The 71,654-nt window shown below is 42.7% G+C and overlaps 1 protein-coding gene across 1 annotated transcript; it reads right to left on the bottom strand.

The window, feature by feature from the left end:
* Positions 1 to 21,908: 21,908 nt before the first annotated feature.
* On the bottom strand, positions 21,909 to 44,435 carry ADAM28 (ADAM metallopeptidase domain 28). Its single transcript, XM_054180836.1, has 24 exons — positions 44,302 to 44,435; positions 41,347 to 41,447; positions 40,642 to 40,718; positions 38,661 to 38,739; positions 36,862 to 36,938; positions 35,640 to 35,835; positions 35,116 to 35,178; positions 34,624 to 34,695; positions 33,841 to 34,010; positions 33,031 to 33,115; positions 31,680 to 31,810; positions 31,045 to 31,222; positions 30,436 to 30,525; positions 29,807 to 30,002; positions 29,018 to 29,120; positions 28,293 to 28,449; positions 27,560 to 27,640; positions 26,900 to 26,978; positions 25,896 to 25,986; positions 25,430 to 25,529; positions 25,103 to 25,168; positions 24,731 to 24,808; positions 24,081 to 24,143; positions 21,909 to 23,978 (listed from the first exon to the last, which is right to left on the bottom strand). The coding sequence occupies exons 1-24, from the start codon at positions 44,351 to 44,353 to the stop codon at positions 23,946 to 23,948; spliced, it is 2,418 nt and encodes an 805-aa protein (XP_054036811.1). The 5' UTR covers positions 44,354 to 44,435; the 3' UTR covers positions 21,909 to 23,945.
* Between the last annotated feature and the right edge of the window lie 27,219 nt (positions 44,436 to 71,654).

The following is a 71,654-nucleotide window of genomic DNA, read 5'->3' as shown; positions in this document are numbered from 1 at the left end:
GTTGCAGCGGAGGGAGCTGCTCTGCACTTGCAGGTATTGCAGGCCGAAGTGCTGAGGAGTCTTAATGAAGCGGCACTTCCACTCAGACATGATCTTGCAAGATCTTGTATCCTCAGCTCCTATTGAATTATCTGGCTTTTTGTCAGGATAAGCTATGTGGAAGGCTGTAAGACGGTACTTTGTGACTGCAGTTGGCTTAATTGTATGCTTTGAGGCGCTCTGCTGCAATTTTTCAGTGCTTTCGGGCTCCCTTAAACATCCATCTCCTTGGTTTGTCTGAATTGGCAAAGCTTTGACTTCAACGGAATTGGGCTGGGGAGGAACTGGTACTAAAAAGACCTCTTGAGATGGACCGGGGACCCCAGTGAATGCAGATCAAAAAGTGAGGCGTGAGGGGCCTGTAGGCATTGCGCAAACCCTCTGCACGGGGAAGAATTTTCCCCTGAAGTCTGGGAAGATAAAAGGAGTGAGCACAGGGGAGATCTGCATTTAGTTTAGGGAGATATTATAAATGCTGTGCTATCTTATGATGTACTTGGTATAATTATTAATCGCATGATTAAGTGTTTGATGTTCTTCATAGCCAAGTTATCAACATGTTCAACATTAATTCTGCTTGTACTGCTTTATGCAACTTTCATGCCCCATAAAATGCATGTTAAGTACTAGGAATGTTTAATAATGATGTTTTCACTAGGGCATGATTTTAAAACTCCCATGGGTTAAAAAAGATGAAAAATAGCAACGAATAAACTTTCTTTGACAGGACAGGTAAGGAAACAGAGCTCATCGTTATTTGAGAAAGGATCTTGAAACAGTAAAGGTAAATAGTAAAGAAGCTTTTATTTAGTTTGTCAGTGGCACAGATTTAAACCAGCATCGAAGTCAGTGTCGTGATTGGTTTCCTTGTATTAATATTAGAAAGTGAAGAGCTCTTTAGTGGTGAGTAATGAAAAACCTAATTCAATAGGAGTAGTCTCTTTAGTTATCTTTCCAGTTGTGCTCTGCATTGCTTTTGGTAGCAGGAGTGATTTCTCTGGTCATTTTAGGATATATATATTCATGTATATACTTACTTAGCATTGGCAGCTGTTAAGTGGATAACAAATGGGTACAGCGTCTTTTAAACTGCTCATTGACAAAATGAGATGGGGAAGATTCGCTGCTTTGGAATAGCTGAGGAACAGATAAAAGCTTCAAGCAACGTTGTTTTAGATTATTACTGCAATTTTATGGGCCAGTGAAAAGCAAAAAGTCTATTTCTCATACCCGGCTACTCTGTCTAGTAAATCAATAAATAACTAATGGCAGTCATTTTAACTCCATCCCTAATGGATTGTTGTCCTGTTATTAAATGTGTGCAAATTGAAAATCCAACAAGAGCAGAAGAAAAAAATGATCTTGTGTGAGTGTTAGTTGCCCCAGAACTGCTGGGAAATATGAAATGTAATTTAGGACTATTGTTTGCTGTAAATATTTGTAATGAAATCCAAGCATCAGTAAGAAACACTGGAAAGAAGAGTTGGAACTCAACAGTGCTTTCTAATACTGAAAAAATTAAAACCTGTGGGCTGGTCTGGCTTGAAGTTACGAGAAGGGCTACTGCTGCTGCGGTTGTGAATAGGAAATGAATCTTGGGGTGGCCAAGGAGATATTGGAATATAAAGTAAAAAAAAATGAATTGCAGATCTGAACTCTGAAGTACATTTATGCTGCAGTTTTAGTTAGGTATATAACTTGCTTTCATTTCTGGCTGTAATTTGATTTTTCAGCATTGCTATTGAGCAACTTCAGTGTTCTAACCTCCTGGCCTCTTTCAGTGTTTCCCCATACCATGTACTGTTTACTCTGCAAATACGCTAAGCCTTTGTTTGTAATGTATTGTTTTATAAATATCCCTGATATACATGCCACAATTTACCATGTGCTAAAATTAGCTGCAGAAGCAGAGCATTAATCAGTTGATATCTTACTTGGTATTTTGCTGCACTCTCTCTCAATAAAGCGTAGCTGTGCGTAAAAATTGCAGCCATACCCCTGAATTAAACTGATGTTTTAGCTGAGTAACCTCCCAGTTTGGATGACTTCAGTTGTAGTAGAGAGTGAGCTGTCTCCTAACCCACTCAGTTTAAGTATTTTCCACTGCAGAGAGTTTGTTCCCTTTTTCAAATTCTGTTGTAATGAAGAATGCTATGGGAAGTTATCTAATTCTTTCACGTCTTCAAAACGTGCTGTTCGTTTCTGCAAAGAAAGCCTGTCTGTGATGTACTTTTGCCCTTACTAGAGAAACTGCTCAAACTTTTTTCTTTTTTTTCTTTTTTTTTTTTTTTTTAAAAAAGCCAACATAGCGACAAAATTCACCATTGATATCTGCGGGCTCGCTGCCATTGTCTTCAGCAGAGTTGCATCTGTTTATCCCAATGGCTCAATTCATCTTTGAGGCTCAGTCTCCATTTCCCTTCCGAGCAGGGGTGATTGTTTTTCCTGCTGCTCTGCAGACAAAGGGCTATTGTCTACGCAGCACAACAGAGTGCCAAGCAAGAATAGCTGAGCTAGGTTTGAAAAAACTAACTTATTAGATGTATGCAGCTTCTCCGGAGTATAATGGTTTCTGATACCCACTATAACTTTGTTAGGGTTGATTGTTTCTGCTTAGCACTGTAATGATATCGTTCTCAGAGCCAGTACTAGCTGAACCCCTGTCTTGCCCAGTGAAATACTCCTGCGTTCATGTGATGGGGACTCAACGGTTGATACTTAGTCAATAGGTTTGATTGAATTTCTAGTGAAATCAGTTCATAAGAATTAAATTTAAAGAGGGGGAGGTATATGTGATTTCACAGTCTGAACATGCGTTAGGTCAACTTTGCATGGGAATTTTAACAAACTGCCAGATTGCTCACAAGTGAGAACTTTTACAGAATAACTTAATGTATTTGACAACACTGCGATATGCAACTGTTTCGTTCCTGCAACTGAGACTTTCTCATGCCACAGTGCCAGTACTTATTATTCATCGCTTCATGTACAGAAGGCTGGACCTTCTGTCTAACACGGATCTCTTCAACCTTCAAGAGCTTGTCAAGAGTATCCAAAAGTAGGACAAAGCTGTGTGCTGTCCTACTAATGTGTTGCAACATTTGGTTCCAGTTTCCTGCCAGTCTAAATCCTAGTTCAGTGTATAAACATCTCCGCAGTCATAGCAGCAAAGAGTCATCTTCTAACTTCATGCAAACAGAGTAGGTAGCTACAAGAAACTTTGGAGTAAAAGTCATTGCCGGGTTGTATCTCACATTGTTTTGATTTAAATACTAGAAATTTCTGTGTCTGAGAGAGAAAATAGCTGTCGGTAGGGTTGTATGTGGCTTTGACCTTGCTGGCTTGTCATTTGCAGACTGAGATGTCTAATAACTTCAGATGGTTCTAGCTCAATAAATGAAGTTTATTACTCTTGACTCCTACTGATTTGGCGACCCTTATTGGGGAAATGGCAAAGATTTTCTAAGTTTCTTGATGCGGCCCATATTGCAAATTTACTGCAGTTGCCCTTCAGGTGACATTTCCCCTACTTTACAAATATGTCTAGTATAATTGAGTTTTACAGCATGAATATGTTTAAAGCAGCGTAATAAAATTAACGGATAAGTAAATCATCTTTTATTGCTTATAGAATATAATGTAAAACTGCCTCCTTTTTCTAAAGAGCTCAGTGAGAGTAAATTTGAATGTTAAACCAAATAGTAAGTAAAATCAGAACCTGGTATTTAACAATCTTTGGAGTATTGGTATTCTTTCATTCAGTCCATTGACCTGAAGGGAAACCAGAGGTCCAGGTAGTATTTCCTTACCTGGATCCTGGTTCAGACAAACCCGAATGAATTGGTGGTTCTAGCTGTTCAGAGCAGTGTTTGTTGTTTTTTTTTTTTTTAAAGTTTCCCAGTATCATCAATCGCAGTAAATTACTATCTCAATCTCTACTAAGAAAGACAAAACATTAAAAGGATAATTTGTGATCACATTTTCTGAAGAAAGTTAGCTACATCTTCTGCTTCCCCACCTATACCACCCTTAGCAAAAAATCAGACATACTGGTTTGCAGTCTGCTTTGCCTTTTAAAGCTTTGCTGCTGCAAGCTGATTGCCAAAACCTGCTCTGAAAGGGTGGTAAGTTCTTACTCTGCTCAATCTGTCCAGCACTGTTTCATCTTAATACATAATTTGGGCAACTCTGTTTCACAGAAAACCAGTGAGACTTGAAAATGTTTTGGTTAAGTTACTTTTGAACCAAGATTTGGCGCACAGGAGCACATCATAACTGGGTAAGCTGAAAAGTGGATTTTGCCGTGTGCTGGGGCAGGTAAATACAAGGTAGTTGGCATTGAGTGAAGGGTGTCACTGTCTCCCAGAGGAAAGGCACTAGAAAGTACCTCCCACAACTTGCTTATGCATTTTTTGGACATGCATACTGTCCCCTAAAATTAACAGACCACTTCTCATTGACCTTAACGGGAGTCTGTCTCTTATCTGTATTGGTGCTGGGCCAAAGTGCCTAGTAACACAAATTGAAAATCCAGGGCTCAATCTGGTAACCCAAGCCCTCATTCAGTGGCTTGGTCCTTTTTGGTGGAGTTTTTGCTGAAGATACCAACATCTGCGACAGCCCATTTTGTAAGGTATTAAGAGGAAAATGATAAAAACCACGCAGAGGATCCATGACATGTTGATTTAACACTGAGCCCTCTGCTGCTCCCGTGTATTTGCCCAAGCTGATGGTAAGACAGCTCGTAACCGTTTTGACAGTGAAGTCCAGTAGTGATTTGACCCCAGCATAAACCATTAGCGTGCCTGGCAGCAAACATCCATTTAAACAATAAAAAGTCAAAGGGCAGCTGCAAGTCCAGAAGCGACTGCAGGAGACAGACAATCGGGATCTCGGTACCTGAGATCTCAGGCGGGAGCGTGTGTGCTGCCTGCCAGCGCAGATCTGTTTTCTGGTGACACAGGGCAGAAGGGGACCAGTATGTTGCAGCTCTGCTAAGTTCAGTGGGTGCTATGGCAGTGCCTCTGCCAGTCTGTACAGCTGTGTTGCTCTGTTGTTGGCAGCACAGGCATTCCTTTGTGCTAATTGAAGCTCATCTGAGCTTTTTGCCTGTTGAGTGGGGAGAAGAAAGGTCAGTTCCCAGCTCTCTCATCAGCTTGTGACTTCTGTATGGCAGTGACTGTCATTTTCAGTGAGTCCGTAGAGTTGCTTTGTGCAGCTGTCCCTTGCCAGGTCGCCTCTAGGCATGATGCCAGGGTAAGTGGTGAAGGAGACAGAAGACAGAGGCGTTTCTGTCTGGGTTGCTTTACCCTGGTCAGAGAGACAGAAACTTGGCACCTGAGGGCTCCTTGGCTCCGTGTCTCATGTGCATGCAGGGAAGATGTGACAGTGTCCAGTGCTAGCGCTTGACCCCCCTTTGTATTTATCTCCGTCTGTGAATTATCTGGAAATAACTGAGAGGGGGACTAGGAGGTTTTGTTAATAACAGAGAATAACCTCATGCTTAAGGTGTATTTGGTAAATAAAGTTAATTTTGCACTGAAACTATATAAGATAATTTGTTCATAGCATTTCTCATCCCGGTGTGTCCATGAACTGTATGGAAAAGGTAATGATGGCCACCCCCTTTGGGGACACAAAGGCAAGCCAAGGGTAGCTAGAGCTGGTGCCATGTGGAGCTGGTAAAAGGCAGAGCCGGAGGCGCAATGAGGTCACCTACATCAGCCCAACTGATTTCCCAGTTTACTGGGGGAATAGACGACAGTGATATAGCTTTATAGCATTATATATATTATTAATTGAGAGTATTGTATATACGTATATATACACACGTAAAAGAATACTTTGACAATATATACAGATCTACATTGGCAATTAAATCTTCTTAAAAATAAATTTCAATCTTTAAATTTTAAACCAATATGACTTTTTTTTATACAGTCCACACTATTGTCATAATGAGCCTTCGGGATTTATGTTTTTTCCTACATACGTTTCCATGCCTTTCAATGGCTTCAGTATTAGAGCTTTTAATACAGTCCTCACAAGCAGTTATTTCCAGTATGTTAAATATTGATGTAAATAAGATTTGCACATGAAAGATGAAACAGGAAAGAAGTCTAATCTAGGAGGAAGTGTTTAGGTAGAGACCCAACGTGTAAAGATTTAATGAACACACAGAGACTCACCCTGGAATCGTGCCTTTTGCAGCCAGTGAGATTGGTCTGTACCGTTGCTGCAGAACACTTGGGTTTGGTGGGACCCATGGCCCTGCGCAGAGGGAAAGTGATGTTCAATCCCTGCCTAGAGAGGAGCATTTAGAAGATACATGTTGATTTTTGTACTGTAGACCTCACGGTCTGTCCTGAAGATTTCTGAAATACATAGTACAGCCCATTCATGAACTTTAAAATATTTTTGTGTGTTTTTCAGGATTAATACTTGGTTGTTCATAATTGACCTCTAATTAAAATGCATTGTTTCTAAATTCCATTAAGAATATTATTAATTAAGTGCATAGCGGGGGTGGGCTGCCTGGAGTTGCAGGCAGCAATGTAATGAGTTCTAGCAAGGATTCAACTGCAATGCAGAACAAAGAAAATTCAGTGGGAAAAAAATCCATGATTTATCATCTGTTATTCAGAATTAATTTACATCTGTATCTTCCTCTATTTATAAAGCAGAGTATTTTACATTAATGCATGGTTTGGCATCAGTAGATTTCTTTCTCTTCCCCCCCCACCTTCTGGGAGAAGAAAATGCTGTTCTGTGTATCTGAGAATAGTAAGTAGTTTAGGAAGGTCAGACTGAAAATATGACATCATTTGTCCTATTGGGGTGAGGCACAAATGCTGATGCCATCATTTAGCTGGTGCATTGCTATCTCTCTGCCTTGCTGAGATGCAGTAGGAGAAACGCAGTAAGATGAAAAGTATCTGAGGGTGGGTGAGATAAGATACTGGTTAATTAAAAGCTGAATCCATGCTAAGATACTACACTGACTTTAGGAGTTTCAATTTAAAACTAAACTGACCTCAGTCTGTTCTCAAGGTTAGGATGTGGTTGGAAGGAGAGAACCAGTGAGCCCAAGGAAAAGGGTGTGTTCATGGAAAAGTCAGCTAGGATTAAAAATGAGTTATGCTGTCAAGGGAACTGGGACAATGTTTGCTACCAAGTGCTTTGCATTTACAAGTGAAGCCCGTATCACCTCTGCTGGAGAGATAGTGAAGGTAGGTAGGGCCTTCCTCACTTTACAGGCAAGGAAAAGGGCACGTAATTCAGAAAGCGACTTATTTCCAGGCGCACATGCTGTGTTCTGTAGAGTCCCGTGCATTTCTGCATCTGAGCTCTTTTATTTTATCACCCTGTGCTGCTATCCTGAATACATGCATTCCCTGCCCATCAGTGTGAGCCGGCTTCGCTCTCTGCTTGGAGGCACTGCTTGTGGGACACAGGTGCCCATTTAGAGGGGAAAATGAGATCCCAGTATCTAGTAAGAGGCCAGGAGGCAGTCACGGGGCAGGGGAAGCAATTCCAGACCGTGCATATACTACAGGTTGCTTTTATGTTGTAAGCAGAGAAGCAAATGGCTTTTTCAATTGTGGCTGAGTTGAAAGAGGTTTGCAGTAAAATTGCTGCCAATTAAATGGGTCTTTTAAATAGAACTGTTGGAAAACATTTCCATTTGTCAGCTGAGTGTCCACATGTTTTTGATTAATGCATAAAACAAAACAAATATTATAGGAAAATAAGCCTGCTGTGTTTATCTGTGTAATTCTTCATCTATTGCTCTATGCTGTGAAATCAAGTACCATAAATTCTCGGAGTGAAGTAATTGGAGTGTGGTTCCATTTAATCCATCCATTATTTTTAACCTTGACATGAAGTTTCTTGATGCTGCTTTTTCTTCTTTTTCTGTTAGTTTTTCTTAATTGCTTGTCTTGGCAGCAGGACACTTCAGCTGTCCCAGTGTAATCTACAATACCCTCTGGGAATGTTTCAACAAAGGTTTCTGCAGAGTCAGCCTTTCTGAAAATAAAGCAGATACTGAGGTTAACATAAGAGGTGCATGCTTTGAGGTCACATTGTAATTTTCTTTTTTTTTTTTTTTTTTACTGCATATAGGAAGGACAAGATTGCCTTGAAATCCTGTCTCTCCCTGGGTGCCTTGAAAAGAAGATTATCATAGATGATGTTAAAGGGTTGCTTGGTTATTTGGAACCTACTGTTTGTTTCTTAAGTTATGATATTCATTTCATCTTGTAAAATACTCAAAGTTTTCACCCTGAATTCTGAATTATATGACAGCAAGAAATGCTTTTGTCATTTTGTCCAATTTGTTGCATATCACTCTTTTCCTTTTAAGATGGAATGGAGGGTGAACCACGTAACCTTTAAGCAGCACCAGCATCTTCAGCTCTGACATATAATGTGATAAATTTCAGAAAGATTAATTAATTGAAGTGAAGCAGCTGCTGTTCTCAAAGGTTTCCAATACCTGCTGTGGAAGGACTCTCATCGATCACGCGATTTTGAGGCATTAATAAAGAGGCTTAAGATGTTGGATTTAAGCAGGGAACTCTTCATCTTGGCCCTGGAGCAGCCTAAGGTGTACGTATGCCCCTTCTGCAGCAGGCATTTCATTAAAGACAAGCCTTCTTATTAAGATTTATAGGACATACACTCAGCCTATTTGTTACAGATGTAAGATAATAGCAATTGTTCTATTTCCTCATTTCAGTCAAGTACTGAGAATTAGCTTCAGTATATCTTGACTTTAACATCTCTGGCTTTGCCAAAGCTAAAGTTCTTGATATGTAGGATTTATTAGGCATCAATTTTCCTTCTATTGAGATTTGCCACAAGATATTGTAGAGATAAGTGCTGCTTGTAGAATGGACATTTGCTTTAAATAATGAACATACCTGGAATTAAAATTACATGAAGATTTTAAGTTTGGCGTGCTGCTTGGAATTCAGACCCCTGTGTGTTGGCTGCAGAATGATCAGGAACTGGAAGAGGTTGTCCTTGTCGGTGTGTTACTCCGTGGCTCCTTGCTGCCTCTGGAGCCGCTGGGTTTAGCCATGCACGTGGCAGCATCCCAGGCTGGATGATTTGATTGAGGTGGCGGCTCCCACCTTACCGACATGCTGACAGCGACGCTGAATGTGTCGCTGAGGTGGGTGGGTGGAACATCATGTCAGACAAAGCACTGCATTTTAAATACTGTGTGGGGAAGCTGTGGGATTCACTGCTGTGTGAAATTAAATGCACTTGCTTTCTTGAGTGTGATCGATTACGCTATATATGATAATTGACTGCTTCAGGATGTTAAGTAATTCTTTGCAATGAAATCATCCCTTGTTATCCCTATGCACAGCTTTGCACAGGTTTCTAACTTACCGGATTTAGTATTTCTCTCTGAATGACCTGATCTTTATAGTATTTTTGGCTACAGTCTCCTTCGAGGACTGAGACTCAATCTACACTGACAAACCTCATATTTCTAAACCATCTGTTTGGAGCCCTTTCCTTCCTGCTGTGACTGATGTGTTATTTCTGGAGAAGTTGATACATCTGCCAAGAGAGAGGTGTAAGGCTGCCTGCGAAACCTCTGTTTTTAGGTGTCCCTGATATAAATGCATTTTTGCTGGAGCAACCCCCTCATCCCAGGAATGTTGAGCTGCTCATACTCCTCTTTCTGACAATATAATCAGTGAAAAGGTGGAAGGAAGTTATAATGTAGTAAGGTTATGCGAGCTGGGAAATAGATTCTGTAGTCAAGTGAGTCCTGTTATGCAAAATAAAGTTGGCATGTGCAGTCCTAGATTTGAATAACATCAGGAGTTTCATTTCGATCGGAGGCGTTCAGCAGTGATACAGGCTGCAGCAGCGTGACCCGCGGCTGATTTGACACTGGACTGTCTTTGAGAGGATCTAGTCCTGTGGAGGCTGTAAGGCTGTTCCTGGGGATGATTACCAGTCTGAGTAAAGGGTGTAATAAACAGGGAATTGCAGGTAAACCTGGCCTCATGCTTGGACATCTCTCTATCGTCAGTAGAGCACTTAAGCACGTCCTTAGCGTTGTGAATTGAGCCCATCCATCCTAAGTGCATCGACAAACGGACGTCACCAAGAGGGTGCCTCTGCATTTACTTTTGAAACCTCCAAGGTTGGTTCCCTGCGGTGTGAGACCCTCAGCTCAGCTCTAACTGCGGATAATGCCGTGGGGTTCAGCACAATGGCACGGTACCTCCTCGTGCACTGCAGAGCGCTCTTCTCTTTTGTCCGTATGCTGTTATTTACAGCTTGACTTTTACACGTATTTGGACTTACTGACAAGGCTTCCATCGCAAGAGCGTGCTGCAGATCAAAAGGGCAGCACATTGTGTATTTTAACTTAAATACATCATTACTTAACTCATAATATTTACTAATGCCTGCAATTAAGATCACTTACTAGTGTCTTACTAATACCATCCAAAATAAATTAATACTAGCAGCTCCTTAGGGTAGCTAATTAGAAAACAGTACTTGTTCTGTTGCTCAATTCCTTGTCTGTCAGACTCCAATCAAAAATTCGCTGCAGCCTTTTCTAATGATTTAAGTCATTTTTAGATCAGCTCCACGGTGAGACATAAATTCTCTTTTTCCAGACTAGGAAATGCCACTGATAGCTTGTTCGAAAGCTGATGTCACAGAAAATTACCCCCTTTAATTGGCAGCGTAGGCAGCTTGTTGGTTGTTTAACTAATGGCTTGAAAGGTCACGCCACTGCTGCTGTGCAGTTCAGCATTTCTCCAAAGAGCTGACCTTACTGAAAAGCACCCTCTTGTCCTGGGCTTGCAGGTGAACACAACACCAGGCAAACACCCAACTTGGCATTTCTTTCTCGCAACGCAAAGATTTTTTTCCTCCGAGGCTAGTGTTAATAACTCTAAATCAAACTCAGAAAGCACGCAACAGCAAATAGCACCCTCCCTGCCCTTACCAGATGTGCAGCTTTGGGAATAGACTCTAATTCCCACAGGCCCAAGGACTAAGAATTTGGGATTGCACATGAAAGAGAAGAGGAGACAGTCTTGTGAGCGCAGATTTAATTGGCATTGAGAGGTTTATTCCTCAGGCTGCACAGGGCGTAGTTATGTAAACCTGGATTTTGACAAGTCCCATTTTGCCTTTGGCAGCTGCTTCCCTCGTGATGTGGGAAAGACTGCGTAAAGTTGTGCCTCGCTTTCCCCATCTGGAAGGCTACAACGCTAAGCTCCAACGTGCTGACTGTGCAGGCCTGTTTGGAGGATTAGTTCATGTTTTTGAAGTGTTTTGTAAATCCCATCCGCTAGTCAGACAATGCAGAAGTGAGCAATAGTCTGTGATTTCTTGTTTTGTAACTTTTTACGTCTGCCAAGATGCACAGTAGTTTCTACTTCTCTCTTTACACAGCCAGTTTACACTGATGCTTATAGGACATAACAGTTCAGGGCTAAATTGAGTTTTGATAGCTTCCTCTTCCTAAATCATCACTTAATTTCTAGAGCCTGTGGTCTCTGTGTGTGAAGAAGCCCTCATTGTTATCACATGTGAGTGAGAGGCAGTGCTGGGGCACTTTACTTCTTAGAGTGGAATAAGTCGGGGATCTGAAAGTTGTGTGATGAAATCCTTGTGATACTGTTTCAGTGGAAATTTTTATTTTTTTTTTTGTGGTTGGACTGGAGCAGAACATCCCCTAGATAAGAGCATCCTTCCTAAGAGGCCATGCATGGCAGACTGCAAGGGTTAATCTTAGCCAAAGGGAGACATCCCTCCATGTGCAAGGAGTTTTCTATATGCCCTGGAGTCACACTCTCAACAGGAACTGCTTCTCCTCAAACCCAGAAACAGCCTTGTACAGTGGCTGCTGCTGTATTAGTCAGCACGGGCTCCATAAAGTGGGTTCACAAGTTCCCATGAAAATGTTCCTGTTTTTTAAACAGCAAATGGCTTGTCAAGTAAATCGAAGCTGGCACAGATTATCCTTATTCACTTACAAAACTGATTTTCAGAGATTAAAAACTGTGACATGAGTGTGAAGTGCTTTGAATTTTTGAGTTGATGGGTTTGGATTTTTTTTTTTTAAACTGACAGGAAAAGATGAGGAGGTGGGTTTTTGCCAAAGAAGGAAATACAAGGTAATTTTGTAGCAAAATCTGTCTTTCCTTTTGTTGTTAACTAACAGTCTTAAACAATAGAAAGTAAAGCATGAGTGAAAAGAGATTGACACTACTCTGTTGCGTTTTTTGAACGGAGGTATTTTTCTGAAGATCAGTCTATAGTCACAAGTCATGCAGCAAATGCTACGGTTCAGTGCGCTGAGGCTTAGGAACAAGCGAACCTTTGCGTGCGGTAGACGCGTAGGAGCTCGGGTAGATGCAAGCTCTTTGGCCCCGGCACCAAGCTGTCTAACGGCAGACCAACTCTGTTCTGGAAGTTGTATCTCTGAGTTAGAATGACAGAGAATAGATTCTACTTCTTAGACTTGCGTTATATCAGCGCATGTGTGATTCTCGGATTGAGTCCAGCCAGTCTGGGGCTCAGGGCAGTGCGAGGTCACATCTCCCTGCACCCATTGGAGCAGTCGTCAGCTAGTGAAATTCCTGAGGTTGCTCCCAGTCAAACGGTGAAGATTTGGAGCGGTGGGATGTACAACTTGGTAAAGGTCAGTCTTGAGATAATTCAGGTGACGTCCACATGCAGGGTGCTTCCTTCCTGCTAGAACTATTTGCAGGAGAACTTTCTGAGTTCCCTCGCTTTGGGAATGATGTTCTCCAATCATTCGTCTCACCGCCGTGATGGACTGAGGTCTCACAAGACTTTCGTGTGAGGCAGCACTGCCCACTGGGAAACGATACCATCAGCATGAGTGGAAGACGACAAGGTGGCTTGTGCAGAGAAAGAAGCTGTCCTCAGCATGTTGCAGCTTGTCATTCTCTTCCAAGCTGGGGTTAGATCGCGTGCTTGCAGAGATGTTACCTTACCTGCACCGAAGGCTTTTAAATTGAACATGAAGGTGCAGAATTTAAAGCTGCATCGGAAAAACTAAGTAAAGCTTTGGTCTAGTCTTAACATCTTGCAGCCAAGGCTCTGCCCGTGCCTATGGGAGTTTGAGAGTGGAAGGTCAGATTTCTCCCAGTCCCCCTCCTGTCTTTCCCCCTGTATGCAGACAGACTAAGAATCATCAGACCTAGGCTCCTTGAAGCTGCAAGAAGTCAGGTTTTAGCTTTTGGAGTCACAAAGGCGTGTAGAAAATGAGCTACGTGATTCAGGAGGAGGTTCCATTGCCTGAACGCCCTCAACCCCAGCCAGAGTGTTTCAGATCAGTGGCATCTCTGCAGCCTGGAAAATCGTGCCTTTGTACGTCCTGAAATTGTACGCTGAAAACATGGGTGTAGTCTATGGTAAACGAAACTCTTTCTCTTCTGTATGCCCCAAGCAGGGCTCCCAAAGCTAGCGGGGCTCCCAAAGCTAGCGGGGCTCCCAAAGCTAGCAGGGCATGGTGAGGGGAAGGGAATTTTCAGTGCAGCCATCCCTTTCATGTAACTCGTGTAGCGTCCTGAGAAATCCTTGGGGCCCTGGCTTGTGCCTGTTGATGTGAGGTACTTTGCAGAATTGGAAGCCGCTTATAACCTGTGTACTCTGAGCAGATATTCAAAGACATTTAACTACCGTGTTCATCTAAATACCTTTGACTTGGGTTTTGTAAAACTTTATATTTTTTTAAGCTAAAATAGGTTATTTCTCTTTACTATTTGCAAAATAATCCACATGCACGCTTTGAATTATTAATTTATCTTTATTTTGCATGTCCTTTCAAGATCCTTTTTTTAAAGAGGGGTTTTGAATATATTTATTTTTTTCAGGAGTCTGTATCCCCACCTGCCAACATGTTTAATATAAATTCACTGTCTGTCCTTGCAGATTACATTATGCAGTCTGGGGTGATGGACTTCTTAATAAAGTGGATATCGGAGACAGCTTTGATAAAAGACATGCCATATCTAATGATGTTTAATGAAAATAAAAGCTTTTGGGTTTGGTGTCCTGCCCATTAACTTAAGTGTGATTATATTTATTGTCCATCAGGCAGCTCAACACACACTCAGTCAGAAAATGAAATTTTAGTGTTACAGTAAAAATAGAAAACAGGATGAATGCTTTGGGGGACAAATAGGGTTTGTGAAGGTCACGTCAAATCTATGGAAACATTGCCAGTGGCTTCAGCAGGGATCAAACTGGGTGGCAAATATTGCTAGGGAAGAAACAAGAATAATACTGCAGGTATTTCTGATTGTGGATGAAGTTGTATGTTTGATGTGTAATAAGATCCTTAACACTTTACCCGCTGTTCTTTACCTGTTTCTGGTGGCTCTTTCTGGAGATCCCGGAGTATCTGAACATGGCTCATCCCGCTCCTCACATAGCTTTCCTGGCTGTGATGAAAGCCATGGGCTTGGCAGGGTACAGTCACAGCTGAGGGTGCTCTGTAAGACACGGGAAAAAAAGACAAGTGAAAGTGACGATGCTTTAGAGAATGAGAAGAATGTCTTATAAGATCTAAGTATGTGCGTAAAACTAAGCATATATTAAAATACAAGGGCATTGGCTTCGTTGGAGTCCCCGTAACATGGGGCAGAGATGGACACCATCTGCAGGTTTTCTGCTATCAGGTTTGTGGTTTAATGCCAGATCAACTTCCCTCCCTCACCAAGGTAATGTGAAACCAGACTCCTGTTAGAGAGTTTCTAGAGCTGGTTGGAAAAGCACAAAAAACTTAAGAAATGTAGCTTTTAAAAACTTCACCATAAAAATACTTCCAGTTGATCAAATGAAAAGTGAAAGAGGTCAGTTTTGTTCTATTTTTTCTTTCCCCCTATTCTGCTTGCTTTCTTTGCTTTTATGAAGGAAATAATAAAGCAGAAATATAGACGCCAAGGAAAGGGAAATGTAGGAGCCTGGGAAACTGGGAATAAAACTGCTCTTATTTTCCTTTCAAAACAGAGAAAGTCTGCAACATTTGAAAAATGACTGAAGAGTCATGTTGAAGAAAGGACCATTTTTTCATTGTCTAAAAATCAGTAGCCGCATTAATTTCAGAAATACCACAAGATGAGGTAACTTTTGTCTAGCTGAATATAGTGAGCCAAAGCAGCCACAGGGGGAAAATAAGTAAAGAAAACCTCCTGACCGTTTCCTTTGAAGTGTAACAATCACTTCAGTTGCTCATCAGGTTTACAAGTGCTTATAAATTTTTGTTTTTTGGAGAAATCAAATACAGAACAATTTAAAATAAATTCTGTTGCAGAGTTCTTATAAATGTCATGTGCAAAACACCCTAGGTCCCAGATTTCAAAGGACTGGCAGTAAGAAATAGGAGCTGGCTAAAAAGGAGGAATTAACAACTTGAATAATATATGTGACAGAAAGAAAGAAAGTTGACCCTTATTGTAAAAACATTCTGAAATGAAGATTTCTGTGTTACGTTTATTTATTTTCTAAGTGAATATCTTCTATACATAGAGATGGAGTGAAATACCCAGTGTGCGGTACTTTTATGTGCAGTTCCACATGGTTTAGGTGGGCGTGTTTCTGTCTCTAGCAGTTACACGTGCGTATGTTGCAGTTAGCGCGTGCTGCAGCCTTAATCTTCATGTACCAGGTATTCTATGAATGAACACAGCATTCTTCGCATGGTCTACACATATTCATACGTAAGTATGAATACATATTCCACGTGAATACATAAAGCACCTTTGAATCTTTCAAACCCTGGGGATACACAGCACTCCCCAGAACAGGACAGTACTTATAAATAAGAAGAGCAGTACTTCTTGCTTTATGCCTTGAGTAGAGGCAGGAGCAAGTGTGCCTCGGTGTCTTCTAGAGCGGAGCTGGTGCCTGGCAAGTGGGTCCCTCTGGCTGTGGGGAGGGATGAGGTTCCCCAGCGGTGCCTGGGAGGGAGAGGAGATGCTTGCCCAGCTGCGGCGGGGAACTGGGGACCAGCACAGCAGCCTGTGCCACTGGGGCTGTCTCCTGCCACCCAATTTTGGGGAGTATTGGACCTTGCGGGGAGCCCTGTGCTGTTTCAGGTCAACAATTTGTGTATCATCTTAAAACCTGTTGTGTGCATGGAGGGCACGGCCCAGTTCTGTGGGCTCCAGGGAGCGGTCAAAGGTTGAATCCTGCACAGGGAGAGGAAAATGTGCCAGAGAACAGGCAAGTGCTCATTTCTTGTTTGCAGCTACCAATTTCAGATAGGAAGATGGGGCAAGTCAAAGTCTTAGATTAGACTTGCTCCAAAATTGGGTGGACTTGCAAAGCAAACCTGTCTGAAGGGGATGGGATCTGCCCTTAGCGACAGCCACAGCTCACTAGAAAATGAGCAATATTACCATTGCCAGCTGGGGTTTTCTTTTCTCCAAGACTCACAGTGACAGGACCCGCTGCACCACCCACGCTTCACAGCAGGGTCAAGCACCAGCAGCTCTCACTTTACAGAGCAAGGGTGGTCCAAATCCCCAGCTTTTGCAAAACCTCCCACTATCTGCCTTCTACTGCAGCTCCCGAGACATGGTTTGCATAAATACAGTTTGCTAAACATGTCAAAATCAATCCGAGTGAATGATGCTATGTAATTTTGCGACAGTTTCCTACCCAGGAACCATATCATAACTTTCCTAACAAGACATGATGCATAAACTCAGCAGGGCAAATATTACCACCTTTTTTCAGTCTGAGTAACACTTACTAACAGGTTTATTTCTGGAGAGAGGCAACTACTGTCCCATGAATTTTTTAAACTAATATCGGAGCTTCCGTGCTACTCCTACGTGTCATGAAGTACTCTGCAGATGCTCAGAAGATGCATATATGTCACTGTTTTTTTTCTTCCCCCTTTCCATCGAGCGTAATTTGGCATATATTTCACAAACGTCTATGCTGCTTGGCACGTTCTAAATTAGTAATGAGAAGGCACTATTCTTCTGATTGCAGCATTCCTAGTGATGGCAGTGATCAAGTAAATGACTCTAACCCCATGTCAGGATGGCTTTTAAGGCAGGGAAATGGTGACATGAATAAGGAATAGGTGTGAAATTAGTAACGTAATCATTCAAGGGAAATAAAAAACATGATGTTGGTATGAATTAGAGCTCTTGCTCATTTCTCACAGAGGTCTCGTGTTTCCACTCTGGTTAAATTTAAGGAATTTTGGGTCAGCTCTTATCAGTGAGAGAGGGAAGTCTGCTGGTTTATAACGTCTAGACAGCTGCCAAGGTATATCAATCAGTGCCCAATTAGATCCCCTTCCCCTTTTCTGTGGGCTTTGTCCGCCTTGTGACTTGTGCTGCTCAGACCTGTGGTTAGGAAGGAGACAGCTTTTGACACATGGGGTGCTAATCCGGGCCAAGCCATGGCCGAGAAGCTCCAGTGACAACCTGGAAGGTTTAGCTACTCTGGGTTTCCATCGTGGCACACAGACCAACTGCTGAACACCCAAAAACCTGGAATCCAGTGCTCTTCCTTCCCAGTGCCCTTCTCAGTGCCTCTGGGACAGCGCGTGTTCGTTTTAACTCATCTGCATTTTGGGCAAAAAGGGAGCAATTGCACTAGGCTACCTAAGGTTTCCTGTTTCATTTGTAGATCTTTTCCTGCCTGCACTCTGCAGTGGATCATTAATATTTCAGGTTTATTTTCCATTCGGCTACGTGCCTGCAGTACACAGCTGATTCTAGCATGAAAAATTCACAGCAAATTACAGCTAGCCGGAGGTGCGGTGATTGCTGGATGAGTCAGGCCCAGGGTCCCACTGCGGTTTCTCTCTCTCCACCTCTCCCCTTTTTGGGGTGCTGGGCTGCCGCAGTCTACTCGGACCTGTGCAGGGTTATTTGTTTTCCTTTGCAGGGCTTCAGCAGAGGGATTGTCAAACAAAGATCAATCTCATCAGAGCAGTGTGTCAGTAGATTGTGTATTAAGAGATGTGGTGGCACCAGAGGTTTTTAATATACACTTTAGTATTGTTACTGCAAGTCATTCTTGCTATTATAGCCTGGAAAAGATTAACACAGGCCCCTTTGTGTGGGCTAGTATAAATGCACAAAAAGGAGAATGGGAACTGGAAAGGTACTGATGCCCAGCATGGAGGTTAGATAACTGGTCCCAATAGGGTTCAGCTCAAAAATGGGCTTGGGCTTTAAAAGCTGAGGCAGATGGGGAGAGGCAAGAGCAGCCAATGTCCTTATTTTGAACATGCAAAGCTGAAGGACAAGGAACTTTAGGCTGGAATTGGGTTTCCAGGTGAGTGAGCGTAATGTGCTGGGTGTGCTAAAGATGCTGAACTCTTGTGAAAAGCCAACCCTTGATTGCAGCTGCTCAGTGCCAAAAAATCTGACCACTGGTGTGGGAGTCAGTCGGGTGGCACCTTCTGAGGATTGAAGAGGGACTGTTGCCTTGAAATCTGGCTTGAAGCTCCATGAGCAATGTCACCAAGGCAGTGGGAATCTTCTCGGTGTTCTCAGGTGTGTGTGTTGGGAGTGAAGGTGGCGTAAGCAGAGAATGGGGAGGGGTGGAATTAGATGCCTGCAGCAAAGTGTGTAGGTGCTCAGTCGGTGTCTCTGAAGGGGGTGAATCACGTTTATCTGTTTCAGTACCTTGACTGGGAGACTACGCTATATTTCTTTGTTTTTTCCTCTGTTCAAGTCATCTCATGGGTTTTCTACTGTTATGAAGCCTCATCACGGAATGGGGCTGGGTAGCAGGGATTTTTGGATAAGCTAATTCATAAAACATGTTTAGCAATTCACTGCAGCACTTTAACGGGATGTACCCACTGATGGGATTCAGGGACATGTGTCTCAGTGAGAGATGCAAAAAACGACATGGAAAATACATTACTCCAGTGCAGTTAAGGACACGAAAAAAATAGATTCAGTGTATGGCAGAGAGCGGCTCATTTCTCTCTCCATGCATGAACAGATGTAAGAGAGACATCTTTTCTGTATCTGCAGCACAGAGTAAGCACACCTGAGCTCTGTCCTCACCTTGCTAAAAAATTCTCCAGTCTTTCACAACAGTTTTTGACTGCTAAAGGGGGATGCCTCCATTTCTGAAGTCCTGCTAAAGTTGTGTTATTCTCTTCATTTATCTAGTTTCTTGGTGCTGTGCGCTCTTACCTATTTTGTCAGGCATGTGACTAAGGTTTCCCCTTGGTCCTGGGTGCAATGGCTTAGACCGATCCCATGGAAACTGCTTTCTCTTTTTTAATAGCTCTTGCAGACACATTTGTCAATATTTCAGCCTCTACTTTTTTTCCACTAGACCTTCTAAAGGCTGGGGCCATGCATTATGTGGAATTATTTATGGATCTAATGTCAGTAAAAGCCTGTTCATATCGGTGCCACTCTTCTGAAGACTGCTTTAAAGTGATCTGGGGGCCAGGGCAATTGCTGGCAAGCCGACAGCCCCCCCTGCTCCTTTCCCAGGGCCTTCCATTTCCTCGGCACCAGAGGAAGATTAGAAGCATCCCGCAATGCCGTGCTCGGGAAGTTATCAATAAGCTGCTGATTAAGGACTGGCACTTCTCAACCACTGGTAAATAACACTAAGTAGCTGATGGCTGAGGTCCACATTTGCTGATATTATCAGCCAGTGGCAAAGGCCGTCATGGTAAGAGCCATTTGTTTCATAGCACTGGAAAGCCACCGTTAGGCCCCGTTGGATGGCAGACAGGCAGTAAGGTCTGAATTCTTAGGGTCTGTCACCTAGGGAATCTTCAATATTGCCATGAACTTTCACTCATTTGCACATCAGTGGATTCAAGTTGCAGCCTTTTATTCACTTATTTATTGAGATGGTAATGATTTATGCAGTGCTATGAGGCTATGAAAGATCTGCTAGCGTAAGGAAGCAAAAGGGGAAGAAAATTCTTCATTTCAAGTTACAAGTGACATTTATTATTACTTTTGATAAGGGTAGGACAACATTTTGTTTTCTGGTCAGTAAAACCTTAGTCAATCAGGGCTGCCTCTTGCTGTGTAGAGCTTAAAGCATGTACTGTCTGTGGCATCATGTCTGAAGGGCTGGGTTTTGCCTATTTATTAGTTGTCTGGTGCCTCTGTGTCTGAAAATCGGAATGTGCTCCAATCTCCCCACTCTTCCTGGCTGATGGCGTCCTTGTTAATGTCTCCCGAATCTATAGCCCAAGGTCAGAGGATGCAGTAAATTCAGAATTGATTCGTTTGAGGTGATAGCAGTCACCCGATAGCAAGCAGGAGAAACTTCTTTTCCATGCCCCATTGCCCTCTAATGGCCAGTGTTGAATTTGCACAGCAAAGTGGCCAATTCCGAGGGCCAGATAGGAGCTACTGAGGAAATCGGCATCTTGTGATGGTCCAGTGTGTGCCTTATTTTCAAGAACCGCCCCCCCCCCCCAGAATTGTTCACAGTGAAGATTGGTTTGGGGGTGCAAAGAGCAAAAGGTGTACTCTCTCTTGGTAGTACCATTCCGCAGAGAGAGACGGATGGAGAGAAAGGAGGGATGAGAGAGGGTGGTAAATTCAGAGATTGAAAAGAAACAGGAAAAAAAAAAAACAGATATTTTTGTTTCTCCATGGATTAAGGGGCAATGGAGGAGTGGAGCGATCACTTGTAAATAACAGAACACGCCCAAACCAGTGGTAAACTGCATTGCTTTTGGGCTGGGAGCAAGACAAGGGTCTGGCACATGGTTCCTGCATGGCAAATGCGAATTCAGGCTGTGTCACTTCACTGGTGGTGACCGCACTGTGCCAAAATCCCTTCTGTGTCTTGCTGCGTGAAGCAGCAGGTGGGCTTGCTGCTCTGCTGCACCGCGTGTGTGTGGCAAATCACCGCGTGTGTGTGGCTAAGCAAGGGGCCCTCAACCAGGAATAAGGGAACAGCTGGACCCGGATCAAGCTATTGCAAGTCGGTGACAAGTGTGAGACCACAGAGGGAAATGCATCTGATGAGGTACATCCTCTGGGGTTAGGTCCTGCAGGCTCTTGGCAATTGGAGTGCTGAAGATGGCTTCGGTTTTCTTGGGTTCACTTTCCTCTTGCAGTGGAGGCTTTTTAACGGTAGATGTCACGTTTGCATAACGGAACAATAGGTTGTACCTACAGAGGAGCCCTTTTGTGCAAGGCCTGGCTGGAACGCCAGAACGTGTGTTCTGTAGCAGGAGATACTATTGCCTGTCGTATGGATGCTGGAGCTGTGAAAAGCTGTAAATCATAAACTGCTATAGGTGTATGCTCTTATATATTTTCTTGCTGCTGAAGATGGGTGCTTGGTCTCACTACACTCTGCTCAGGGTGCAGACTTGGCTTACTGAAAGCGTTCAGATGTTGAGGTTTGAGCCCGTACGGGTCAGACAGGGCCCTGGCATTCTGCAGGAGAAAGAAAGCGCAAGCTCCGTGTTTGGGAGTTGAGTCGTAGGTAATTAAGAAAAAGCAAGTCTCCAGCCTTTAGCTTGCTTCAAATCCCTATATCCTTGGAAAATTCTTGAGTGCTCACAAAGTGGAAAAGGTTGGAAACCATGAAGAAGTAGCTTTTAAGGTGGCAGAAAAACTGTGATGTAGTATCTTGTCAACCCTTATTATAAATTTAATTCAGCTTTGCTGGCTAACTTGGCATGATTTGCAATACCTGTGAATGATCTTTTTGGTCCAAATTGGGAATTTTAGGGATGTGGCAATATTACAAATGATCCCACTTTACACTATTGTCAAGTGTTGATCTTTAAAAAAGAAAACAACTACCCCCGGTTTAGATAGAATACTTTTAATACAGAAATCTTTCTAAATACATTAATTACAGTTCATAAAAAATAAGTTCTGAATCTTTACACCACAGTCAAATACAGATAGATTAAAATTCATTTCTGACTCAAATAAAGAAGCAATTATCCAAAGTGCAAGAAAACTATCATCTTCCAATAAAAATCTATCCTAAAATAAAAAACAACTCACCTCACTCATCAAACTGAAGACTGTAATTTCATCACATCTGTGTTTTGCAGAGCATACAGTACTTGATTGGCAACCTCAAAGCAAGCCTAGCCCAAAAGAAGAAATTTGGGTTTCTTAGATGCATTTCTGTATCAGAGACGGTGGATCTGCGGCGTGCAGCTGCAGTAACAGTCACGGTAAACACCAGGGCTCTGCATTTGAAAAGTGAGTGTACAGTGATGTGCTCAGTACCAGGACAAGATTACGCGGATCGGGATTTCAGCAGGTGTGAGCTGGTTTGTGAGCTCGAGTGGAAGGTTTTGGGCCCTCTGAGGATTGGGCTTTTTTAAAAGTCCTTATGGGCCCTGGTCAGAAGCAAGTACAGGTAAAGGTTCGTATGGACAATGCTGGCCCGAGGCCTCAGATCTTGTTCTGGTATTTGGCAGCCCTGTGGTCTTCTCCAGCAAAGCCACTATGCCCAAGGGCTGGAAACTGCCTTCCTGAGCCATGGTGCAATCGCTTCGGATCTGTGTTCTGATGTTGATCTTGATCCAAACCCAAATCCAGTTTAAACTGGAACCTCTATAAAATCTTGAGTACTTTGGGTCCAGGGCAATTTTGTTTCTCTCTCTCTCTTTTTTTTTTTTTTTTCTTTTCCTGGTAAAATTTTGGTTCCTTGAAAAACACTTCTGTGCACTTTAAGTTAAAAATACTGATGCCAACCGCATGAATCGCATCAGTGCCAACGGTAACAATGGCATCAGTGCCAGCACCCTCACTGTATTATTAACGTCAATGCCAGCAGTACCATGCAGATAGATGCCAGCAGGCCCATAGTGTCAACAGTGCTGATGCCAACAGGCCAGAACGAATGAAGAACCCCTCAGTAATAAACCGGTGTGCAAAGCCTCACGCCACGGTGCTGTCCCATAATAACAAACCCCTGTGCCCAGCCTAGTTCTCATTAGCAATTTTACAATAACACACCCCAGTGCAAGAGCAATTAAACGAAAACACCAAGGTGTGTATATCCTGGAAGGGAGAAATGCTTAGCTATTTTTGGAGCTGAGGGGCAAATGAAATAAAATGATTAAGGATTTTGTTGACTGCGCTTTTCTAAATGTGTCTGTCCAAGTGCAGTGGTGGCAGCTGGAGCGCTTTTTAAGCTGGCACAGCCTGAGCTTTGGGCGCACTTGCAAGCAGCAAGTGGTTTGACTCCTGCGTGCTTTGCTTTTGAGCGTATCTCCAGCTCTACCGACTCAACAGAGGAATCTTGTTTAACAGGTAATCTAAGGATTAATGAGAGAACCGAATCCAAAAGGATCTTTCCAGAATCAATGCATTTCCAGTGTATAATCTTATTATTCCAAAGCTAGTTCAGGCCTTGAGGACGCAAACTTTTCTCCAAAGGGCAGAAAGGATTTTCCTTTTTCCTGAAGGAGAAGGTCTGGTCTGTTGCTGAAGAGAGGTCTAGCAAAGATCCGGAAACATAGCAAAAAGTTTACAATTTACAAATGTATAGTAGCCATACTTTCCCTGATCTGCTCGGGCCTGTACCCAGAATAGTGGTGTAGGTGCAGGGCATCCCAGTGCAGCCACATCTTGCGGTGGTGGCCTAGGAGTTAGGATGTGTTAAGCAGCTTCCACAACTCACTCCCAGTCTACACCTCTGTGCAAGCAGTGATTCTGCTTCTTTTCCTTTTGGGCAGTAGCTTGATGTCATCACCAAAGAGTTCTTCGCTGTTTGAAAACTGAACTTTTTCTTTCAAAGCAGCTGTCAGTCGGTTGTTCTTTTATTAAAGAGAACAGGAAGACTATCTTGGTTGCCTTCGCCAAAAATGGAGGAATCAAGGGGCAAACAAATTGTCCCTGAAAATTTCAGATATCTCGATCAGCCCTACTGCAGAAGCTTCATACTCTGGGATTAATCAGAGGTTTTAAAGCCTACATGAAAAAGAGAGAGTTAAACGAATCACAGTGTGCCCGGTGCAGTTTCAACGAATTGCATCCCGAAGGAATTGCTATTTACATTTGAACTTGGGTTACCTTTGGTGGAGGTGGAGGTTTGCCTTTGGGAACTGGGAGATGAGCAGGTTTTCTCTCTGGTGCCTGTAACAAAAATGTAGTTTAACTGTCATTAGGCTTTCCTGCCCGAGCAGCTGCAGAGCCTCTGCAGACCTCAGCTGCTGCCGCTGTTATCTCGTGTATTTACTACAGCGTTTTCCTAGCGGAAAAGCTAGGGGTGAATTAGATTAATCTGTCCACATACAAGGCAGCATAATAATACACATCCACAAGGGGTATAGATCTCCTGTTTCAGAAGAGCACTGGGCTATTCTCAGTGTTTAAATTAATCTGTATTGAGTATCCGTGCTCAAATAGACTGTTGAGGAAGCTAAAGCTGGTCATGTATTCAAGGTGCGTGTGAGGAAAACATCTCTAAAGACAGTGGAATTTAACTGTGTTTTTATTATTAAGCTGCTATGTGGAGTTTTTTTAATTTTTTTTTTTTATTTAATCCCTATCCATCATTCTTTAGGCAGGCAGTACCATGCAATTATGTTGCTAGTGTGAAGATGGTTTCTACATCCTTGGATCAGGTGGGCAGCGGGCTCAGATGCTGAGGTGGTAGATATTTTCTGATAGTCACTTGCAGTGCAGATGAAAGACGTGAAAAGTTGCAGGGTTATACTTACAAAAATCGCTTCTGTGTGAGAAGATGTTGATTTGGTAGAAGGAACAGGAGGTGGGGGACCTTTTGGCCTTATGGCAGGCTGTAAAAGAAGAGAATATAAACCATATTGACCCTATATACAGATTGCGTATGTGTGCATCCACATCTTCCCATGGGAATGTGCAGGCTTGTGTTCTATGTGAAAAGTACTTTAATAAGGGTAAAAGGATGCATTCTTTTCAGAAGTAGGGATGCTTTATGCTATCTGGCCCTGAGAGAACATGCAGTGATTTCTCCAGCCGTTGGGATCAGATTGTCATTGCAGGTCTCCACCATGGCGTGAACTGTTTGTGCTGTCTTCCCCAAAGCAAAGGAATTCTCTAGAAATACTTACACTTTGGCGCTGTGGTTTGTTCTCCTGCGGTGGAGGTACAGGAAGGAGAAGTTTCTTATCGTTCATCTGAAAACAGGGAGCAGTTAAATTGGATGGAGCCCTTATATGGTGTGCCTTTACTGCAGACATTACTCAGGGACTTAGTGCCATGTGCTTTCCCCACTCCCTCCCCATGCTGGGATTCACAGCACCGTCCTCTCAGCCTGACAAGTGTTTTGAAGCCCTTGTGGAAGTGCAGCACACTTTGGCTGATGAGTTTTGCTGTTTCAGCCCCTCGGTTATGGTCCCAGGGAGACTACAGCCGACCCAGCACCTCCCCGCTCTTACCTTCTGGGCAGGTACGGCCAGGACAGGGTGTTCTCTGCATCTTTGTTCTTGATCCACAAAGACTTGGTTTGTGGCTCCAGGTCCCCTTCTGGTCTGGCAGCTAGGCAAATATTACATATGACTGTAAATCTTACCCTGACTGAAGTAAAAATACCTGCTGAATTTGAATGCCTGCCGTACTCCTATTGGTGTGTTATACAGCCAAGTCCTCTCTTTATTTCTTCGTCTCTCCCTCTTATTTTAATTATTTAGGATTAATCTTGAGAGGAACAGTTTCAAGTCTTCAGTTCTCTCCCAACTATGGGATTTCTGAAACAGCTCAACAAAGGTCATGGACCAACTTCCTTGGCTTTCCAGTGTCTAATTCCCTCCACCCCCATTGAAAACCCCAGCTTAAAACCTATCCAGAAATTGCATGGCTTTAGGGTCTTTTTTTTTTTCCCCTCATTGGGGGTAAGCATTTTACCTTTTCTTGAATACTTGGAAGCGGATAAGTAACACTGCTGTAGTTGCTGTGACAGCGAGGACAATCAGCACACCAGCAACAATAGCGAAGGCTGTCAGGGAGAGAGAACACAAGTTGCTATTTCCTAAAAGACCCACTATTACTAAGCAGTTTCCCATCATGACCATTGGCAAAGTAATTTTTTTTTACAAGGTCTAGACCCACTATTGCTCGAGCTTATGGTTGCTTCTCCTCCCACACGTGACGATGGAAAGGAATGTATTCCTGCCATTTTTGCCATATTTGAAAATGGTGGTTATTGCCTGAGCCGGCCTTGGGTTAAACAAACCTAGCCCTTTCTGTCCGTCCTCAAAGATTGCTTCATTGTCATTCCTCTCCTCTTTCTCAAAGGGTGTTACCCAAACCTGGGTGCAGGCCTTTGGCGTTGTATACAAATAAGGCTTCACGATTTTCCTTCAACAAAGCTATTCTAAAGCCTCAACCAAGCCATGATGTTGAGAGCTGATGGTGCTCTAGTGAGTGTCGAGAGAGGACAAAAATATTTTCATAAGAAAAACTTAATTACTTTTTTCCCCCAGACACATGGAAATGTTTATGCAAAGTATTTTCCCTCAGAGGCAGATCAGTTAAAGGCCAGCTCCATGCAGATGATAAAGAAATGAACTTGCCCGCCTCCCTCGCAGCAAAACCTCTGGGAGCTTGCCTCCACTCAAATTTAAGCGAGCTGTTATGGTGTGCCTGTTATCTCAGGGTGGAGAAAGGAAAAGCCTGCTACTCTAAATAATCTCCTGGGTGTAACACTTCTGTCAGGTTAGAAAGAAAAATGACTTGCTCCAGTCACTCATATGAGCTGCAGATGAGCAGAAATCAGAGACCTGGATATGCAATATTTGCAAAGAAACAGCGTGGCGCCCAGTGCAAGCTAGGGCTGTTCCACTGGAGTTAAAGTAGCTCGTTTCAGCCAGCAGATGACAGTACCCAGTGTGTGGCCATGCAGCACTTACTGGTCACTGCCGAGGAGCTGTCGCAGGTTGGTGGTGCCCATCCTTCTTCACACTGGCATTGCAACTCGTGGTCGCACACCTAGGGAAGCACAAAGCCAGGAATATCTTCAGGTTGGAAGTACGAGTGAAGCTGTGGTCTCATAAAGTGTCAGTGGCTCTGGATCAGGATCCTGCTAAGCTTATTGCAGCTGGGTCTGGAAATCTCTCGTTTTACTTGGACTAAAATTTAGCACAGAGAGTAGCAGTTTTGCACAGGAAAGGACAGGCCTGACTGTCTGCTATCGTGTGCCTTTGGCAGGTGTTTCTGCAGCAAAAGCTCCAGTAGAAGGCACAAAGCAGCAGAGTTCATCTTTACATCTGTACGTCTCTGAGTGCTCAAATAAGAGCATCCCCAAACAGAAGATTGCCTGAAAGAGAATAGCTATGATACCATGGCTCAGAGGCAGGGCCAGACACAGAATCCGTCTCATGATCGTGGCAAAAATACCGATACTGATCAGGTTAGATTTGCATTCATAAAAATATAGGAAGCTTCTGACTCCACAACTTAAGTCCAAGTGACTTAAATACTGTCATCAATAAGGACTGTAGCTGATGTGCAAAATTTTCTTGGCTTTTAAATTTTTTTAAAGTTAATAGCATCAAATGCTCATATCTTACAGCATGTCCAGTACACTTGGCAGAACAGTTGGTTGATCTAAAGACATCTTCGGCATAGACACATTCTCCTTTGCTGCACACCTGAAATGTACAGGGCAAATGTTAACGAAGTGATTTATAGCTTTCAGAACATGCAAAGCTTGCACATTATTGTGTAGAGTGGTGAAGAGCAAGAGGAGGCATAGAAACAGGTCTGCAGATCACTTGAACCTACATTAGGAGCTTGATGTGTGGATATAATTTTCCATTTGACCTTTGGGTATTTTATAGCAAAGGGGGGTGACAAAGATGTACAGACATCACTGTTTCCAACCCTCTTCCATCCTTCATCCTCCCCCCCCCATTCCCCCAAGTAGAAATATATCGCAAAGAAACTGGAAATAGCACTCAGTGATGCCTAGCACATCTGTTATGTAAATAATTAAAAATAGTAATATATGTATGATCTTTTAAACCTTCATACAAAGGTCTGTTTCTACTTGTATTTGGGTTGGTAAAAAATACCAAGGCAGCAGTCAAGCATAAGGCATCGGAATGGCAGCAGTTCCTCTTTGCTTTGCGACTGATTTGTGACAGATGTAAGGCAGAAAGTATGGCAAATCAGACCAGCAGAAGTTTAGTGTCCACTTCAGTCTTCCCTTTTTAAAATCTTTCTTCTCTGATAAAAGACCTAACGATATAAGCAAGACTGAAAGAGGGGGAAAAATAAGGAGAAAAGCCATTTTCTACTAACCATTCCATTCCCACACTTCGTTCCATCGCGAATCATCCCTGTGTCTTCTCCTCCATTTCCAGGAAAACTTGCTTTGCAGGACTCGAAAGTCACCAGGTTCCCGTCCCGAGGCATCTCATTCCCCCCAGTACAGAACAACTTTCCGCACATTACATCTCTGGAAAGAGAACAAGAGCTGCTAGAACAAGGACATGGCACAACAGAACTATCTGAGCTGGTCTCTCCTCCAGCCTGAATTTGTTGTGTCCCTACAGGAACTGAAAAAAAAAAAAAGTAAAAATAGTTGCAGAAAGGACTTCAGTTTTGTGGTGTTTTCAGGTCGGTTTGTGACTAGAAGGTGGCGACTTCTTAATTCCTCGTGGGCTTATTTGCAGAAATGAGTGTTTAACTGACCTGTCCTCAACTTCTGAGGTTCACCTGAGGTTCATCTTCCCTATCCAAAAATCCTCTCCCCGTGCTTACCTGCGCCCACATGCACACGCAGGCAGTCACCCTCGCAAGGAGGCTCACACCTCTCTATGTACGCACTTGCTCTTTCTCAGACTGATCCCAAGATTTGAAACCAGTTTTCTTAGCATTGTCTTTACCACAGTATTGAAACTGAACAAGAGACACATGGACATATATGCCATCTAAAATAGCACACTCTTTGCTTCTGTCTCTTAATTCGAATAGGAGTGGTCTCTCTTCCCAAATCCCAGCAAATTCTGTAATACAGTGCTTACTTTTTTTTACACGGGACGTGACTACCTTTTTCTTTTCGGCAGTATCCATAATATAACCCTTTCGTGTTCATCTGGTAACAGGAAGCTGCAGCTTCAGTAGCCTCTGTGAAAGAGGAGAATGCAATGGCATTACTTTAAATTCTCTGCGCATGAAAAATAATAATATTCAATTTCTTTTCCCTGTTTAAGAAATGGCCTTTCCCAGTGAAGTTGCCCATGGGCCTAAATGACTCTGGTACTTCATGCATTAATTCTGCAATGTCATTTGTTATCGTGTACACACAGCAGGACCCATCCTGTGCGTTCTCTCTCTGTCCAGTACAAACCTACAGACCTGGTGTAGGAGAGGGGACACAGTCAGAACTGGAGATGGTTTAGGACTGGGGAGAGTGTAAGCCATCTTCAGAAACATAAAGGCATGCTAAATTTGGACATCTAAATACAGACGTTTCCTCTTCCTATCAAGCAAAGAATACTCACTCAGCTCCATTCCAAAGTTATCTTAAAAGCATTGTGCAAAAGAGGAATAAGCGAACCACTTCCCATTTCTCTAGAAATACATTGCATTGTATGGTCTGGGCTTCAGCTCATGTGATGATAATCTCTTACAGTGTAAATATAAAAATAATAATAATATAGTGTATACTACAAACTAGAACTCATTTATATAGATGTACTGTTCCTGATTTACAAAAGGATGACTTGATGATGTGCTAGTAGACAAAGCCTACCACTGTCTCTCTCCTTAGACCTAGGCAACCTTATTTTTCAATGCCAGCTGGTACTCACCTGGTCCGAAAGCAGCTTTGCACTGGTCTTCTCGAGTGGGACAGTCTCCCATGTAGCAATAGCCTTTGCCGTAGTTGCAGGAATGTCCGTTCACACGGAATCGGTCCTCTGGGCAATTTGCAGAAAAGCCGGTGCACATCTCGGCCAGGTCACAGTCATGCCTGACTGCTCGGCACACAGCTCCTGGCTTTTTATACTGAAGGAAGAGAAAGCAATACCACGCGTAACACGGTGCTCTTCCTTGCCATTTAAAAATCACAGCGAACTAGAGGGATAAAATTAGGGGAGACAAATCCCATCCTCACTGTACAAGTTGCATGAGGGGCCAGATCCGTATCTAATTTAAAGTTGGTTTTGTCAATTGACAAGATTTTTGCCTGGTTGTGCCTCAGCTTTTCTTTCCAGGAGAAAGTGGGTAATCAAAATGCTCATTTCTCCAGGATGTTGAAAGATTTAAGTCAATTGATAGTTTTGGTGTAGTATGGGATGGACAAAGTGCGCTTGTCATTACAGTGCTATGTCAGGAATTACAAAGAGGGTCGGTTCTTTTGAAAGGTGTATTTCTGCTTTATCACGGGGGGGAAAAAAACCCAAACCCTAGAAAATATAGAGATTAAAAGGTGTCTTACTTGGCAGTTTTCACAGCACTCTCCTTGTGCGCATATGGAACCTGCTGTCAGTTTGCACGTCTCGGGGTCGCAGCACTCATTTGTGCACTCCTGTGAGAGAATCGGCAGTCAGAGCTCTGGTCCCCTGCTTCAGGGCTCGCTCCCTCTGTTCTGGGTTCTCAACGAGCCGCCCTGTACTTGGTTATTGAGGGAGGGAGGGAGGGAGGGATGTGGACCCTGGACCTGCGCTTTGCTTTTCTGAACAGCATTTTCACTAGAAGCTACGCCAGCCATTGGGAGTGAGCAGATAAAGAATACAAAGTGTGTTTGATTATGAGAGTGCTGATGGAAGTCGAGCAGGGAACTTGCTTACTTCTGATGAGATGGTTTCGTATGTGTGGCTTTTCCCCATTCTCAGTTCCTCTCTGAACACAGCAGGACAAACCATGTAGGCATCTTTCTCACCATTTGGCGTGCACTTTATAGGGGGGACTACATTGCAGATCAGCAATTTGATGACCGCAGTTTCTACAGAAATATTTCAGCCAGCTTTGAATGGGCTACCTCAGGAACTAACAGAAACCTCTTTGCCTCTTCCAAGTATTATTTTATTCCCGGTTATGCAGATACCTCAGGAGTACCACAGTCGCATTCCTCTCCTTTTTCCACAAAGCCATTTCCGCAGGATGGAGGTGCTATGATGCTGCTTATATCTGGGATGTTCGTTAGGCATTTTGGCATGTCACTCAGCATGTATTTCTCAAAACTTTGGAGGCTGCAAGAGCTGAATTTCTTGGGGATGATAGAACTATATTGAGAAAGCAGGAGAATTTACATTAGGATTGGCATAGGTAGGGAAAAGCTATGTAAAGGGGAAAACCCTTTACAAAAGAAATGAAACAAGTGACCGTGCCCCTAAACTATTGGGTGCAACCATTTTTCCATATACATATATATGTTGTCATTGTAAGGAAGAAATGACTGGTGGTTTAATGAGAAGGCCCCCACCCCACGCAAAGCCAATGCTATCCAAAAGGGACTAGAGTCTGGTTTGGTTTGGGTTTTTTTGCGGTGGTGTATCTATCTCAGCATACATTAGAAGGACACGGAATTTCCTAATTTTACTCTTCTTGTATAATTCGAATGGAATAATCCCAGGGGGCAAAAATAATTGCTACTCCATTTTGGGAACTGGCAGCTTATCCAAAGCCCATCTTGAACCACCCCGTACATTAATGCCTTTGCCTTTTTGTCCAAACTCCTACCTGACAGTATCTGTCATGATACAAACTTTATCGTGACACGTGCAGGCTCTGGTGTCGTGACTCATGCCAAGGTTGTGTCCCATCTCATGTGCCATGGTAGCTCCAACTGCAATTTCATTTCTGTTATGATCCTGTAGAGATAAGAGCAAGCTATTATTTCTATGAGTATTTTAGGAACAAGCAGGAACACCAGAGAAGCCATGCGGCTAAGAAATAGGACAATTTTTCTTGAAGTGGAATTATCTTCAGTGCTATATTGATATATTGTTCAATCCGTATATGCATCTATTCCACAGTTTATGCTGGATTATATTGCAATAGCAATGAGATGATCCCACTAAGGAACATGAATAAATAGGTTTTTAAATAAACATGAGGAAGTTAGGCTGCCAAATAACAACGGAGTGTTAAGGGGAACTGAACATCTGAGACTCTCAATGCTCTCTCTGGGTAGCTGTCTCTGTGCTTAGGGTAATTATGTGGGTGTGATATAATTATTACTCATTACATCAAGGTAGCTGTTGTGTACGGCGTTGTGTGTGCACAGAAAGGCGGTTGCTGCGCTCCATCTTGGCTCTTAGCTCAGTGTTTTGTGCTGTTGGTGGGAGGGAGGAAAGGAAAAGTCCTGCTCTTTTGGGTGAAATCCAGATGTATAAACAGCTGGTGGTAGTAGAAACACAGAGAGCACGAGACACAGCATACTGGTCGTACTCTTCCAGCATGGCATCGCAAATCATGCTGCTACAGAATGCATCCCCCTGCCCTAAAAAGTATTCTGGGTTTCCAGTCATGCTCGGATTTCCTTATGGTGTGGGAAAGCCAGATTTTTGTGGGGGTTGTTCCTCTTACCAACCTGGCCTCTGAAGCTGGGTGCAACAGTTGAGTTCCAGGTGTTGTTGGTAAAGTTTAGGATCTGTCTTCCTCTTTAGGCTGAAGTTTAAGTACAGTAGTTTAGGCAGCTGTAATTAAGTGGCCAAACTGATGATTTGCATTGTGACAGTCAGAACCAATTCCCCGTTCAAAACAGGGAACCTTAAGGTAGAGGCACAAAATTACTTATTTCCCTCCTTTGACTCTGTTGGAGCCTAGTACTCCAAAAACAGGTGTCGGTTTGATGTTGGCATTTAGATAACACATATACCATGCTTTGTGTGTGCTTTCTTTACTCTCTGCACTTCATTTAAAATAAAATCTCTGACTGTCAATTTCTACAGTCTAATAAAATAATGATATGAACCAGACAGAACTGAAAGCGTCGTACACCGAATAGTTTTCACAGAAGTTCTTTGCTGGTTGAGTAAAAAACATAGAAAAGGCTTTAAGACATAAAATAAACAAAAATAAATCAGACCTGAATAATACCTGCAGAATATATATCACTGCATATGGATTTTAGAAAGGCTAATCCGACTGTTGTCCCCTCAAAGTCATAGCCTCTGTGGGGAAGAAGAAAGGCAGAGTGAAATGCGATGAAGTGACCAGGAACCAAATCTGAAATCAAGTCTACCTTATTAACCAGGCTTTAAGCATATGCTCGTTTCCAGCTCCCTGATTTAATACAGTATTTGAGGATGTACTTAAGACCACTGCAAATCAGAAAACAATTGAATACACTTTTCATTTTAAACTTTTACTTAAATTACGTTGCGGTTCATCAGGCTCAAAGCATCTCTTTGAGTGTAAAGAGCTTGATGAAGTGCTCTAAATGTAGCAAAGTGCTTGGATGAATCAGGGCCATTGAACGGGAGCCAGAAGAGCGAAGTGAGTGCTGGTTTAGTTTGGCAACGTGCATTTCCCAGCCGTTAAACTTCATGTCATGGCTCCTTAGGCTGTTAGACTGCACGGCCGTCTTCGGGACACTCCACTGTTCTGTGACAGTTGAAGAGAAGGAAAAGGAGAGAGGAAAAAGAAAAGGAGAGACTGAGATGTAACAAAACTTTACATTGCCTTTTTCTGCAGGGATTCAGATAGAAAGATTAGATACTAGCAAGGAAAGGGAGCCTACATTTGTCTGTTTGTACTAGAATTAGTACAATCTTGTATTGGAAAGCATGAAATCCTGCTCGATATAGATGTTTCTGATGGCTTGGTCACCAATTTTTAAAGAGCAAATTCCTTTAGCATACTTGGGAATGCAAATAGGAAGCAGAGCGATACACACGTGAGTAGCTGAGCATTGTCATTTTTTTTCCTCGTTAATAAATCTGATCGGCGCCACTTTGAGAAACTGTCCAGGGTGAATCCTGCAGCACGACTCAGGAGGCATTTGTCGCCATCTGTCCAAATTTCGAGGCCAATTAAAGCCACGTAGATATTTATGGCCTTATAAACCTGCAGCAGAAAAACAGTGGTGCTGTAAAAATGAAGTAGGTTATGAAGACTTCCGAAACAAACGCTTATCCTGGTAGTTGGTTCACTTTCGTCGCTTGCAATATATCTTTCACTCCAGACCTGATTTAAGCTTTTCAGAACTTTGAAGTTGCAACAAGAAATTACAAAGAAAAACAAAACGTGAAATCTTATTTTTCCCCACCAACTATAAAAATGTTTTCTGAATACTCGAAAATTCTTAAAATTCTTTAAAATACTTGAAAATTCAAGGAATATTTTGGAAGAAATTTGACTTGCAGAAGAAAACAAGAATCAAAAATGAGTTCATTCTTTTTGAAGGATTTCAATCATTCACTAAAAGCTGTTAAGAAAATATGGTATAACGCTTTCTTTAACAATAATTCATTTATAGAAATCTCATACCTGAGGACAAAGAACAAGATAATATAGAAAGATGTGTTAAGTTTGTATCATAAATTACAATGAGGTTCAGTTTTCATTCTTTCCTACATGCAATAATGAAAATTCATTATAAAAATGATAAATAATTCACTTTCTAATTAAATTCTAATAGAATTCTAATTCAGTTTCACTTTGCTGTATTTCCTCTTACCGTGTTGATGTAATTGACTATTCCAAATATCCTTTCTCTTACAGTTTTAACATCTTCCTCATACTTCTTATACTAAAAAAGTAAATGCAGTATGTTAGGAAAAGGAGAGGAAAAAAGTGATTTATCAGTTAAGAAACGTCCCTCAGAATATTGCATCGCAAACCACACCACGCCTGGTCTGCATACTATCTTTTCAATGTACTATTTTATCGGACAACGTATTTCAAGATCAGGCCCTTTTAAAACGTGTATCTATGTGTAGGGTGCAGAAGAGAACAGGCACTGCAGGGCGTTTTCTGCATTTTCGTTCTCTCCAGGTGGGATTTTCAAAATCAATGGCCATTAGGAAATCCTATTCCTAGCCAAAGTCTGGTAAAACACAGTGCAGCACTGTAATTTTGGTAGGAGCCCAGGGGTATGAGTAGTACCTACTTTGGAAAGCTCACCTCAAGCTGGTCAAATGAAAAAAAAAAAAATCATTTCAGTACTCACCAAAGTATTGTCTGCAACTATGTAAACTTCCAGATACTTTTTTGCTTTCAGGTATGCTTTCATCTAAAGAAAAGATACATTTAAATGACTTTTAAAGCCTGCTTCCGTCCCAACCTTTGCAATTTCAAACCCTTGTATTAGTTATGAGGGTATTTCTTTAGCTAAGTCTTTTAGAATGGGACTGCCTGGTTTAAATGATGAAAGGTAGGCTAGGTATTAAAATGATTATTAGAATGATGAAAGGTAGACTCAATATTAAGAAGTATTTAGATGTTTAAAGATGCCCATGGGCACCTATTAGTACATGCAGGAGGGCTTAACTCAGGTGATGACTCTGAAATCTCAGATCTGTGAGATTTTGCACAGGTTTTTAAGATCTGATTATGCTTTACTGTTTGCGATCGCTTCTTTTCTGGAGGTGCCACCAGACAAAGCGGGACTTGTGCTACTTGCATAGCTCTCCTACAGCCGCGATTTCTTTTCTGACATTTACTCACTGGACTGTTGCTTAAGTAGGTACTTACTTCTGGATTGTTGCTGGATTTGAAGTAGTCACTGATGGGGTCATTTGAATCTGCTTCCCAGGTATTATTGATTAGCCCACAGGTTTTTATGGACTTTTGTTCGAGGTCCTCATACTTATAGACTGCATGTTCCTCTCTGTCTGAAGTTCCCAAGGGCTCAATAAGGTACTTCTGGCCACGGGTCTCAAAATAGCCACTAAGAAAATGAGTTAGACTGTGATCTTTTGAATCTGCAGGACTGAGTCAAGATAGCAACGTTATCCCTAAGAGCGTTTAGCCTGAGCGTACGGACCATCGCATGCACTGACGCAATGGAAGAGTTTGGCAGCATGCAGGCAGAGTGTACAATAATTTAAAAGTAGAAATCATTTAGAAGATTTGGCTGGTCAGTGAAGTCTATGAGTAGGAGACTGTCAGTCAAAAAGAAACTGGTTAAGAAATGAATTAAACTTTAGGGTTTTGTGCTAATAGAGGTGATTGAAAAGTGAATTTCAGTTCAGTGGGGAATTCAAAGATATGTTTTCATCTTTAATTGAGACGAAAAGCTGAAATATCGAAAGGAATTAAGAGCTTTGAATAATTCTGAGCAGCAAATGTCAAAATAAGCATTCTGTGTTAATGTGTAAACTCAACAAGATATGCAAGAAGTGTTCCCAAAGAAAGTCTGGGTTTTGCAAAACCCTGCTAACCACTGGGAAAATGTTATATTGCGGATTCTCAGACTCCTCAGCTATCCTCTTGCCTTTTTATGGTATACCACTGTGTCTTCGGTGATTAGAAATGAACAGCTTCTGTTAACCGAGCTTTTCATGCAAAAGCTTGAACTTCCTGACCCTGTAGCTGCTGTAGCGCTGAAAAAAACGTAGCCTTCTCTTGAGCGTCACTGGAGCTTCCTACAGCTGAGAAGCATCAGCCCTAAAGGTTTACTGTAAGCACCACCAAATTCTATGATTTATGACTGGATTTAATATGGAATTAGTCATATAAATTTATTGATGTAGATGTTTCTTTAGCTTCCACTTTATAAACTCTGAAACTGAAGTAGAAAGGTAGCTTTTTATTCCTCCCTTCTTTTCCTTTTTTTTGGTAAACTAGTTTTCTTGTAAGCCTGAATAAAAGATAACGCCAATTCTTTACATCCTGATTATTTTTATATTGGAAAATTTATAGAGCATGCGTATTCTGCCATTGGTACCCTTTGGGAAGAAAACTTCCATCTTACCTCAGACCTTTGCACACACTGATGCTTGCTATGGAACCAGCATCATTCTGAATGTAACCTTCATAATAACAGTGATCCTGGTTAGAAAGAAAAAATACAGTGTCAAATCGGGCCATGCCTCATTGACTACCATGAGTTGGCTTAGATAGAGTGATTTCAGAAGACAAACTACACTAGCTACAACCTACAACTACACTGTCTGAGGAAATCTCCCGTTAGAGGAGATTCTTAAAATGAAAGAAGCTGGTGACCGTTTCCATGGTTGCTACGGTACCGTTATTGTTACCCTTCTACACAGAGTGACCCAGATTTTGACAAATCTGGCCATGGCGGGCTCTGGTCAATACACAACGGTACATGGAAATGAGAATACGCATACTCACTGCGCAAAATTAAGCATATTCTGGTGTGCTCTGCTGAATTGAGGTCCATACCAAATGATTTTATTGTGGCCAAATTTCAAGGAAACACCCTTTAATATTAACCCAACAATTAAATGCATTAACTTCAATTAGATTAAAATGCATGTATTATGTTAAGACATATGATTAGAGGACAAATTTTAATGACTTAATTGACTTGAGGATCTAAGGTCTAATGAACGCTTTTGTGTTCAAAGAGACTTCAAAGTCACTTGAGTTATTGTGGAAAATGTTAGCTATAGCATTTTCCTTAATAGGTGTCTTAAGAGAGACCTATAACAGCATCAACCTTTTGTTTTCTCAGGGATGTTTGTTTCACTTTAGCATGTATTTGTTTTCCTTCCATCAGAAGGTGCCAACTTTCTACAGTGAAAAAGACATCAAGAAAGTGAAAATTACTAGAGAAAGAAGTGGAGAATTATTTTGCGTCTTTTGAGGATACAAGAGAAACAGCTCCTGAGATTGTGATAAAGTATCCACAATGTTAGGGATTTCTAATTCAGCAAGCCGCATAGGTAGACGTGTGAGATTGTCTTTACCCAGGCGTAGGTGCTATTTGTTTTTCACAGCATCCATCCAGGGAGTGAAAGTAACTGGAGCAATCAGAAATAGCATCTTTTTTCCACCAAAAAAACCCACCCAAAAGAATTCTTTATGCCCATCTACTTCACTCAAGATCCTCCTGTTCCTGCTAAGCCCTCCATGGCAAAGAATATTAGGCTTTGTATTCCAAATTACAAGTGTTAAAACACATAGCATGACATTGGACAAAAAGCTTCAGGTGAGAGCTTTGTTGAAGATAAGACCCATGAGTGCACAGTTAATTAAAAAATAAATTTAGTGACTTCCTTTGTGTCTGGATCTGTATAACTGATTTGTCATGGCTCGGAGAAACCACCTGGGGTAACCTGCAGTGCATTTGCTGTGAGCGTGGGTGGTAACGTGAGCCAGTGAGGAAATGTGTCTTTATCTGAATCTATGATCTCACTGAGATTAGGGTGTAAAAGCCAATCATCAAGTTGCCCAGAATGAGCAAAGTCGGGAGGGCAAAGTCGGGAGGTAACAGTAGTGGAATGGCCTTGGCTCCACTCCCTTTCCTGACAAAAGACAGAAAGTCGGCTCAGACAATGTGTTTGTCCGTGAAAAGCGCTTGGTTTTTTAATGGGCAAACTGTCTGATTCTCAACGGGTGTAAATCAGTGTAGCTCTGCCCAGGTCACAGGTCGCATCTTCCCCATCCCTTCAGAGGCTTAGATGCTTAGAACCCAGATTTAAAATCTTTTCTTTCTATCTCATATGTGCTATTATCTCATGGACCCGTGAATCTCTTACAGACCTCTTCAAGACTGCAAGTATAAGGAAATCTTTTTTTTATTACCTTGATCTGAGGACTTGTTGTTATTTGTCGACCGTCATCAGAATAGACTGTTTCGGTATAGTCTCTAGCTAATAGGTGCCTGGAAAGAGTCAAGTACAATTATTATTGAAAATAAATTGTAGTCATCCAGAAATGAGGCAATTGTGTAACACGCAAAGTATGTGGGGAATTCAAATGATTACTCAGGTTACCACCAGTATTGAAAAACTAGGGAAGCAAAGCTGCGGGGTGGGGAATTCTGCCTGCTCGTAATCCTTACTCAAACAAAGGGACATTTCTAAACTAAGAAAGCAATTAAACTCTACTTATTTCATTGGTATAAACTAATCTCCTAGCAGATCTGAAAGCAAATCTATAATTACATATGCATAAATAGTACATATTGATCCTTTTTTGGCCTCCAATTTGTGTAGACATTTCCACCGCTCCACAGGGCGTGTGAAATGGCACCGTTCCGTTCGCTTCCCAGTTCACCCCCGCTGATTATAAGCAGCAAAGCTCTAGGTTAGTGGGAAAGCTGCCCCATGTGTTTCACAGGTGCCCGTGCAGCTGTGTGTGTGTACGTGTGCAGCCGTGTGTGTGTACACGTGCGCCCACTAAGAGAGCCTGTGCGGAGATTACACTAACATGTTTGTCCAAATTTTGCTCACAGTTTTTTTTTTTTTTTTATAACTGTCCTAGCACAAGTTCTCATCTCTGCAATCGTTCTATCTGAACTTGATTTTTCTTTTCTGTCTAAATAAAACTCCATTTTTGTACATATATTTGTACATGAACTTTCAAAGAAGGACATCGTGACTATGGAATAAATTACTGCATTTCTGCCACTGGTGGGAAAGGTGCCTTTGGGTTCTTGTTAATAGACATTCGTGCCTTGCTCTGGAAGGCCAGATCCTGCGAGGCTCTGTGCACCCAGGCGCCCATGCAGCAGAGCGCTAAGCAGGTGCTTAAATTTAAGCCAGGGCTGTAGTCTTACTACAGCCAGCAGCAAAGCAAGTCTACATTCACATCTGTTTGGGCAACTACCCCGAACTGCCACAATCCCATTTCTTTTTAAAGAGTGGGATTTAGTATAATATAATTTCCCACACCCCCCTTCCAAATATTTAGATTAGATTAAACCAGGGGCAAACAGTTAATTATAGTCTATATTTAACGTGACCTGACGATAGGGCTATTGTATTTACACAGCCATTAGAAAAGTACCCATTAAAGCAGACTTGTTTGATCCTATGTTAAATATTATGGTGGAGCCAGCAAGCAGAAAGTCACCACTGTGCTTTATTTGTGTTGCTCTGTACCGTTTTGGACTTTTCTTTGTGGGCTTTGTTCTGTACCAAACCCTACTGCTCCTCTATACCCTCTGGGTGGCCGGTTTGAATGCTGTTAATCTCTTCAGCCGGGGAGGCAAGCTGTCCTCGCTTTCCATTTCCATAAAGCATTTTGTTAATGACAGTATATATTAGAAGTCCAACAGCCGTAGTGTTAAGGTAGGGAGTGTTGGAAGCCAAGTTATTGAGGATTATCACATTTCTTATTACTGTTTTCTATTTTTGGCCAAGACAGCCCCATTTAATGGATATTTCTCTTGTTCATCTCTGTAGTTTCTACCAGCATATAACAAATAAACATAACCCTTAGACTATCCATGGCTACAGAAAATGTGTGAAATAATACGAAAACATTGAGCGTTCAGTGGATTCAGCCATTTAGGAAATAAATAGGAGAACAGAGTTAGCAGTATAGGCAAGTCACTCCATCATGGTAATGTCATATGCCTGTGTAGTTATTTCACGTTACCGAAATAGTGACATGATGCTTTCTCTCCCCTCTTCTTCTCTTGTTGGAGTTTAAAGGTTGTATTTACCAAAATACCTCTGTCTTATAGGAGCCCAAGTTCTGTTTCTTTGTATCCTGAATGCCCTAGAGAGCCATTTACAGTGAGGAATAACGCTCAAGGAAAAAGTTGAACTGGACCTACTTATTTTTTTGTAGGTGCAGTATGACTTCCTCTCCGTTGGCTTGGATTCCGTACTCCATTGTGTCATCATATTTTGTCTGTAAACAGATTTAAGTGTTAGAATATGGACTGTTACAATTTCTGGCCTCACTATGAGCTGGCTGTTATTGAGTTGCCAACTGCATTCTTTTCCTCCTCCTCCCACCAAAAATAAGTGTTCTGGCAGTTAAAGAATAAGCAGGAGGTTACTCTGTTTCGTACTTTTTAATTAGAGGAAAAAATTTAACTTTGCAAATGTATGTCTACAATCATAAGCACCTACCCTGCATATTCGGGAAAGTGCTGAAGCGGATGCTTAAATTCAAACATTTTCATAACTCTTGAATTATGTAGGAGCATGCTTAGTTTTAAATGTTTGATTTAATTTACTTCAAACTAAAACATCCGTAGGTTATTCAAAATCTGAGGAGTATCAAAACCTACATCTTGGCAGAGATGCAAGAACAGAAGACCCGCTGGTGGCACCCAGGTCCTGTCTTTAGCAGGCACGGGGACACTCTTGCAGGTTTTCTTTCATTTCATTTCATTTTGCAAGATCAAGTGTCTGACCCCAAATTCTCTTACTCTTGAAAAGCGTCCCCAAACCAGGACAAAACCCAAGGGTACTCTAGCTCCAGAAAACCTTCCCTATCTCCCACAGAAAAAAAAGGTTCTCTCTTTTAATACCTCTTTGTTTCTTTCTACGTCTCTTTTGTGTACTGTGTGCAATTTCCGTGGATAAACTATTTCATATTGCTCAACTCCAGGTAATTTCTTGCTCGTGCTCCCTATAGAGAAACAGATGTATATTTAGGAAAACACAGTATTAATATATTAAACACCATATTGCATGTCTGTCAAGAGCAATTCTTTTGGGCCACGTAGTCATTCATCTCTTGCACCACTCGTTTCTCATGTGTCCTCTGCGCTGGCTTCGGTGTGTGCTCATCCGTTCTGCTGAGCAGTCACCCCCATTATGTTTGTTACTGTCTGGATTTCAGATAAGTTGACATACTTTGCTATTTCCAGGTGTCAAAATATTTTATGCAATTTGCTTTGGATTTCTTTCCCCAGCACCAGTCAGCAGTTTCGAGTACCAACGTGCTAGACCAGCTCTGCAAGGGGCGACTTTTGCCTTCACATCTAGAGATGACATGAATTAACTTATACGGTTCTGTGAAATTAGTGATCTCCAGACCTTATCACGTGATGACATACAAGTTAAGACTGCCTCTAGATAAGCAAATAGATTCATACAATTCACTACAAGTCTGGACCAAGCCTAGATTTCTGCTTTGGAAAGCGTTCCAGCTGGTCTTATAACAGAAATACTTGTGACAGCACTTTAATAGGTACATTCTTAGCTATTGAGTCAGGTTGGGAACTGTTACATGCTTGGGACAGCGGGGCTGGAGAAGGAGTTTCAATGAAGTTAGCTAAAATAATAGGAGATAGACAGTAAAGTAGGAAAATCTTGAAGGCGGTAAGGAATCCAGATGATAATTCCTTAATTTGCATAAACCCTTTTTACTGGTCGCACTTGTAAGGTGTGTTGCGTCTCTGCAGTGGCTATAAAGAACTTGTTGAGGAAATACTGATGAAAAGTGTTTCTTTTTGTTTTCTGCTTCTGAGCCTGAGTGAATCTTGACAAAAGGTAATTTGTGTCATGATTGCAGGGGTGGTCAGCACACCTCGCGTCATTGGAAGTTAATAATAGCAGCTGGTGATCAGTGTTTGAGGCAACAGGGTCGTACAAGGGATGCGTTAGTTTCCAACAAGGCAGCGCAGGTTTTATATGGCTTCCTGAGCTCTTTAATCTACAAAAGGCCATTTCACCTGCATGGGCAAATTCTTGAGGGCTCAGCATTAAGCACAATGGCCTGTTTTTGAAAAAAGAAAAAAACAAACAAACCACAAACAACAAAGGGAGAGTGCAACTCCCATTTTAATTGTCTGCCTCAAGGTCAGATTTTTACAAGAGCAGGACATGCAATTACTATAATTTTCTGTATCTGGAACACCAGAGCGCATCCTCATGCAAATTGTTCCAGTAAAATAAACAAATTAATTCTTCATAACTGGTTTATTTGATTAAACCCATTCCAAAATTAATTGCAGAATGAACTTGGTTGTATCTTGCCAGAGCTGAGTGCTGTAGAGAAAGGCATGATGGTATAATGGTATTATATCCTAAGAAGTTATCCTACATCAGCTGCGCCTTTCCTCACAGACTCCCAGAGTGGCCGGGGTGGGAAGGGACCTCTGGAGATCACCCCGTCCCACCCCCGGCCAGAGCAGGGTCACCCAGAGCAGGTGGCACAGGGACGGCTCCAGGCGGGTTTGGGATGTCTCCAGAGACGGAGACTCCCCCACCTCTCTGGGCAGCCTGTGCCAGGGCTCTGCCACCCTCACAGCAAAGAAGTTCCTCCTCGTCTTGAGATGGAACTTCCCACGGTCAAGTTTGTAGGTTCTTACATTATCATCACAGCAATATTATAGGCCTCTCGGAACAGAGTTCCGTGCTTCAATTTTATCCACCCGCTCTGGGTTGCAGACTCTTTTGACAAGGCCAACTGTAGCCCGGGTGGTTCGAGTTTAGGCTAGATTTAAAAGGAGACTCAGAGCTAAATTTGTCCTTTTTCTGCAGTGTGATACAGACAGCATTTCGAGGAAAACAGGTTGGTTTTGTTCTGGAACAAATCGTTTCATAGATGTAGTTTTTTTTTTTAATCAACTCAGTATATTGTCTTTGTCTTGCTTCAGGCGTTGTCTTGAATCAGTAGCTTTAAGGAGGAAAGAAATTCCTTGGGCCTTGTACGGCAACTAGAGAAAGTGCTAAGGAACACACAATTGTGTACTTTTCGAAGAGCGTAAACCGGGAAGAAAAATCATTAGTGAGGATTTCATTGATGATGAAGGTTTGATTTTGTCAAGAAACCAAATATATAGCACCTTAAGCATTAGTCCTGTGCACATTTTCAGGTATTCTGTGCAACTAATGAAATCATAAAGGTACCTGGCTGACTACACATTACGTGTCGAATTATGTAGAGAAAAGCCGTGCATGCTTGTGCATGCCAAGGTCTGAAAAAATCTGTTCCCTGTTGACATGAATTGAAAGAAACAATGCACGTGGGGGGAAAAAAAAAGTGCGTTCAGTTAAGGCTAGGTCATATGAATACTCATAACCTGAAGTATCACACAGATAATAAGGGTGCTAACTATTTTAATTCGGGTAATGTCATTAATTGAATTCAAAGAAAAGTCTTTTCTTTTACAGCCAAAATGCTGACAGTGTAATAAGTTGTCCCAATTGGATAAATTGTCCGCTCACTTGCAGGGGAAGTACTTTTTAATTGGCTCACAAAACTAACTGGTTCTGGGTCTTTAGGCAATCTATGGCCAGTTTTCACACAAGTTAATAATTCTCAAACTAGAGAATTTTAGATAATTGCTTTGAACAGAAAGAGAAAAAAGCAAACATCCCTAACTTCAGCAATACCTTTTTTTCCCCCCAATGGCTTTAATTCACTGTTCTTCCATATTATCTACGTGTTAATAATTAAAAATTCATAAACGCGATACAAAGTTATCCATAGCAACCACTGATAAAGGATTAAAAAAAAAAAAAAGAAGCTGTACCTTGTTGGAGAAAATGCAGCAAAACAACAGAAACAAGAAGAGTGTTAGTCATCTCCGTCGCACTTGTACAACAGTGGTCTCCGTGGTCTGGGAAAGTTGGGTTCCCAGACTGTGTGTGCTTTGAGCAGTCCACTCCGGTGCAGTGAGTGAGAGGGAGTGAGTTGTTCAGCTTTATTCTTGTTCTGCGGAAGTGTTTACTAAAGGTGTTGCACAATTTCCAAGTCGCAGAGCGTTACAGCAAGCGGAAGTTCCTGCTGGTTAGTTAATGTCACACGAATTGTGATAGATTGATTACTTCTTTGAAACACATTCCCTAAAACTGTTCATCAGAAAAAATAAAAATAAATAAATACATATAGAGGGAGATTGGAGAGTTGTCTTTGGTACAGTTTGGCAGGTGAAAAGCTACCATAGAAACCGTGGGTACCACCGGTGGCTCAAGGAACGGGAGAGTTTTCAAGAGATGTAGGGTAAGACAGGTCCGCAGGGCTCGTGTTAAAGATGTGTCTGGGTTCTTGCTACTTGCCATTTAATCTGTACGGAAGGGAAGGGCTTAGAGCACCAATAAAGGTACGTGTAATTCTCTATCTGTGAATCATATCTACAGTATAAACACTGAGTAGGTCCTTTTCTGCCCCTTCCATCCATATTAGTAATGTTTGCTCGAGGTTCATGTGATAAATGTCTAAATAAAAGGGGATGCAGACAAGTGAGTAATCAAGCTGATCACTGTCAAATAATATTCTAAAAATTTATGCTAGAAACTTATCGCTTTGACTTAGCCAGTTGTAATAAAATAGTACTATGCATTTCTTCGGGCTGCAGCTATCAATATAGAGCCGCTTTATAGAAATTTAATTTTTCATATGTTAGAATAGGTATTACAGAGTACAGAGAACTAGAACAGATCGTGCTGTATACTGCAGTGTATGAATATAAATTTATATTAGCAATACACATTACACAGTAATATAGGTATTCATACATTACATTTATTTATAAATAAAGAAAAATATCTGTATAGACCTCCAGCAGAATTTTTACTGCCATAGCTAACAAAGGTTCACACTTTTAATATGAAGTGTTATTAGATAACTATTTCTGGCTCAGGAATGTGTTGAAAAGTTATGATATTTTGAACATTGAAACCTGAAATTGTAAATGCAGACTTTTTAAATCTCCAGGCATTCTGGGACAGATTGGGAGCTACAAACAAATGGGCCCTGAGCTTTCTTTAAGGACAGAATGGTGCTAATTAATAACAATTTATGTGCAATGCTGATTGCAATAATCAACTTAGGTGTAGAACTGGCAATTTAATAGTAAAACTTGATTCAAAGGCAAGAGCCCGATTATCTTTATTTTAGTTAGCCACTTACAGTGATGCAAAGGGACTTTGACATGGATTAAAATGCTGCTGTTCAGAAGCAGGAGACCTTCGCCTCGCTCTGTGTTGCTTCGCAGCGGTGTGGGTGATGGAGGCTGAGGGCGGAATAACCTCCTGTGGTCCCGGGAGAGCCGTGCACCCCAGGCGTGGGGCTGTGGCTTCAGTGGCTCCGAGAGATGCTGGGCTGGATGCACATACAAACCCTTTGTGCAGCTTTTCTTGCTGTTAGGTCTTGGATCTTCCTTCAGCATTTGCGTTTTATGGATCGTTTATTCTGGTCTGTTGAAGGGAATGCTCTGCTTTGGCACTAGCAGATGTTTTAATGGGGGATATGGAGGTGTAAAATACTCCCTCATAGGAGTTGAGCGTACACCAGACACATTGTCTGGCCTCCAGGCGTGCTCTGAGATATGCTAGTGCAAACACCGTCGTCTTCATGAGTAATGTTGGGCTTGAACGGTCTCTGCAAGTGTTTGAGAGCCACTGGAGTGGGGTTTAGTGGCAGGAGGAGCGCCTGAGAAAAGAAAAGGGCATCTGTCTGCCAGAGTCCTGATAACCACCCTCAAACCTCTTCTCTCCTGTGGGGCTGGAAGCCAGGAGTTCTGGTGAGCTGCAGCAACGTTATCGTAACTCGGGTCAATATTTCTCCCACCTGCTATTATGATGACACTAATTTTAGCGAGCACTGTGCTCTGGCAAAGGACACCTTTCTAGATGGACCTTCCGTCTCCTCCGAGGGCCTTGGGAGCTGAGCTCCGGGACAGAGCTGCAACCTGACACTCCTGGAACAGGAATGCTTTTTGGTAGCAACTTCTTTGGGTCAGAGACAGAGCGAGCTGACTTTCTGTAAGAAAAGTCACATACCACACCAAACCGTGTCGCCATCCCAGGTTAGGAAAGAGCACTTCAGGCAAAGAATTCATGGCGCGTCGTTGTGAAGGGTTTGGACATACCGCTGCCAAGGTGTTCATTTCAGTCGCAGCAAGCATCAGAGGGGAGGTGTGTAATTTAATTTCTCAGTGTCTTTTTAGTTCTGTAAAGATAAAGCTTAGTCTGAAAGTTAGACAATTTAGTATCTTAAATGTTATGTGAATGGAAATAAGCACTGCATTCTTGGACAACATCTTTGCCTTACAAAAATAATTAAGAAAAATAACTGTGAACAACTGGTTTTAAAAATAAGTGGCTGCTATCCAAGCATTTATCTCAGCTCATTCTCTGTGTGTGACGCACTTGAAAACCATGTACTGACCCCACCGTTCTCCTTAGCTACTCTTCTTAATAAGCTCTGCTTTTGAACAGTATGTAAAGGGGAGTTACTGTATGAATAGACACAACATCCCAACAAAGAGCTGGCATTAAGAAGGGAATGTGATGTGGTGAAGGTCCTGGGTAGACTTTAAAGGGAATTGGATGTAATTTCCTTCTGTGAGTTGAGAAGCATTTGATGTTTCTGCCCTTGCTTCAGCGATTCCGTAATAGTCTGATTGTAGCTTCTTCCCCTGGAGGTGGTCAAAGAGATATCGGTGAGGTCTCAGCTGACAGGAAAGCGGCCTCTGACTTTTTGAAACCCTTTAACAATTGTGCAACGTCTAAGTGAGCAGTTTTCATACTCGTGGCGGGGTAAAATTGGATGACAAGTTTGTTTCAACATTTAATAACTAGAATGTTGGTAGCTTTACCTCAAGTGCTGTCTGCTTAATTAAAAGAAGCAGAAATTCACCCTTATACTGAGGTTCTGCACAAATACTGCCTGTGTGAGATTAAACTGAGTATTAAAAGTAAAATGTGTGCTGGGGCACTGGAGTGAGCTCAGGAAATTTCAAAGTTCGAATCCCTTCTCTGCTTCTGCCTTCTCTGCTTACGTCCTGAAGATCACTTTGAACCAGGTTTGCAAAGGTACTAATGCACCTAACAGGAATTTTCAGGAGTGTATAAACAACATAGGTATCTGTTTTCCCTGCGCTTCAATAGTTACATGTTCAGCCACAACTGTGAGGACACCCATATAACTACTACACGCAGAGATAAGTGGTTGAGAGATAGTTTTGTTCTTCCGTGTATTTCCATTTGTTCCCTCCTGCGTTCCCCCTGTGTAGCCCTGGGACGGCGTCAGCAAACAGCTCAGCAGCTCTGCCTCTTAGCTCAGTGTCCACATCCTGTTCCTCTTGGGAACACGATCAGGGAAAGAATGTGGTACTTCGCTCGCAGCTGCCACCAGACCAACCATGGCTCTATTGGTTCAGCTCGAATAGTAACCTGCCTTCCGCCTTCCTCCATTTTCTTTTCCCCAAGCTTCAACCCAAGCCAGCCTGCAGGTTATTTTTCTCTGACATACAAACAAAACCATGTGGCTTTTGCATCTGCGTTCCAGCCCTACGCTCCTGTTTGCTTCCTCTGTCTGTTCGCAGCTGCATTCCAGTCTCCCCACAACCTGCCTCTCTGTGCCAGCCCCAGGCCCTTCCCCTCCATTCCCAGAGCTGATCCAAAACCCATTGAACTCGACAGAAGACCTTCTATTGCCTTCCAGGGCCCTTGGATCAGCTCTACAGTTCCTCTTTAAAACCTACTCTTTACATAAAGCTTTTTCTTGTGCTTGCCTCTGTTGTCTCACACATTCACAAAGTGAATTATTCTTCTTTTCCTCAGCTGCCGGTCTTCAATGTTTTGTCCTTCTTATTTTCTGGGTTTCTGTTGAAGGATATAATCAGAATGCTGCTTTAGACCTAATCAGAGCGTTTGGAAAAGTTACCTCCCTTATAGCTATTAGTTACCTGCTCCTCAGCTTATGTGCAGCGCTTGGCTACATTTATATTCCAGGGTTTAATACAAAGTAAAATGCTTTCACCTAAACTGTGATAGAAACTAACTTGGTGAGCACCAGCCGAGTTATTTTTGGTACGATTCTAATCAGATCACAGACTGTCATCTGATTATGACTAATGAAACTTCATTATAAACTTTTAACTTCTCTGTCACCCTTTTTGCCTCGGAGACGATAGTAGACATATGCGGTACGTTACAAGTATGTTGCTTTCTTATTTCCTTCCCTTTTCTTCAAAACATAGGATGAAAAATAGTTACTTCATCTTCCTTCTATATCCTCTTCATTAGTTGCATTTTGCTTAGTTCTCCTGCACCAAAGCAATGTAGAATATACAGCAGCGATCTCATGCAGGCTGTAGGTGGTTCATTGAAGGTGCAGGAGGACCTTTTGATATATTTCTCAAGAACCACTAACTGCTCATAATTCCTTAACATGACTTAAGGTGATTTTTTTGAAGGTTAATGCTTCTCAAAAAACCACATGCAACCCCTTTTCTGGCTGTGCCGCGTGTTGTGCAATTGTGTGCACACGTACAAGGTGTTTAATGTTTCCCATCTGTACAGCATGAGCGACAATGCAGATCATTGTGAATTAAGCACTGTGGTCTTAGTTCCTTTTTTTAACGTGTTGCTTATTGTTTATACTTGTAGTACGTGAGGTCTGGCTCAAATTTGCCAAGGGACAGGGCAATCCTGCGTGCTGGGACATGGGATCTAGCACAGTCCTCTTCTGGCTGGCATCCATCTGGGGCTCTGCTGGCTATGCACGAGGGCAAAGAGGGGCTCAATTCTTAGACCTGGGTTTCAGGAGGGAGGAGGCACCACCCAAGGCTGCGGGTAGATCTGCTAGGCTGTGTTGGAGCTGTGCAAGGCAATGTGCGTACATGGCAAAGAATGGATCCACACCTTAGACCTCCAGGAACTGAACCTCATCTCTGCCCATCCTCTCTCTCCGTCACCCCTGCGTTGCCCATGGAAGGTCTTGTACCTGCCTGCCCTGCCTGCTGTCTTGCTGGCTCTGCCACAATCAAGGCTTTCAGCTCAAGTCCTTTCCCTCACAGGGAACTTGGAGAGAGCTGGCAAGACATCCAGCTTTTTTCTGGCAAACAAGAAAGGGGAAGCAGAACTATTTTACCTGGATGACCTGTCGTGATGTCTCCAGTCTGATGGACTCCAGTTGCTTCCCACACACATAGAGAACATTTTATTGAGTCATCTTACCTCTGTGTTTGAGGCAAGAACGTGAACAAAGAAGCAACTGTCCAACCTGAGCTACCTTTGCAGCAGGAGATTTTTCCTGGCGTAGGAAACTTGATGTAGTTACTGACAAAGAGCTCCCAGTGTGGACAGGGCTACCCACCAGCCGAGCTGTGCTTTGGACCAGCAGAGAAAAAGTGCCTTCCACTTGAGTCAAACAAGCCCTACAGGTACGATTGTGTCTGCCTCAGGATGCCACGTCTAGCACAGCGGTGTCTTCTTCACCCCAATTAACATCCTTATGTGATACAAACTACATACTACTATAAAGAGTCATGGCTTTTATAGCGACTGCAGTGCCTCTGTCTCTGGCCTAAGAGTTCTTCTTGGCCCAGTCGACTGCTTCAAAAGATGTGTGGGTTTTGCTGTTCATTTTCAGTAGCTGCCTTTTGCTTTTTAAGGCCTTGATTCTGTCCGAGAAAAACTCCCCCAAAACACCTTTAGGCTGCTCTGACCTCCAATGTGCAGATTTTGTATTCTCCTGATGGCTATTAGAAATGTCTTCAAAAGATACAAAGGAGTCAAAAATCAAACGCATTAATGACCTCTCTGAAATTATCCTGGTCTTTGCAACCTCAGCAACATAACCGCGAGCAGTTAGATGCGTCACACGAATGCAGGGTAGCTGAAGGCATTTCCCAACCTGCTTAATCAAAAAAAGAAAAAAAAAAAAAAAAAAAAAGAGATGTGTGGAAATAGGCTCATAGGAGGTTCTCTGCAGGACACCCTGCAGTCATGGTTTTTTGTACTGTGAGATACTCCTTGATCTGCAGTGAACAGGGACGTTCTTTTGTGCTAAGATGAAAGCATGTGGGCAGAGGTAGCCAAGGAGAGGGTACATCTGTGGAGCATCTGTGGATACTTTGGTTACAGGGGATTGCAACACGTGAACATGTTTCGTTACTTCTCGTGCTGTCTTTATTAATTAGGCCTTGAAATTGCTTTCTTGGTATTGCTGACAACAGGCAACCTCTAGTCAGTGTAATAGGATGGATCAATGGATTGAACCACACTGTTTCCTTAAAGATGGGTATCTCTTCTGCCTCTGCACTTACTGAAATCACCTCATTTTGCTTATCTAAACTGCTCTGCATGCTTCAGCTGCTCTCAGGCAGTACCTGAGCCTTTTCTTAGGTATGACCGTGTTGATGATGTATCTGAAATGTTGTACCAAGCTGGGGACTTTTGGTCCCTTTGCATTTCTAATGGGATGTGTGAAGGGTGTTGCTTCCAATCCTGGTATTGAACCATCAAATGGTTGATGAACCATTGAAGAATCAAATGTGCCTTTCAGTGATATTTTTGCTGGGATGACTCCATTGGAGCCATAGCAGACAGACAGAAATGAGCGGTGTGGACGGTGCTAGAAGCTGTCTGTGATATATGAAGGTGTGTCTTCTGAGAAGGGAGGACCTCTTTTAACAATAGCAAGATAGAAATTATAAATGGCTCTGTTTACCGGGGCTTCATCCTGGTAGACATGAGGCACAGAGTGCCTGCCAACGCACATGGTTTTATGATGAGTCTCAGTACATTTATTGCTTTCCCTAAAGTCTTGATCCTTGGAGTCATGTGAATAGTTTGCTATCTTGGCTTTCAGTTATTATTATTTTAATTAAAAAGAAAGCAGTTTTCTGTGTCTCGGGGGTCTAGAGAAATGCTTGAAAATGTGAACCTGAGCAATGTAAAACTGAGAAAGCAAATAAAAAGAACTCCAAATGCTGGGTTTTTTTTTTAATGTCCTGGTTTCTTTGTTATTTTTTTTTTAGGCCTGGTTGATGGTTTTGAATGCTTGGAGTTGGCAGTCCTGAGTCCTGATCTGATCCATTCCCTTTTCTGAAGAGGCTTCAAGCCATAAAAAGAAAAAGGTGAGTTGAAGCATATATGTAATCCTGCTTTACAGATGTAGTACTTCAAAGAGTTTGAGACTAGGGACTCAAGGTCTCATAGGCATAAAGAACTGATTTCTAAGTCGCAGTCTCCTCTGCAGCAAAGTAGCCTAGAGCTGCCGCTGAGGATGCTGTGCTGCTTCTGAGCAGCTCAGAGTAAGCTGTTTCTCGAGTAAAAAAAAAAAAAATAATTGCAAATAGTCTTTGACTGGGTATAAATGAGCAGAGCATCAGTGATTTGGTCATGGAGGGGTCAGTTCTAAAAGGAGAGTTTCTGTAATCAAAATACAATTCCATAAAAAGAGATCCCTGCCTACCAGCTCCCTTCATCTCGGGAATGGGAACTCATTTTGTGTGGATCGTGTTTCTTCTGCTGCCCTCCACGTGCCCTGTGAGAAGGACAGGCACTGAACGTAGAAGAGAAGGAACAAAGGCAAGGCCCAGCGTGGCTGTTTACTCACTCCATGCTCTATTGTCTTCAATCAGATAAGCCTGTGGCCATGTGGTGGAGTATTTCCAGATCCAAATCAGCCAGAAAAAAAAGTGAGACTCAAAGACAAACACCAGACCTCTCAAGTTTCGTCTGTCGCAGGTATGTACCTGCCCCATCAAGTCATATGATAGGGAACTGGCTGTGATTCCCATGCAGAGAGTGCCTTCTAGTTTCATCCTGCTTTGAGGTATGCCTCTTCCTGCAGGTGTATTTTCCTGCATCAGGATTTTACCCACCAAGTAGGGAAACTGGTCAGGGGGCATAAAGGAATCGGGTATCTGGAAGCAAAGCTGCATTTGCCATGTAGTAGGTAGGTTGTTGCTTGAAAGCTGCCAAGACATGAGATACGGGAGGGCTACAAGAGACAGGAGCCGACCCTGTGAATGACACTTTTGGTGGCTGGGCTCTGGCAGGTTGGCAAACTCTTGTGTTCGCTCTCCACAACCACATCTCCAAACAGAGGCAAGAGGTTAGTCCGTTGTCCTAACCTGTCCGTACTCTGTGTCTAAACATTAGCTAATTCAAAATTTACTGACTTGCATTTATTTTTCTTTCTAAGCTGGAACACAGCCAGGCTTTAATTGGTGTCATTCAGCCAAAACTTATTTACCACCTTTTCCTGGTTTCCGTGTGACTTTTGGCCTGTTTGGGTATTTTAATTGGAGGCAAAGTAAAGACTGCTTTAAAATTACATTTGTACGGGAGAAGTTTTTAACCATCCTGTTTAAAGAGTACATTTGCTGAGTGCCAACCCAAATGTACACAGGTACATTTGACAGAAAAGGCCCTTTCAAATTATTACCTGAAAAAGGTAAAATTCTGACAATTAAATCGAGTAAAGTAAACTTCCAGTTGCATTTAATTGGAAGTTAGTCAATTTTACAGAATACCGTACATCTGTTAGCTGTCTATTTTTGTGCCACTAATCCACACTTCCCTATTATTTTTGCTGTTTTAATCCTCAGAAAACAATGATAACTATTTTTAAAGAACAGACTTAGTAAAATATTTCATAGAGAAGATAGCAAACAGCAGTAACGTGCACTAGCAGAGCTCACCAGCGCTGTATGAAATATTTCGTATTCCCAACGGCCCTAATTCCAAGGTGAATGCCGATAGGCAGTTGCCATAGAGTGACTCTTGTTGTTGTGGCCTTCCCTTATATTATTACAGCTCCTGGCTTTGGTTGACTTTTTATAAGCTACCATTCTGCCTCACCTCATTTCTTCGAGGCTCTGACAGCACTGATAGTATCAGTAAAGATTCCCCAAATCCCTGCACTATATTAATGTGCTGTTAGCAATTACTTAGGTTAGCAAATAGTGTCAGAGATACTTAGGTATTTGCTAATGCCGTTCTAATACAGGCATAACAGCATTAATATAAATGAGAGATAAGACCTCAGCAACTGCTTCTCTACTGCCTCCGCTCCATTCAAATGGGGTGATAGCGTTAAATTTGCACCACTTTGAAGAAGTAACGGGAGAATGACTCATGCATTTTGCACAAGAGTTACGTCTGTTCCCTATGTGCCACCAGCTACAGGCCACCACTGTCCCTCAGCTGAGCCATTTGATGGTTTCATGCTGCCAAGGATGAACATCCAGCGCTCGGTTTTCACATGCAGCCTGTGTATTACTCATGCTGGCGTTACAGCCTTCAGGTGTAGATCTATGGGCTTTGACTCGTGCACAAATGCAGGAAGAAGTATTAATAGAAAACAAAAAACCCCCTTAAATTCCACTGTGTACTTGAACATGTGGCCCCTCACCTGCGTCTTCATTATGTTAGTATTTAGAGTCTTGATTTGTGTGTCTACGTGGAGATAAGAGAGGAGGAGAACATGCATAGGCACAGAGGAGATTACAAAATCTTTAAGTAAATACCCCAAGTAATCACGGCTTTTGTGTGTGTGGCAATTTCTCTAGTGGGTTAAGTTAAACATTTCCAAGTTCCTTTCTTAAAATAAGTCTGCTAGATATTTTTGAGCTCTGATCTGATGCCTAGGAAAATTATTTTTTATTTTCTCATTTTGTTTTCAATCATAAAAATTTGGGAAGGGCATAGTAACCTTGGAAGCTTGCTAAGATACTAATCTGGAGCCAGACTTTTTTCTTTTTTTAAGTTTCATAAAACTTCGGGGAAACATTTTTTAAAAAAATTTTTATTTTCTTCTGAGCATTCTGGCCTCGGTCAGTTCTGTGCAAAAAGTGCCAGAATGCCCCAAGAAAGGCTGATTTTGCAGTGTTTCCAAGCTCACTAGTGCCGTGAAGTAGTAAAACAAAATTCACGAGAAAGAAACATTACAAGATTTCAGGAATAAAATGTTTGGGGATACAATTGCCCAAGTATTTTACTAAATGAACGCTAACTTTTAAGGACTTTTGTCAGCTATAGAACAGAGTAAAAAATTTGAATAAAAAAATTTAATAATGTTTATTTGTGTTAAAGGCACACAATTTTATGAAAAATTTTAGTGTGAGTCCAATAGGGACACGAATAAAAGTGGAAAAATACAAAATGAAATTATGTTTTGTTGAATTGCAATGGATTCTTACTCTCAACTATATAAATAACTTCTACAGCCTTACTTAATCAGTATATCCTTTCACTTATTTTGCATTTTAAAAGAAAAAAACCCCACCTTTTTGTTTTCCTAAGTCTTTTTATATTTACCATATGTGATGAAGCAGTGTCAGCAAAAGTTACTGTTAAGTTAATCTATGTGTTTAATCATTGTGACTGTTGACATTCCTGAGAATTTGCAATCAAGGGTATAGATTTCATTGTCGCAATCTCTGGGAAATTAGGGCTGGGAATCTCTGGGAAAATAGTGGTGTTTGGTATCTTTTGAGGAGACTGCTGTGGTTGAGCCAAGAGTGGGCCAAGGTCTCAGGAGCTCTTTCTCAGCCACATCGCAAAGCCGCTACCACCGAATCCAGCTCCACACCTGGAGGGGGCTCAGGCTGGAGGAGCTGGAGGGGATAAAGCAAAGGGGCTGGGGGAAAAGATGGGATCTTCCCTGGGTAATTCATACCCAGGTTTTGAGAAGATCCTAGGATTTTTAAGTACCCAACCTCCTCTTTCTGTGAAAGCCAGATATATAGTTCACATATGACTCTCTAAATGTCTCTGGTTTCTACTTTTTTTAATTACTGCTAAGAGGAGGAGTTTGGCGTGGTAGCCAGCTCCTGCAGCAGTGACCGTTAGGGCGCAGCAGGACAGAGGTACGGTACATACAGTTCTCTTTTACCATCCTCCTGTCCTTCAATAAGAAGCTCTGGTTCAAACCAGAGCTCATAGGACATTGCTGCTTCAAGGGAGCAGTTCCAAGTTGAATGAAGAGTTGACTTCTCTGTGCCATTATTCTTTGACGATGCAAGAACATACAGGAGTGGGGTGGAAGTCTGGGCAGAAGAGCCCAGGGCTAGTGATCTACTTTTAATCTCACATAATATACTTTTTGTTGGTGTCACCGTCTGATTCTATATAATCCTGTACTCTGGCAACCCACCTTTATTCTGAGGACAGGATAGCCCTCTTCTTAGAAGAATCTCTAATAACAGGATGCAAAATGCTGTCTGTGTTCAATATCTCTATTAATAGCTGCAAAATTTAAACAAAAGCTTGTCTGTGATGGCTGTGAGAGAACTTTGTGCTTGTGGTGACATTTGGATAGTAAATATATTGCAGTCCAACCCATAAACAAAGCAGCAACATCCCTGGACTGAGATCATCTGCTCCTTGTCCTTTTCAAGCCGGTTAGGGCAGAAATACCACCTGCGGATCATGGCTTGTTTTGCACTATTTGTCATTTTCACCCAATTGCCATCTTGTGAAGCTGGAACGGGCATCCCAGGGGACGCTGCAGCATGCCCTCTTCGACCTGAAAGGCCATCCCTGCCCATGAGTGTGCGCTGGACTGTCAGGCACCAGTTGCAGATCCCTCAGAAGCTGTCTGAAGGTGGGATGGGACAGCGGACAGGCAGGACATGGAGCTCACCAGACCTGTAGCTGCTCCAGAGAACCCTCTTTCACTGCAGGGTAGGCTGTACTATCGATTCTCATTGACAAAAACCCCTTGGCCTGGCGGCCAGCTTCTGATGGGAGGAGGAAGTCGAGAGCCAGGTCACTAAGACAACTGCCAAGATAACAGCTTATCCAAACAGGTCTATTTATTCTGCAATTTATTCAGTAAATTGCCCTGTCCAAATGAAATTTGATGGGAAATTATTCCGGGCATGGAACATAGCTTACAACATATCCACAGCTGCCATGCATCTCCTCTATTTGAATTAGAGCAAATCTGATCCTTAGTAGATGTTATTTTAAAAGGTTGACATCTATTTAGCTCATTTCAGAAAATCTGTCCTGTCGATGAATGCCACGAAAGCAAATTTCTACAATATCAGCACTTGCGAAAAATTTAGGCTATGAGATTTCTGCCACATCATTGTTCTTTGCGCTCGTTAGAATCTCATGAGAGGCATATATCCTTCAAAAGGTTCTGGCAAGAAATTAAGATCTTGCTATAGGAGTCGATACAATGAAGCTGTCATTCTTTCTGTTAAAATCTTAAACTTCAGTTTAAGATAATCCCCAGTACTGTGCCCTTTTTAAACTAAACTTGGTGACATTATACTTCCAAAGCTTGAGAATAAGGGATGGAATGAGTGTAGAGGGGGAAGACATAGAAGAGCTTCTTGGTACAGCTCAGTAGCCTGTGTTTGCTGACTTGTCCTCATAAATACTGCCCAGAGCTACTCCTGCCTGTACGGTAGCAGTGGTTCCTCTGCAAATAAGGCAGCTTTGCACTTTAAAATCCATTTTTGTCTGGGATGCATTTCCTGACTGTTTCCTTCTAATTTCTTGTTCACACACAATGCAGTTATACGCGAACACGCATTCGCTCACTTACTCATTCACACAGCGCTCTGCTTCTCATGCAAACGAAACCTTCTTGCACCACTCTGTAAGAGGAAATAAAGTGGCCATGGATTACAGTAATCGCTTCCTCAGCTCTGCATCGCTAACAGCCGGTGCCATACTGGGTATAGGAGATGTGGTGTATGTCAGCTTTGGGGACATACGGAGAAACACGCACATATGCTTGTAGATGCACAGGGACAAGTAGGTTTCTGTGCATGCGGAGAAGGTATTCATCATCTCGATACAGAAATCTCTAATTTCTAGGACAAAAAATGAATAAATAGGGTTTTTCTTCATATATTCAGGAATATATGCTTAACCCTTGTCCTCTGATAATTCTCTGTGAGCACTTCTGAACTTCTCACTCACGGAACCAGTTTTTTTAGCCAAGAGCAGTCAGCTGCGGACCTAAGTCCTTGTTTTACTCAGGAGACTTTAAATGTGAGCCTTTGTTACCAACTGCACCTTTTAAAGACATGCTTGCTTGTGCTGTAACACCGGAATGCTCGTGCTGAGCTTCTTGAGTTAGTAGTTTAGTAAATGTACCTTTGTGATTAATTGCATGAGCCTTTCCAAGCATTTTGAAAAGCTGCATAAATATTATTAGATTTGTTTCACAAGGTGGAAAACTGAAGATTAAATCTATTACAAGAACTGTTAACAGTGCTATGGTCAGGGCTGGGGATGGACTGGGGGCCGTGCCAGTGCTGGGATTGGTAACGAAACCAGAGGCAGGGGGGTACCAGGGGTGACTTTGGAGTGAAGATCAGCAGAGATCATTCTCCAAGCTCCCTGCGGTTTTAGTTTCCTTTGGTACCCAAGTTGATGAGGTTAAAGGTAGCATCAAGGTCTCTAACTGCGCTCTGGACTCAGTCCTCTGCATAGGCTCAAACACCTCTGTAAAGCTTTTAGGCTCAGGTTCTTCAGTGAGTCCATGGGAATTCAGTGCCTAAATGCCAAGGAAGTGCAAGCCAAGTTGTAATGACTGGGGAGGAGGGCAGAGGGGGAACATGTATGAGTGATTCAGATGCCGCGTCACCCTTCTCTTTCCCCAAAGTGACAGTAGAATTTTAGGCTTCTCAGTCACACCACGCTTTTAGAAATGTCACGCTTGGAAACTATTGTCATTCAGGAATTTCAGTGATACTCGAGCAGTTCAGAGAACAGTGTTGCAAAACTGAAATTTATCCTCTAAAATATTTTGAGATTTTGAAAGGTGCTCTAGACTGCAGTGTTCCTTTTATATATGATTTTGTTCAATGTGTATCACAACAAAGAAAAACAGAGGAAAAGTGGAGGGTAAGTGACCAAAGTCAGTTCCCCACTCTCTATAGCTCTGAACATTTTTTGAAAGTACTTAAGATAAGGATTTATTGCTGAACAGTCTGTCGGTCTATACTTTGCCAGGTTTCACATCGCTGACTAATGCCGTTCAGTTGTTACAAGCCAATGACTATATTTGCGTCATCAAGCACTCAACCCAAAGAAGTGTGTAGGAATTCATGTCTGAAAAATTCAATGGAGGACCTTATGGAAGGGAAAGGAGACTTTTATTTTACTTAACTTTTCTAAGTTGTATCTACCTATTCACATTCTCTTACCTACAGTCAAAACCACCCATAGGTATAGGTCCAAGTAGTCTGGGCAGGATTACTTGCGGTGGCACGGAGAACAAGGGATGCCAGTGACTGTGTCCCCATTACACCTGCTGTGTTCCTCTCGAATGGTGAGAACAAATTGGGTTTTGAATAGGTCTTTTGGCACCCTTTTGAAGTAAGCAGTTATTATGGCAAGAAGAATCTTGTTTACATTTCCCTCCCTACATCTTAGGCAATTGTCTCTTGTTTCCTCATTTTGTGTACCTTGCAGCTACACCCTGTTTTCCCGTTAGGGTAGCAGGAAAGAGGTACGGTACATGCAATTCCCTTTTTTGCCATCCTCCTGTCCTTCAATAAGAAGCACTGGTCTTCTGCTGTGACAATTCATCTACTGTGTTCTTGATGCAGAAAATACCGTCCTTGATGTTTGCCAGCATAATTGCCCTCAATTACATCCTTACTTCTCAACGGATGCCAGTTTTTTAACCCTTGCTTATTATTTTTTCTGGTGCTTTCACAAAAGCACGTTTACATTCACACCTCCCTCTTACCTGTCTCAAAATTTCAGACACTGAACTCTACAAGTGTTACCTATTGCAAGGCTGGAAGAATAAAAAAGGGAGCAGCAGGAAATGCTCTGACTACTAAAACTAGAGTAGCCAGGAGAGAGGAAGGATGTGGGAGGAGAGGGAAGATGCAAGAGTGACTCTCTCAAAGCCTTTTTTTAAGACTTTTCAGCATTACCTTTAAAAATCCTACAAAACAAAAGATGACGACACCTACTCATGTCTGTAGCAACATTTCCATTTACTCCAAGGTGAATCACTCTGAAAGTGATACTTGTGCACCCAGGTTTAGAGACAAGTGAATCAGCTCTGTTAAAAAAAGAAAAATAATAAAAAAAACCCGAAGTTCCGTGGGCCCTTCCAGTCCTACTTGTTGTGACAACTTGGAACCAGCTGCATTTTGGAAATTAAGCACGTACGACTGATGTCAGATAAGTTTCTTCTCAAATTCCCAGTGTGCTCCTGGGTTTCATGTTACTGAGGAAGATTTAAAGCACTCTTAAAAGGTCACTTCTCATTAAGATCTTTCAAGCAGGGAGAGATGGATTCATTTGCCAAGGGCAGAATTTTGACCATTACATAAGAGCAGAACTTAAATAGTTTTGTGGGGAGCGGGTTTTACATTCAAGGAACCTAAGCATATCAGAGAGCTTTGAGATAAACTTTATCAGAGTGTAACGGGAGTTTATCCTCATTGGAGACATCCCTATTATTTTGTTTCTTACTGGGTTTTTATTACCTGGTGTTTGTGACCAGAGCTAGATAGAAAACTGCTGATAACTTAAAATGACATGTTGTATAAGCCTTCCCACAAACGGTTGTTGAACCACGTTTGAAAAAGCTACGTGGCTAGCACACTTAAAATCAAATTATATATTAGCCACATTTGGCTCAACTGCCTTGAGGACTGCAGGACATTAATGCAGAGAATATTCCCTTTGAGCAACTGGTTGTGTGATTATAGTACAAGCCCCTGGCATGTTCGTGTTCAGTTTTATTTGATAGCTTAGGGACGGGTGATGTGGTTGGAAGGTGAGACTTGGAGTTTGTACTTTTAGAGGTGGCTTGAAAAAAATCTCTTTTTTTGTACGATCATGCCTAGGCAACACAGGGATGAGGGCTGGGTACACGCTGCCTTGCACTCTTAAGTGGCTGCTTTTGATCGTGTAGGTATAAAGTTCATGAGTTGTGTTGTTCTCACGGTAGCTTTGCACAGCAGGGGAAAACTGGGCTCTCCATTGCCCCTTTAGATGCCAGTTCTCGTAACGCTAGAAAGGTTGTTCAGGAAGTGTCAAACCCACCAGGAATCGCAGCAAGGCGAAGTTGTATCTTTCCGTTGGGCTTGTGCTGGGGTACCTGGCCCAGTACTGAGGCAAAGGATGTGAATTTGCACCTGCGGCACTGGGGACAACGCTTCTGTGTTGTGTGTTGCTGCCATCCAGAGCTCACTGGAGTGAGGTGCATTCGAAGAAGATACTCTGCTTGTTCTACACATGCAAGATAAAGGCGATAAATAATAAATGCCATAAATAAAGAATGATGTTCCAAAATAGCTTCAGTTTCCAGCGAGAACTGGAAGCTGCATCTGCCACATCTGGAGAAAGTGTGTTTTCCTTTCATATTCAAGCTGTTCTCTCTTCCCCCAGACACTGGCTTCAATAAGAAGAACGTGATCTCTTCAAAAGAACCTGCAGGAGGTCAGTGTTCATGGATTAGCATTTCTCTAACTTTATTCAGTTACTCTTTAAGTGAATCTTCATAGTTCTGTATAAAAAAATACATGTCATTTTGGCTGCTCATTATTGTAGTGATAATCTCAAACGTCAAGAGCTACCATTTGCATTATTGTACAAGGTCTGCAAACTTCTTGTTTCAGACAGAAGAGAGACTTGAGAATTGTATCCCTGGGAAAATTGCGGTGGGGTCAAACACAGATACTAGAAACAAAGAGTGTAGCACTGTGGCCCTCATGTCAGATACCGACAACTATCTGAAACATGGTCGGGTTGTCAAGATACTCTTCTGCCATGGAGAGAGGCTGAGGAAAACCATCCCAGGGAAATTTGTGGCCTATGTGAGAACCTACGAATTGCTTGTGCGTCAGGGCATCTTTGTGAGCTCTTGTACCGTCAAGCATTTTTGGAAGGAACCAGCTTCTGGTCAGGAGTTCTAGGTTTTCAGAAGGGGTATTAATGTGGCTTCTTTCTTGCTAATTTTTCAAGTGCTGTTTTTAAACTGAGGGAGCGGAGGTCACGCTCTTACTGATTCCTGTACACCCAGCACACTTGATTTGGTGGTGTGTTCTGCTGCTTCTCCCCACCCCATCCACGTGAAAGAACTGGCTTCTGTGGAGGGGCAGATCCTTGGCTGGCATCAGGCAGCACAACTCTGTTGAAATCAGTGCAGATGACTCCCGGGTATTGCCTGGAGTGTTTACTACTGGAGCGTTACCTGATTATACCTGCACAAAGAGGCACTTGTGACCCGCAGTGTGACTGAGGCTTGCTGGTTAATTTTAAAGCTACTGATCTGGTGTAAGAGAAAGTTCAGCCGTTTTACTGGAGAGCAAGACTTGGTTGCGAGATCGTACATGAGGAATGGGGAGCAGAGGCAGTGCAAGAAAACAAATACCGAGAAAGTGAGTCACCCAGCTCTTTACTTGAAAGCTCCACACTCCCCCTCTAGCAATATTCCAGCTCAAATCCAGACTGTAAATCACTACCTGCACGAACTCGTGAATTACTCATTTGTCATGTGTCCAGCCAAGTCATGCCAGGCTCCATTGTTTGAAGTGGTTAACCCCCTCGCCCAGACTGAGCCGTCGGTGCGGGGCTGCCGGAGCAGAGCCCGTGAAAGCTGCCAAGCTGCCATAGGTGCTCTGCTTGGACACAAGGGAACCGCATGGAAAGCCTGGGCCTTCGGCTAATCTGGGGAAGGCAAAACACAGCCCTAACAGGGGGGTGAAGGTCACTGGAGAGGTCTGATGGTGGTGTAGCCATACAGTAGGTGTCTTTGGAGTGGCAGGTCAATAATTCACAACGCAGATGACTGATGAATTGGCAGAGCGTTAACTGTGTTCACAGCACAAGCAAGACAGTCTGACTTTCTGCTTCACTTGCAATTTTATAGTGATCACTATTGTCTCATCTCATTTCCATGTAAATGGAAGGGAATGCAATAGGAGGGGCTGTCTGTTAGAAGGAGCAGACGTCTCCCAGCTTGTCTGGGAGATTCGGGTTCACTCCAAATCTGATTCCTTGAGCTGTCCATGAGTTCAAAAAGGGATCTAGAGCTGTGTGGAGCAGAGCATGGGCACTTCAGCGTGTTAGGACAGCTGTGGAGACACAAAGTCTTACTGGACTGCTAGGTGAGACTGAAGATTTGAAGGACCTGCTTTCCTTCCCCTCTCTGAAGGGTCTGAGGCAGGGGCAGGTCAGCCTCCCACCCTCATAAAATCACAGAAATTGGACAACGCTGTTGATTCATGGGTGTTGTATTATAAGTGGAATGATGTGGGTGTGGGTGGTGGCATTGCACTGAGACACTGGAGTGACATCAATAATCGGAGAGGCTGATCCAAGCACGCTCAGGCTTGTTCTGGCAGTGAAGGAACAGGAGAGGGCAGCAGTAACACTCCTGTCCTGGACCACAGTCGCCAAGGAACCCCCCAGCCTGTGGGGTGCCAGGACCCCTCTCAGCTGCGGTCTTCACCTGCAGTTGGTCTTTCTCTGCATTTCCAGAGCTGCTCAGGCTCTGCTGCCTCTTCTCTCTGGGTACTTTCTGTTCTCTGTTCCCCATCTCAGGGGCAAACCCCCATATTTTTGAGGCAGGGATCAAAAAAACTTCCGAACTGCTGCAGAGACCAAGTTTTACAGGGCATCAGAGCAGTGCAAACTGCTGCAAACGCGCTTCCTTGGAGCTGCTTTCCCGTGCGGTGATGTGGATGTGTTAGAGGTGAAGCTTACGTGCCATCTGGGTGCCTGTTGGGCTGCGTTCGTGGTGATGCCCAGTGCCATGGCAGTGCTGAAACTCGGGAGGGATCTCAGTATTTTCCATCTTCTGAGTTCCCTGGTTGAGGCTGTCTCCTCTGGAGGCCTTGTTCTGAGACTCCTGCAGTCAACGGAGCTTCTTCAGTGGAAAGCTGATAAATTTCTCCATATGAAAACAGCTTCGTGATGCAGATGGTGACTTCAGCCCCAGTTTGTGAGAGGAAGCTAGCGAGCAGGGAAGGAAAATTACTTGTTTCTTCCCCAGAAACCATTCCAGACTGCTGTTTCTTAGAGCTTCACAGTTTCACAGTTTCATGGTCTGGGAGAACTTGCAAGAGGAAAATAGGTCCCCACTTCCCTCCTTCCTCAGCTCAGGCAGATGAAGCATCTAAGCTTTTTTTGTATAAAACCCTTGGGCCAGTCCCCCCTGGCAGCTCTCTCAGGGAGAGACTGCTCAGGTGAGACTTAGCTGTCCAGGCAAAGACAGTTTATGCTATCCAAGATGTCATGGAAAACCTCCATGAAATGCTGTTTCAGTCCCCCTTCCAGAAGGCTGTTGGTCTCTGTAGGAGCTGAATTTCCCAGTGTCACTCAAATATCCTAGAGCCTCAAATGGCATTAGCTAGCTACGTCTTGGCAACTGTTCTTCTAAGTGAAATTATTTGTAAAACAATACTGATTATACCTCATATGCATCCCAAATTCCCTTTGTCACTATACAAACCATGAATTTGCAACTGGGCACACTTAGTCTCCTATAACATTTACTGATATACAAGAAAAGGGATGAGATTTGGAGGAAACTCTCCAGAGAAGCCCGAGGGAGAGGTATCTAAATCGCATGGCAAATGCTGTTACCTGCACACTTATTATTTTTGTGCTTGCAGAGAAACTAGCTGGCAACTAAAAGAGCTCAAGCAACTAATCCTGGGGAAAAAAAAAAAGATGACATTTTTAGGGATTAAGCAATACAGAGACAGTATTAAGTTGTTGTTTTTCTATGGTTTGCATGATACATTAGCCTTGCAGTGGCCTAGAGATTTTGCTCTGTGTGGTGTTTTTGTAGAAAGGACAGAAACTTCAATTTCTAGTTCTGGGAGAGGAGTTCCCTTTCCCAGCTGAGCTGGTGGTGTTGGTTTGGACATCCATCGAGAATATCCAGGCTGAGTTCTGAAGAACTTGCACATATTCCCATTTTGTTTGTTGTTTTTTTTTTTAATGTGATTAGTAAGGACAGCCCACAAACAAAGAGTTAAAACCTCCTGAGTTTATTCCATTCAGTATTGGGATCCTGAATAGGAAATAATCCTGAGTTGAACTCACACTGAGAGGTAATAGAAAACTACATAGTAAAATTTGAAGACAGTAAACTGCTTCCGTGCATTCACCCAGGCAATATAGCATCAAGCCACCTCTCCTATACTTTAAACAGAAGAATTTACGTGCTTTGGTTCATTCCTGCACAGTTCTCTTGTTTTAAAACTGCTGTGTGCCATTTGCACATTGCTATGGCATTGCTGGTATTGCTTAAGCTTAGGAAAATCTTTGTTGGCCAAGTGTGTAGAGGACTCTGCCAGAGGAAGGGTGGATTCAGCTGTAGCGTTAGCTGGTATTACTGTCTTGTTTAAATCAGATGTTTTGGGAACAGGCTGCCCAGAGAAGTGGTTGAGGCACCATCCCTGGGGGGATTTAAAAGCTGGGCAGACGCAGTGCTTAGAGATATGGGTTAGTGATGGGTTTTGTCAGAGTTAGGTTGATGGTTGGACTGGATGATCTGAAAGGTCCCTTCCAACCCAGGCCATTCTCTGATTCTCTGATTAGCGACGCTGGTGCCCACAGGAGGGAGCCAAATACATTGCTCTCAAGAAAGAAAAAAAACACCCCACCTTTGTCTTCATCAGATATTTGTATGTGAAAAGGAGTAAAAGCCAATGGCAGCCTCTAAATATACCAATGGAGCCTCATACACAATCTCAAAGGGAGCTCACACTTATCTGGGAGATTACCTGAAAGCATTCAGGGAAGAACACATCATGCTAAGATCTATCTCGAAGCCATGATTCCTGCTTCTAGTGATGGAGGTCTCTCACAAGGAGAAGAGTCTTTTCTCTGGCCTGAGTGGCAGTAGACCCACTGGAAAGAAATCTCTACTGCAAATTTGCCGTGCTCTTGCATTGAAGTGGGGAGGGCTGGGGCTCTCCCTCATCTCCCTCTTGCTCCAGCCCTGGGCGTCTCTGGATAAAAAGCTCCATGAATGTTTGCAACTAGTGTGGGCCTGGTCCCTGCAGCCCTTATCAGAGACCCATCCACCGTCGTGGGGAGAGGGGAGGCAACAGGCATCTTTAGGAGCAAAGGACCCTCTTTAGGGCCCTTCGCTGGTGGCTGCGGGAGGGCTGTGTCAGAGGCGGTGCCCTTGCAGGGAAAGGAGCCTGAGATCTGCGAACCTCTTCCTGTGTCTTGTTTTTATTTTTCCCTCTAAACAAAACTTCAGCTTTGGTATGTGGCCTGTTGCTGAATGAGGAAAGTATAAAGAAAAGAAAGCTTTCAACTGACTAAAAATAAACAGTGTCTTTATGAATACGCTGGCAAATTTCACAGAAGGATGGGATTTCTTCATCTTTAGCTTCATTAGAGACACTGGGGGTAACTTTTCCATATTAAAAGGAATTAGTTATTATTATTTTTTTTGGTATTTGCTAGATTCCATGAGTGTTTGAGCTGTTTGCTGACATCTGACATTGTTTTGCGATTGCACTTGGAGATGAGGTAGTGCACGCATTTGCTTTTGCTTTGAGATGGAGTGACCTTTCTCGGCTCACCGAGGGCTGCAGCCTGATTCCTTTTATCTCCGTCCCAAAATGATAACGCCAATAGACAGCGCGTCCTGCCAATCCACAGCCCGGCTAACCGCTATCGTGCAAGTAATGGCCTGTTGTTGTTTGTTGTCACCATAACAGAGGTGGTTGGAGTTGGGGACTGGAAGTTGGCAAACCTGATTCTTTCCTTCCAAGTCATCCTATGGGCTATGGGGAATATTTATAGCATCTCTTCTTCCTGAGCTGCCTGTGCAATGCTTGCAGAAGCTAATTCAAAATATTGTTTTTCTTTAAGTTGGATGATAAATGGTTTGTGCCCCTGGTTAACAGCAAAGCCTTGTCTCTGAGCTCTCGCTGATGGCATATCGGTGGTAGAGGAACACAGCGCTACAGCGGGATTCTGGAGAGACAAAACAAATGGTGTTTCATGCAATTGCTTGATCAGTGATAAAGAAAAAGTTTAGAGCAGCCAAAGTACCCCCACACACAAAAAGGCACAAGAACAAACGACAACTAAATATGCTGTATATAATTCATAACAGCTACGGGACTGAAAAGAAAATAGACGTGTCATGCGCAATGTTTTTTCATATGTTAAAAGAATACATTCCTTTCCCCTGTGCTGTAGTTATGAATTTGTCAGGGTTCACGTTTTTCCTCTTATTATTTCTCATTGTTAAAGGTCAGCGGGCTTTAAAAATAAGGATAGCCTGCGTCTTTGCCCTAATCCATCTAATGCACTGTATCCAAAGATTAAATCCTTGACAGAATAGTGCCAGATGAATCCTCCTCTTCTACCCCAAAGTTCTTGTGTGAGTGGCAGGATGGATTCTGGTAACCACAGGCCCAAGATTTCATGAAAATACACGTTATCATTCACAGTAATTGATTGTGAGACTTCCGAGGAACAGAAGCGTTTGCTTCGCTTTGTACTGCTGTGAGAGGGGCTGTCTTTGGCCAAACAGCGGAGACTGACATGGCAGCCCAAAGCCGAAAGGCAGAGCCACCACGCAGGACCCTGTAGCTGTGGGTGTAAAAGGCTGTTGTCTAAAACACAGTCCTCACTGCTGGTAATAGGTGGCTTCATGGAAAAGGCTGTGAACTAACTACATGGTACCAATTCAGTTGTGGCCGATGCAGGATCTCCTTCCTCCGCGCTGACTTGCTGTAGAGGACGTACCTTTGCTGTGGCTGAGAAGGACTTCGCTCTGCAAGGCCCCATCCTTTCCCCAAATGTCGTAACCTAGAGACAGGTATAAACCAGGGCTGCTTGTCGAGATCATGTCAGTGGAGGCTTTGCCTTGGAGCCAGTTCTCTGCTGTTTATATTCTAGTCTGACACCAGCAATGTTCCACTGATTTTTTCAACAGTCCCAGTGGGGGTGAAGACAATGATTTTCAGGAAAATCTAGGTCCTTTGGGGCATCTCAGTGAAGGCCAGACCTTTAACATTCTCAGGTCCCACTATGTACACATTACACTGGTGCGGTTTGTAGCCCTGGCCTGGAGTAAACTCTGTTTAGTAAATCTCTCGTGCCTTGAGTCCCAGGAGTCCTCCTCTCTGACTGCCAGGAAGAAAAAGGTGTATTCAGACCTCTGTGTGGTTTGGTTGGACATATTTTTTTTTTTTAAGTTACTGTAAGCGGTTTATTTTGCTGTCAGGTAGCATCTCCCTATGTAAAGCTCTGCTGTGCTGTGGTTGACACAACAGTACCAGTGAGGGTTGGCCTGCAGATTATTTCCAGCCCGAGTGCAGGGACATCTACACCAGTGTAACGTTGGTTCCCGTGTAGTCAGACGTTGCTCTGGTTTGGTCTGAGCTTGCCTGTGGTGGAGGAGGAAGAAGATACTGAAAATTCTCCAGCATGGTCTGAATACGCCCTCTGGGACCCTGGCATCGTACTCTGTTTGCTAAGTGGAGTCTGCCTAATGAAATCTGTGCTGTGCTGTCCTTCACTTGTTATTAATAAGCTGTCTGACTCAGAGCTTGTAACTCTGAGTCTTTACTATGACAACAGATAAAGTGACAAGCTTTAAAAGAAAAGAGCTTGTGTAAGAGGAGGGAGGGATTTGAGAACCTTTTGGCCAGGCTATTAGTTGATTTGTCCAAACAACTGTTTTTTACCAGAAAGTTTCAGGGAAATGTTACCTTCTGGTGTCTTAAACCTCTTAAAAGGCTGGTTATGCCCGGATAGCTCAGCTGAAAGCTAAAGCCAATACAAGTGCCAGCGCTGAAATCACATCTTAAACTGTGGAGCAGCTGAATGCAGGTTTCGTCGTATATCTACAGGTCCGGGAGTCTCCATCTTGTTATGATTTACATACCAGGGAAATACTTACAAACTTGGAGAGGGAATCATCTTCATACGAATGGGGTCATGTTTGTTATTTGAAGCCGGCTAAAGTATGCTGTAATTCATTTGCTTTATTGTTCTGTTTTTGTTTGCCCTCCCACCCCCCCCCCCAAAAAAAAGCAAACACTTGTACTGCTGTCTATGGAAATGAGAACGTCCTGTCCCCTGAAGGCACAAATACGACCAAGATTAATTTTGTACTGACTCTGTAGAGCCGTGGTCCGACAAGACGTGTTCAGTTGGGGAGCCACGTTGTAGCCGCACAGGCCTTTTTCCTGGTTTAAGGATTAGCAAGGTGTATCCAAGCCTAAAATAACTGTTTTACTGCAGGGATTGACTAGATACTCTCCCAGTGCACTAATGGTAGGACTGGCCCAGGCCGAGATATTGGACAGTGCAGTGACCCAAAAATTTGGGGGTATCGTACACTCCTGAGTCGTTACTCTGTGCTTCCTGGGCTCTACAGAGATCCATGGGAAGCAGCCTGCAACCAGAGCTTCTTTCCTGTTTTATCCCTAATCATAAAGGTGGTAGAAATTGCTCCATAAGATATTACAAACAGAAGTTGCTTCAGGACAGCTGAAGTAAAAGCCTGTGCTTGCTGCTCCTGAACTGCCCTATGCCCTTTAAGCAAATGCCCCACAGAGGGAGCACCTGGCCCAGCTTTCAAAAAACCACCCATTTTTCATTTAATGTCCCCACTGTAAGTAGTATGGATGGTTAAGAATATCGAAGCCAACTTTTGGTTGATGGCAAAATGCCTGTAGTCTTCAATAGCTCAAGAATTGGCCCTAAACTGGTCACAGCTGAAGAAGAGATTTGAGTTGTAGTTATACAGGGAAAGCAACTGGCTAAATCTTAGCGGTAGCGTTCACGGGTGCTGGCAGAGCTGCTGAAAATGTGTGCTTTTCTGCAGTGTGGTGGCAGAAATGGGCTCTCCAGTCATGTGTTGCGAGGGGTAGGTTGGTCTTGGGAAGCTCAGATGTTTGCAGTGATACGGGCGAAGGAGGGAGGGACAGAGAGATAGGCTTCTGGTTCCTCATCATGTGTTGGTAGCCTGGGGAGGCTTTGGCTCGGGGGTCCTCAGCTTTTCCTCTTCCTCTGTGCATCCGTCTGACCCTGCTCGGCTTTAAACTTTGCTGCAGAGGTGGTATAGCCAGCGTGGCATTCATGCTGCCAGGTTTCTGTAACCTCATGGCTCAAGATGTGCTGTAGTTTGCTCTGCTCAGGCCAGAGAAATTCGTCTCATTATATGTTATCTGCCCTGGCAGCTCCTAATCTACACCTGCTGATAGAGGGGCCTCATAACTTTGAGGAATAAAAAGCCATTTGCCTAAGGATCTTTGTTACCCAGCCCAGTATATTGAGACTGACAAGAACAAAGTATTCCCATTCCCAATGGACCTTGAAGCGCAAGGAAGACGACTTTGCCAAAGTCACTCAGAAAATTAGTGGCAGCAACTAGATTCCAATCCATTTTTTTCCCCTTCAGTTTCTGGTTTAAAACTGGTAGAGCTCTTTGGAAGTTTCTCTTCTGCTTTAGAATTTGGGATTGGAAGGGGATGAAAATTGGGAAGTAAATGAGAAGAGAAAAGGGTAGTTCTGTCTAATTCCCCCTGTATAATTTTTGTACTTCCCTGTGGGTTTTAAGTACTTAGTTAAAACAAAAAGCTTTTATACTAGAGGCCATAATGTAAGATATAAAGATGATTCAAAGCATAAAATAAGAGGATGGATTAAATGGAGAATAAAAAGGAAAATAAATGAACAACTTCTGTGGTTAAGTGCTAGGAGCTTTGGAAAATAATGCTCAAATGAGAAGCATGTGCTCTAGAAAGTTACAACATAGGTATTGCAAAAAATGCATTCTTCCCAGAGGATGGGGATGAATTAGGATTTAAAATTATGAAATGAACTGGGGAAGAGAACTAGCCTTCTGCATAGGAAAACAAAATTTAGACCTAGATCAAATGTAGCTTATGTAGGTGATTGTCAAGCATGATGCATGAAAGGAGAGTACTTATGGAACTCCAGTGGGTAATGTGGTATCCACTTACATGAAATACGAAAGAACTGGAATAGAGAAGGCTTCAACCTCCGGACTCAGGAGGGCAATTCCTCGGCTAACTAAATTTGCACAGCTTAGAGGTGAAGAGGCAGCCCCAGTTTCTGTTAGCTGAGAAGATGTCTTGCTAAAGATGGGAGTGGGCACTTTTACGCAGCTGACACAAATGGAGTTCAAATGATTGCGGGTGCTCTTGTGGTTATTCCTTTGGCTACTGTTTTCAGTAAACTTCCAGCATGTGGATAGAGGGGGTGCATTAATGGGGCAAGAGAGAGAGTTTATGGCTTATGGATCCAGCGATCCCCTGTGTGGGAAAGGGGCCCTCTTCCTACTTGTCAAAGAAATGGCCAAAATCATTATATCTAGATCCAGGACAAATTCTTTGCTAAAATTTTAAGTGAGCTGCAGCAGCTCCTCAGTTGGGGAATTAAGAGAGGAGAAGAGAATTCAGAGCTGGAGTTTGGAGATTAAAAACGTTAATTAGAAAGTTCTGCATGTGGCTATCTCATCCCCGTCCCTATATGTAGAGCTCAAACAGATGCAAAAGCTCATTTCTGTGTCTCTGTCCAGCACTTCTCTCACAGCACAGACGTTCTTGCTGGGCTTTAACAGTCTCAGGCTTCTGAGATATTTTTTGCTGTTAACTGGTCTGATCCTGCACTCTGAAGCCTTCAGCAACTCACCCATCGTGTATAATATATAACCGTGGAGTGTAATCTTTCTGCGCAGTGGACGATGCACTTTCCGACTGGCTCATTTACGAGAGACGCAACACAGAAGGGAGACGAGTGCAATTCCCAGCCTGGATAGCTAGTGAGTTGGAACGAATAAGGAATGAAAGGTTGATTTGCTGGAGAAATATACACTTAAATATATACAGGCAGATCATCATCCCATGTAAATCAACGGGGCTCCAGTGAAGCCAGTAAAACCGGTTTTACACCAGCTGAAAACCAGGCCATGCGGTCTCATCTAAACCAAGAGTCTCAAAAATGCAGCTGATGGAGGAAGTGATAGAGAGGGAAATGGGGAGGGATGTACTATCCTATACAGACAGTGGTAAGGGGGAAAAAGAACAAAGGAAATGGGCAGAAACCAAAGTAAAAGGGTGAAAAGAGTGGTCAAGAGCATGACCATTGCTTCAAAGTGTTACGGCTGTCCTTAATTGCAACAGCAAGAGCAGAG

This window comes from Rissa tridactyla, chromosome 20, assembly GCF_028500815.1.
Source record: "Rissa tridactyla isolate bRisTri1 chromosome 20, bRisTri1.patW.cur.20221130, whole genome shotgun sequence".
NCBI lineage: Eukaryota > Metazoa > Chordata > Aves > Charadriiformes > Laridae > Rissa > Rissa tridactyla.
Note: the sequence above shows the minus strand (reverse complement) of the source record. Positions and strands in the feature narration are given on the sequence as shown.

What these genes read in the sequence shown, in the direction of transcription:
- ADAM28 (XM_054180836.1), bottom strand. Translation starts at nt 44,353, where the DNA reads ATGACTAACACTCTTCTTGTTTCTGTTGTTTTGCTGCATTTTCTCCAA. An exon ending in GCTGCATTTTCTCCAACAAG is followed by an intron (nt 41,448 to 44,301) that starts GTACAGCTTCTT and finishes GTTTCTCTATAG; the next exon opens with GGAGCACGAGCAAGAAATTA. An exon ending in ATCATGACAGATACTGTCAG is followed by an intron (nt 31,223 to 31,679) that starts GTAGGAGTTTGG and finishes TTCTCAATATAG; the next exon opens with TTCTATCATCCCCAAGAAAT.